We start from the raw sequence: 72,089 nt of genomic DNA on the forward strand, positions 1-72,089 counted from the left end.
GTTGGACAGTTGACAATATGAACTCAAATTAAAAATGCATGTGCTATTTGACCTAGAAACTGAATGTGCAATTTATTCTAAGAAAATGATTAGATTTTTGCATGGATAGTGACTGAAACATTTTTATCGTGCAGATAAACTGGAAATAAACTTAATATTCATGGATAGGAGATCAAATATGATATAGCAATACAATGGAATACCATTAAAGAGACTGAGGTTGCTGTTTCTATATATTAATTTGTAGAGATTTATTGTTAAGTTAAAAATGTGGAAAACTCAAGTGTAATTTGATTTCTTTATTTGTTTAAATGTATAAAATATGTATATGCATATAAGAAGGTGAAGAGAAATAGACATGAAACTATAAATCATAGTTATTAAGTGTAGGATACTCCTTTATTTTAGATTTTATACATTTAGGTATTTTTAACTTTTTTACAATGAGTCTACATTACTTTTTTATTTTAGGAAAATCCATTAATTCATTAAAAATACTTAGAGAAAACCAAACTGCACCATATTACCTTAGTTCCCATTTAACTTGTGATATTAAAATTTTATATCAAATGCTCACATTTAGAGAGAAAATGATATAAGAAAATTTGAACAAATTTTTCTAAGCAAAACTGTGGTTAAATCACAATAACAATTGCTAACATCCAGTATTGTGCTAAGTGCTTTATGTGGCTTATTTCTTTTAATATTCAGAGCACCCTAAAAGCAGGTACTATTTTATCCATATTTTATCCAAATAAAAATTTAGATACATTGAGTAACTTTGTCTGTTTCTGGTAGAACCAAACCACTAAACTAAATCTGTGATTTGACAGCCAATTTTCTTAACCACCGTGCTAGACAGTTTCACTATTTGATTATACTAAGGACATAACCAGGAAAAGGAAAGACATTCTTTGCATGCCATCTATGACATATTTAAAATAGAGACTTAGGGCTTTAAAAAAGTGAAAAGATCCATGAGGAAGAAGGTCAAAGAAGCCTCCAGCAATATGTCAGTCATAAGGTCAGAGGCAGGTGGTTCTTAATAGCCCTCAGAAGCTTCTGCCATTCTCAGGTCTCCAAAAAGCTTCCGTCAACTGTCTTAGTCTACAGCAGGAAAGCAGGTGCTTCTCCAGAACTTGCTGGAGACCCTCCATGACATTCACCTCTGCTCACACAACTACCTCTGCAGAATACTGGTTCCCTCTGTTCTATCTTCGAATCTCATTCAGCACCTCCCATGGACCAACTGGGAGCTGAAGCAACACAGAAAGGGGGATTCTGGGAAATGTAATTACTAGCTTCTCCTCCACAGTGCAGAAGTGACCGTAAAAAGGGCAGGCAGGAATGTTGAGTTAACAACAGATAATCCAAAATTATTGGCTTACTAGATATTCCATGTGTGTATAAAAGGGCTGTCTGGCAAGGATCCGGCCATGAATATGAAAAATAGAGACATTTATTGAACAAAATACAAGAAACATTGTACATAGGACAATGACCATGCCTTAGTCCCCTTCAAAGTAGACATCTTGGGACCTCACACAGTTGTCCCAGCCTCTCTTAACCTAACCCGTACACGTTCAACATTCTCAGGTGTTCTGCTTGTTGCAGCCTTCCAGAATGTGGATCACTTTCAACAGATTCTTGATCATCTTTGAAGCATTTGTGCCACACTTTTATCTGCACTACACTTGTCACATCATCCCCAAAAGTCTTCTGAATCATCCAAACATTTTCCGCGGAGGAATATTCAAGCTTAACGCAAAATCTGATGCAGATTTCTTGCTCTACTCACTCACTTTGAATGAGATGTCCACACAGTGCACGTGTTCACTCAATAGTGCCTAGCGCCCCAATGACTAGTTCAGTGACGCCATCATTGTTCACACACGCATGTCCCAGCCCACTCGCCTTGGCCGCCAGGTTACATCGATGTAGCACAAACTGTTCTCATTATATTAACAATGGCTGGATACTTTTCGGACAACCCTCATAAATCTGTATACATCTATATTTGGAATATGTAGATATATAGATACATAAATTATATATTTTAGGTGTGTGTATATAGGTAGTATTGCATAACAGTTAAGAACATTGATTCTAAAGCTGGATCACTTGTGCTCAAATCCTGGTTCCCCCATTTATTCACTGGGTGTCTTTGGGCAAAATTGCTTAATCTCACTACACTCAATTTTTTTTTATGTCTAAAATGAAGATAATAATATTACCTACCTCACAGGATTATTGTGAGGGTTACATATAAATTATATATAGAGATGTAAAGCAGGAAGTGCAAATTTAGCATGTTCAAGGCAATAAGTGAGGTAAGAGGACAAAAGATGAGTTCAGGAATCTTAGCCATGGTATAAAGCATGAAATTAATTCTAAATATGGTTTAGAAAAATAACTCAAAATTATTAACTAAATTATTAACAGAATTAATAGAATTATTAACATAATAGATACCACGTAGTATTTTAACTATTATTGACATATTTGTTATTGGACATCACATAATAAAATCTTTTAGTATGCAGTGCCAGAAAAATGTTTATTCTTTTGAGACAATGTGAATCAAAACCTCATCATAATTCACTTTGTGTTTGTTGGAATTTGGAAGTAAATTCAACACTTGTTCAAAATGACTAACGTGCCAGTTTCAGATACATCTATTCATTACCTATACTTGATAGATTTTTATTATGAATTTTATTCTCCATTGTCCCATTTATGTATTCATTTTGGATAGTAGTGGAATATAAATGTGAAGAGAAATTTAAGTAAAGAAAAATAAAAGAAGGAAGAGGACTTGCTCATATATTCTATATTGCTATATTTCTACCTCTCCCACTTCCTTAATACCAGGTTCTTTACTGGACTTGCCTTTTTAAAAATTGATTTCAATTGTTATTTCTGATTATTGGATCATTTTTATTGAGGTAAAATATACATATATAATTTATCATCTTTACCACTTTTAAATGTAGCCTTCTGTGGTAGTAAATATATTGATATGCTCTTTCCCCTTTCCCCTTCCCGTTTTCTGGTAACCACCATTCTACTTTCTGTCTTCACGAGATCCACTTTTTTAGTTCCTACTTGAGTGAGAACATGTGATATTTGTCTTTCTATGTTTGGCATCTTGGAGAATTCATTTATAAGAGATTTTTATGTTACCTATTAGCCAGACTCCCTATTTTACCTTAGGAAAGTAATTAACCATGACTCAATTTTAAAAAAATAAGTTGTTTTTTTTTTTAATCCTTGCTACAATTCATTCTTGACTAAGAAGCAGAGTTGCTCATGTGAGAAATAGCTCAAGTTGATGCCTGGAATTCTGAACATTCGCCCCATCATTTGTCAAAATCACTGATAGTTTTCACCATCCAACAGGTCCTCAAATATAAGATAGTTCTTTCCCACCCAACTGCATATAGACCTTGATTTGAACTCTGAGGTTCAAAACTCAGAGGTTTTCAACCTCTGAAAGTTGAATTTCTCTCTATCTGAAGTGTCCCCAGTTTCCTCAAAAATAATTTCACGTATGTCATGGTCTATTTTTTTAAAGTCAGATGTTCTCCCACATATCTTCCATATATAGTGATAAACATCCATCCTAATGTTCAGCTTCTCTGGAGGGTGACTACCTCTTTGAGGTGGTCTTCAGAGCCCTCCTCGGGCATCTTGTATATGCCACCTACACAGCTTACATTTTTATATCAGGCCATTCCAAACTTACTCTACAAATTTGGTGACAATCCACATATCCATTTTCACATGCTGCATTATTAAACCAGCAGACAGGTTTCACTTTTATATATTTGAAAGATCAGGTAAGTGGAGGTAATGTCTCCCACACACAGAGAATATTTAAATATGATTATTTCGAAGTCAAACTGTCAGTTTAGCCTTAAAACTCAAAAAGAATCAGAAGATTAATAAATGTAGTTTCAGGAGATTAATAAATGTAGTTTGCATGTGTTTTGAAATCATGATAGATTCTTCTCTTTTGACAACCTTGATAATGGAAGTTGGAATGCATGAGGAAAAATTGCTGGCATTTAAAAAATCTATACCACTAACTCTTATAAATTCAGTTTTCAAATATGCAATACTTCTGTCTGCAACAACACCATTTAACACTTATAAAATTTAAGGCATTAAATTGGAATGTTCCTAACACAAAGAAATGATAAATGCCTGAGGTAATGGAGACCCCAATTACCCTTATTTGATTATTACACATTGTATGCCTGTATCAAAACATCACATGTACCCTATAAATATATAAAACTATTATGTACCAATCATAATTAAAAATAAAAGTGTTTTTAAATATTCATTTTTTTCAAAAGCCCAACTGACACATACATACAGTGTGTATACAGATTAATTCTTATGTAATTTTCATTGTTAAGAGAGCATTAATAATGGTGATCAGGCAGCCAGGAACGGTGGCTCATGCCTGTAATCCTAGCACTCTGGCAGGCTAAAAAGGGTGGCTAGCTTTGAACTCAGGAGCTCAAGACCATCCTTGAGCAAGAGTGAGACCCTGTCTCTACTAAAAATAGAAACAAATTAGCCAGGCAAGTAAAAATAGAAACAAAAAGTTAGCCAGGCATGGTGGCACATGCCTGTAGTCCCAGCTACTTGGGAGGCTGAGGCATTGAGGATCGCTTGAGCCCAGGAGTTTGAGGTTGCTGTGCGCTAGACTGATGCCACCGCACTGGAGCTGGGGCAACAGAGTGAGACTTTGTCTCAAAAAAAAAAAGAAAATGGTGATCAAGCTAAGAGGGAATCTGGGGTTTCCATATAATTTCCATTTAGCTCATGTTTCAATTTTGTGTATAGCCTAATCTGCCTCTAACTTTATGACTATAAAAAAGAGTAAATGGGGTGATGCAACTTTATACATTCCTGTAACAAGTAATGTTTCTTTCCTTAGGTTTCTTTGAAGTATTGGCCCCAGTGATAATCTAATGGCAAAAACAGTGTCAACAGGAGAAAGTACATTTGATAATGGAGGATTTGAGGAGCCTTCTAGCCCAGGCCCTTGCCAAGCTCTTAAAAGAACAGTGACTGGAGATGAGATTCCAGTACGAAGTGCTTAGGTGCCACCTGCTCTTGGAGCCCTGCAGGCTGTACTGCAGAGGTCTGAGTGTCTGAGAGGTCTGATCAGACAAAAGTGGGTGTCCTGAAAGTGGGTCTCATAAGGACCAATTATAAACATAAACCACCGGCTCCAGTCTGAGTGACCACTGTCACAGAGCTCCAACTTGACCAAGGGACTCTGGAGCCAGTCAATACTCCTTTAGCAATCCTGTGTACCTTACTGCAGTTCTTCAATAAACTCACTTTTGCCACTGCCCTGGTTCCTGGAGCCCTGGGACTCATCCATCCTGAGAGGTGTGTTACTTCCAAATCTGTGTAATTTAAACCCACCTGACCTAGATTGACACTTTGGTAACTGTAACCCTGAACCAATGCCACTGCTGGCTGGTACCAATGCATCTATTTTTCCCCACTGCTTATCTCTATACAGACAACTATGTATTAATAAGAGCACAAGTGTGTGGTCTGCTTACTACATGGCAGGGGCTCTGCTTGGAGCTGCACAAGTATCATCTTACCTACTCCTCACAAGCTCACTATAAAGAGGGTATGGAGGGCCCTTACCCTACACAAGGATTAGGTAGCTTCCCAAGTCATAGAGCTAGTAAGTGACAGGCTTTTAGCACAAAGCCAGGCTTTGTGCTAAGCTGATCAGAGACTATGAGTGCTTAATCACTTCACCAGATCACTTCTCACTGGAGAGACAGGCTGGGTTCCAACACAGAAACAGAACCAGGTCCAGGCAGCACACTTGTGTTATTAATAAAAATATTCTATTAAATAAGAAAGTTTCTCAATAGTACCCCAAAATAACAGTCAAGCTCATAGTTCTGGATCTTTCTGTGACCACCCACTACTCAGTTAAAAATTCTAAATCTAGTCCCACTTGTCTGCACCAGCTTTTTATTCTGAAAGTGCCTATAGTTTCAGGAAACAAACTGAGCCACTTTACTTTGGCCCACACAGCCCTGCACCTTCATCTTTTGCTACATAGTAATAAAGAAAGGAATGTCCAACCTGGCCACCCACAGATGGGTGGCTGAGGTTTGGGGAGGCAGCAAATCTACCTGGTCATGCTTCATCTTTCTCTGGACTTATGGCCACAGCCTCCTGTTTGAATCCATTCACAAATTCTGCCTTTCCCCAATTTGCTCCCCGCAATGCAGACACGCTTTTCTTTCCAAACTGCAAATCTGATGCTGTCTCTGGTCCTAGAACAGTGTTCCCTTCTTCTCGTTCCCTAGTTAATTCAACCTTATCCTTCAGATTTCAGGAACTCAGCCATCACTTCCTTGGTAAACCTGCTTGGGTCTTCCTGACCTGATCAAATGCTTAGATTATTTATATGCCTTTATAGTACCATGCACTTCGTCTTCATAGGTTGTGTTACAGGTTGCAATTTGATATTTGTAATAGTTAACTGATTATTTTATACCAGTTTGCTTTTGTTTTTCATCATCTCTCTAGCTCCCAGGGCAATGCATAGCACGATGTCGAGGCTCATAAGTATTTATTGAATGAAGGTAAGTGATTTAGTGAAGCAAATGGGGATGGCAATTTGCATTCATACCCAGATGCAGTTAAATTTGACTCAAGTGACCAACACACATACAAATTGATTAAAGTAAAAGATAACCTTTTTGCAATATTATAAGGTCCATAGTTCATACACAATCCTGAAAAAATTTGTATGAGATAAATTATAATAAAGACAAAGTTTTATCTCTTATAGCCATAATATACTGATATGATAGCTTCTATGTTAACCTATTTTTTAAAATCAAACTAATTGGCTACTTATACTATGCTTACGAAAACTATTCCTCTTTGATCATAAGCTAGTGTGTTACTTGTCTTCTCCGAGAAAATATAAATGAATGGTAATCTTGCCTTGAAGGTATATAACTGAAGTATCATATAAAGAATAAACCTAGCTATGCCACTACTTAATCTCCAAGTGGAGATGGATCACCAAACTCCGTTCTTTTACTAACTTCATGAATTACAGAGTGACAACTAGCATCAAATCATGGTGCTTGTGTGCATGTCACAGTCAAGACACACATTCAAGTGACTCTTTTGTTTCTCCTCCTTTTTTCCCTTTAACATGGTGATAATCAGAACAAATTGATTTTGTTTCTCAGATTGCTAAAATTCTCCCAACACTTTCTTCAACACCAATGTTGAATAAATCATTGTAATGTTCCCCTGAAGTGAATTGAAAATTAATTTACACAACCAAGATGATCCTCCTAATAACAGGGTACATGGAATGGGGAAATTGGAAATCATTACCCAGCAAACATTATCTGCATTATTTTTGTAGCTGCTTTAGATTGCATTGTAATAGAAAATTAGGAGACCGGCTGTGAAGAAGTTTAAGAGGGTCCCCTGAAGAGCGTCTGCTTTAAAATTGATTCTTTAAGAAAGCATTAAAAAGCTATTGGAATTGATTGCCTGCTAATATAAAGGAAAAACTCTTCACTACCATTTGAGTTAAAAAAGAGCATCTTCATTCATGCATGTTATTAAAACTACTGGCCTGAAAGCCCCTGTAGAAAGATAAAGGATATGGATGGGATATTAAAACAGCAATCTTTACCTTATCTGGGATTTAAACTTAATATGTTGCTTTTATTAATTTAGCAAGAACCATTAGTTAGGATGTCAAAGAGTGGATTTACAATTAAAATGCTATAGAATGATGGTATCTTTAATAAACAGTGGGCCAGGAATTCTTCATTAATCTTCCAAGCATGAGGCACACCCTTACAAAGAAAAAAATCCTGCATTTACAGTTTTCTTTATTGCTAAGTTTTCTGTGCAGCAGCAATAAAAGTCATAGCTGATAACAACTCTGATTAGCTCTTAAAGCTTCCTCTGAAATAAGGTAATGACCAATCACATCCCAGCAGTTAGCCAGATAGAAAATGACAGTCACCAACTTAAAAATATGCCTATGGAGCTTTGCTTTGAAAGGTTTCTGTGTACCTGATGCAGTGGGCTATTGTTTGAGAAATGATCTTGCAGACAGATATACAAACACATAAGCAAACCCAGTAGGGTGCCTTGACACTAAATTATTTTCTTTTTATAGCCTTTTGATTTTTCCCACATTCTGTGGGAAATTGCCTTGTCTCTTTTAATATGTGATAAGTAGAACTACTTAGCAGAAAGGAATAATGAGTAAGAAATGCCTTTTCAAATACAATATATTACCTTTTTCTTTAAAAGTTATCTTAGAATTTTGCTAAACTACATCCTCACCCCAATCACACCCTTTATCTTTCTTCCTTTGTTTTAATGGACTGTGAATAATTTCTACACAGGTGAACTAGATCAACAAATTTTTGGTAGAGAAATAGTAGCAAAACATAATAGTACAACATGTAAGCTGAAAGTACATTCCTAGAAGGAAAATTACACCCCAGTACCACCTTGGAGCATTGCTCTCAGTGGTAACCTCATGTCCATGGTGATGCAGTAGAAAATAGCCCTCATAATGAGGCCCTTTGGGTAGCTCAATTATGAACCCCTTGAAGATAACTGAAATGGACCACGCATATTATACTGAATTTTACATTATTCTGACTAGCCTATTAACACATTTCTCATATATCACTTCAGATACTAACATAAAACCTAAAATGCTTTCTGGACTTAACATTAGAAAAATTCTTTGTTAAACCATATTTATCAAATTAAATTATAATAAGCTTTCCTATATCTATTTTATTTGTATTTTTTAGTTGATTAATAGAGTCATGATTCATGATTTCTTTTTATCCTGGTTTGCCTGGGACAGTCCCATTTGAAGCCAATTGCCTAGAATAATAATTAATAGCAACCCTATTATTCTCAAAACTGTCCTGGTTTGAGAGTAAATTACATGACTACCCTACTAACAAGTAATTTATAACTTTTGGGCCATTTGAGATAGAACCGAGGGACATTTTTATCAAAACAGTTATGCTTAAAGCTAAAAAATCAAAAATTTTATGTCTTCAAAATAAATTTCAATATTTCAGCCATTCATAAAACTCCTTAAAAACCTGAACCACAGTTAATCTAAAAGGCACTGTTTTGTATATTTAATGTTTGTTAACGTTAGTCATAAATATAATCATAATGATTATATTATTAAAATGTAAAAAAAATACTAAAAAAATAGAAATAATAAAAATATTATCTTTATTATTCATTTGTAGCATTTCAGATTACAGGAGTCACATCTGATCTTGGTTTAAAAAATTTTAATGACTAAAATAGTAAGAGAAATTTCTTCATAAACTTACCCTGCAAAGGCAATGATTGCTAACAGATCTTTGTCTACAGATACAGAAACAAAGGAATATTTTTTCAAAACTGGGATCATAAAATTTTAAACTGGTCTTTTCACTCTGCTGCAAAAACCAGAAGGAGAAGAAATATCTTAAATGATAAACATAATTATATTTCTTTATAATGTTTCTCGATTCTGTTGATAAAATTGCAAAGAACAAAATACTATTTGTTGTCAGGAAGTAAAGGAAACCTGTATAACATATGGCAACCCTAGCAGTATGTATATCTCTCTGGATCGACCTCTTTCATATTCAATTTCCCAGGCTTCCGTAAGTTCTTTTTATTTAAATTCTTCACTATATTACTAGTATTAAATACCACACCAAAACTAAAACTAAGAATGATAAAAAAAAAAGAGTAAGATTTGTTTTAGAACCTTCAAAATCAATCATCTAGATTCCCACTTGAATTGAAAAGTATATTTATTTTACATTGATAGCATGTGCCAATGCATATTATAAATATTTAACAGAAGTTTGTTAATGTTTATGATAAAGATAATAATGATATTGTTAAAATATAAACAAGCACAACTAAAATGTCCAATAGGTAAATGGATAAGTAAGCTATGATAAATCCAGACAATGGAATGTAATTCAGTGATAAAAAGAAATGAGCTATCAAGCAATGGAAAGACATGGAGGAAACCTAAATTTATGTTACTAAGTGAAAGAAACAAATCTGAAAAGCCTGCGTACTATATGATTCCAACTACAATACTCTGGAAAAGGCAAAGCTACTGAGACAGTAAAAAGATCAACTGTTGCTAGTGGTTGCAGGGAGGGAAGGATGAAGAAGCAGGGAGGGTAAAGTGGATTTTACGGCAGTGAAAATACTCTGCATGATACTATAGTGGTGAATACATTTCCTTATATATTTTCCCACAGACACAGAATGTTCAACATCAAGAGTGAACCCCAATGTAAACTACGGACTTTGGGTGTCAATGGTGGTTCATCAACTGTAACAAATGTAGCACTCTGGTGAGGAGTGTTGATAATGGGGGAGGATATGCATGTTTGGGGGAACAGGGTGTATGGGAAATCTCTGTACCTTCTTTCAATTTTTCCATGAACCTAAAACTGCTCTAAAAAATAAATTCTTAAAAAATGGAAACACACAGAAGGTATTAATAAAATCAATAAAAATTAATATATTTATTAATATTATTCTATTATATATTTATAACTTTTTCATATTACAGAATGCTTATACAATATAAGAGAGATCAGTGTGAAATTCTTCCTTGTGTGAGCTTTGGAATTTTCTTCTTTCGTAAAAGTCCTCACTCTTTAAAGTTAGGATTCTCTATTCTAACCAATATGTTGGCATGAATAATAACCTCAAACACCAAAGTGTATTGCATATAAAAATAATTTGAATATTAAATTAGACAATAAAACGATTTCCACAATCACCGATAACAGAGGGCAACATAAAAACACACATATTTACAATGTTATTGTCCTAGAATGAAAATGGAACAGTAATCACTTTAAAAGTTTTTCCCCTCAGAAATTATATTTTGTTAGTTCTTTTTAAAGACTCACTTTCACTCTTGAAAGAAGTACAGAGCTAGAAATTTATTCTATGATTCTATTGGATAGAAATGTCATTAAACAGAAGGCATAATCTTTAAGAAAAAATTAGTTGAAAAATGACTCTAAAACCATCTTCATATATCAAAAGACCAGAAGGAAAGAAAAAAATGCAAGTGAGATCATCTGAATGTCATATGTCCCACTGAAAGATATAGTCCTAGGCTTCCAAAAGGAGTAGAAATTAGTTGGAAAAGAAAATGTCCATAACCTTAAGTTATAGAGCTTGTGTTCTCATTCATTTCTTAATAAATCCAAATTGCTACATCACCACATACACACAAAAGAAAATCCAACGATAGCTCATTGGAAAACTGAGAAAACATATACCTCTTAGATGGGCCTACATAGTGAAAAGAAGTTAGGAAATGTAATAGAACAGAAAGTTAGTTTATCTTCATAGTTTATAAAGTTCTAAAAGACTAAATAGCTTATTTGCATGGTTCTTCACACCTCCATCTTTACAAACTAGATGAAAGAACACTAAAAAGATAACTACTTTTCACCTTTATTACCTCTTAAGTTGGTTTCAAACAAACAGTAGGCATAACAGCTAAATTTCTTACCCCTTGAGAAAGACAGTATATAGACATACACACACACACACACACACACAGGAGAAGAAAGTCAGAGCTGATAGAACACCGAATGATTCTGCTTTATCTGAAAAGTATAGGTCAGTGTCAAGCTTCCTTAGAGATATTTAAAATAAAAAAATCACAAGTTCAAAATCTCACATGTATTATCCTTTTAAGAAAGCATTTCTCTAGCTCTTCTTCTCTTAATTAACATGTTTGAGGAAAGTAATCAAATAAAAGCACTAGCAATTGGAGGAATTTATTTTTAATGAGACCAGACATCATTCTTCAACTATCTTGAGGAGATCTGGAAATTGCCTATGGCCATATATCACTGCTGGAAACTCTAGAAAAAGGGTCCCTACCCTGAGCTGCAGTTCAGCGGCGCTCATCATTCTCCCTGTTGAGCCAGCTCTCAAGAAAAATTATGTGTATAGCAGCACCTTGAACAGATGGCTTAGAGACAAGTTAGAAATGGAAATGCCTATGAGAAGAAAATTGTAAAAGTCAAGCCTAGACTTCAAAGCACAAGTAGTAGACTGCTCACCAGCCCACCTCTCTAGGTATGGGATGGAAAGGTAGAGTTTTCTGACACATGTGTTAGCCAGACTTCTTCTGCCCCTTTGGTCCATGCCATACTCCAACTGGCTGCCTTGTATGGCTGCCCCAACTCTGTGAGTGACAAGGAGGGGATACATTCATTCTTTCTTTCTCAGCAGTCAGTTCTTAGGTAGACTCAATCCGAGGTAGCATTAGATGAGAGATATATGGTCTTCCAATTTCCTTCCCTTTTTTTCACATGTATCTCTGCGACCAGAGCTTGTTTTCTTCCCCAGCCCTTAGCTGTATGCCCTGTTTTTCCTTATCATTCGGTATCCCTGTAGCACAAGACCTGAGAATGTGCCTTGCCGTGCTGCAACTGCGGTGAGCGTGATGGATCAGAGAACCCGGCTACTTTATTCTAAATCCTCCACTGTGTTGGCTGAGGTCGTGCTTCCTATGGGCTGCTCCAAGGCAATAAATGATTGCAGCAGAAATGCTAAGGCGGGCACATTTTTGAGATTCAAACTCCTCTTTCAGGTAACTTTGGCTCAGGAACTACTCATAGGCTTAGTCAAAACTTTCTTAAAACTATACTGCTCTCTACAACTTTTCCTGCCTAACCTTCCTTCCTTCCCTCGTTGCACAGGGGCCAACTTGCATCATGATTTGAAATTGCTCCCAGCTTTCCTCCATTTTCCCTCTAATCCAACCTCTTGAGTCTGCTTCTTGGAGGACCCAAAACTAACACAGTGGCTTCTTTACTTCTCCTGATCTGTTCTGTGACATATTCCTTGAAGGTGTTCTGAGTGACAAGCTGCTAGGAAAAATTAACTGCAGCTAAAGGTGCCTGGTGTGTTGACTTGAGCAAGTCCACAGTCAGTCAATTGGCAACATGCCTCAGTGCCCATAACAGTGACACAGTGACATGGAGGATCCTAGGGTGGAATGTAGAGTTGGAACTCTAATAAAGAACTCTAATGAGATCCTAGGAGAGAAAAGGCACACATAAAGTTACTAGAAAGCACTAAACAATAAAACACGTCAAGTGGTAAAATTAACAAAACATGCAGAAAATACATCTAGAGCAAAGTTCCACTTTCCTATTCAGAGATATCTTTTTGTATCAACAGCTTGGAATAGGCCAGGGAACATACACTGAGCTGCTTATCAAAATCTGGACAAGAACTGTGAAAAAAAAGGAGAATGAAATTCTAAAGCAACACAGGGGTCATCCTGCTTATCTTAAAACAGGGGTCATCAAACTTTTTCTGAAAATAGCCAGATAAGGTACATAAATCATTCTTGGTCTGGGGCCCACGGAAAGCCAAGAAGAGAGTCAAATTTGGTGGTTTGCAACCCCTGGCCTAGAACAGTGGTTAGCATTCATATATGCCCAAGCGGCAATTCAGTATACATAAAAATACCACATTTATATTTGGTTCAAAATGAAAATAATTTGATATCATCCTAGCAGAGAAGCATATACTTAAATTTACTGTTTAATTTAAATGATCAGCTTAATTGAATAGGAATATTACTGAAAGAATCAGCATTTTTCTGAAGTTGTCAACATTTTAATTATCTTAGTATATTTGAGAAGTAGCAAAAAGTTTTCAAATCTTTCAGGCTGAAATTGGAGGACCATCTAAGTGGAGCATACAAGCACCCAGACTCAAGCTGGCCCTGCCACTTAGTTTTAATTGCAAGGGAGGAGGCTACCCTCACTCCTTTTGATACTTTGGTTTCCCCTATCCAAACTTTGCTACAAACCATGTTTGTTTATCATTAGTAATAATGATGATCTAGTTACTTATTAAGTATTTTTCTTTATGTGTTTTTCCTTGGTATACAACCTACCTCATATAATTGAACACTATGAGGTTGATTTAATGAATGATGGTACTGGATTGGAGAGAGGTGACATGATTTGACCGAGGTCACAGAATCAATCTATCTGTAGTAGACTTTTTTTTTTTTGTCCTTACCAGCATAATATTCTTTCTCTTTCTTCTGGTAGTAGAGCTATTTTCCTACTGTCCCACACTGGGCAGGATTCTGGTAGGTATATCATTTATATGGACAGCCCTGTTTTTCACTGACATAACCCCATAATTGTGGGTGAATCACCAGAATGGATAATCAGAGTAGACTCAGTGATTGGTCAAGGACCAGAGGTCAAACAATAGCTGTGGATGCTGGGAAGAAAATGATCTTTCTGCTTTCATGATAGACAGTGTTAAATGTCACCTATATTTAGGGTACTGGTGGCTTTTTTTGTCCCTACACAAACACAGCCTGCTGATGAATGAAGCCAGTGTTGGGAAAAGTAGAGCTGAAAGATGGAAATAAAGAAAATCCTATGACATGCTCTGAAACCAACTATAGCTGAAGCTGATACCAACCCTTGGACTTGCCAGTAGAAAAAACCAATAAATGCTCCTTTCGTTTAAAATATAGTTGGGTTTCTATTAACACAACAAGAAAAGTCTTGTCTAATACAATATTAAAGCCAAACTTTTACCCAGTCCCTCTGACTATATAACCACATTAATTAATGCTGTAATTCTTCATCAAAAACAAATTAGAATTGACAGTCATATCACTGTTACAAGTATAATCAAGATAAAATGTAGGCAGCTAAATGTCCTGTGCATAGTTCCACCATGGTAATTAGAATTTTTATTATAATTAGCTTTTTTGTATTTTTCCATGAATCTCTTAATGACATTGATCATATCTTATTCATCTTTGTAATCCTTCTGTTGAGCAGTTAGTCCCTAAGACTTAAAATGTGCACAATAAATGTCATTTGAATAAACAAATATTTACAGTAACTTACCAATAAGAGAATTTCACCTTGTTTCAAGTTAACTTGAAACATATTGTCCAAGACAGTTGCATGCCCCAATCCTGAGAGACAATCTTAATTAAGATCTTTGTTTATATGGTCTGACCTCATCTGTAATAACTCTATTACAATATACTCTAGTTCATCACTTTTCTCCCCATCTTACTTTGGTTTTCTTGATAATACTTATTGAAATATTTACCATTTATTCTTTGTTTTCTTTCACTAGAATGTAAGCTTTCTGAAAGTAATGTCTAACATAGAGACGGCTCTCAAAAATAATTGATTAAATACTTATAATGCAAACAGAGTAACTGGTGATGCATTTGATTCTACATTTCCTCTGTCTTCCAATACATTTTAGATATTCCTTCAATATTTTATAATGAAAAGCATGACAGTTAAATCTAACATATGTTTATTCTAATGTAATGGAAATATGCTTTAAAAATTATGAAATGTTCTCCTCAGTAAACTATCTTGACATTGTATGAACTCTGAATCTAAAAATCTTCTACTTAATCCATACTGGTAATCATATTGATTAACATAGTATTGCCTTAAGACAATCTGATAAACCAGCCATCTGTGTGCTCATGTTGTTATGGTAATGCTACCTAAGCCTAGATTAACTATAAAAATATATTAAGGTTTAGTGAAATCTAGATGTATATCATGATTGATCCATATAAATTGGTCAAATGCTATTTTGAAATACTTTCTTTGAATTTGACTTTTATATAACCTACTATAATTATCTATAATGATCGACTTTGGAATGAATACATAAATAAAGCCAAAGCAATGATAACTTACTAGTATAATTATATTTTTTAAAACTCTATAATTTAAAAATATATTTAGGTGGTGCAAATTCAGATAAAAATATCTTCTGATAAAAAGTGATCATGAAAAGAATGACATGGCAGATTAACTAGAGAATTTTATTTTTACTTCTTGTTTTATTAACCTCTCTATTGGATTGACAGCTTTGGAAACTATGGCAATCAGCTTTACTCCCTCTCTTCTTGCTTATGTGCCTAAGCATTTCTCTTTTTGGTAATCTTTAGGGCTGTTGAAAATGACATGCTAGGTATTTTTCTTTGAATGACATGAACTTTTAAAAAATATTATATTGCAATTACAATACAAAGCAGTAGCCCTGTGTAATTAAAATGATAACAGTGTATTATGTATGTCCTGCTGACACCAAATACCTAGCTGCTTCTTGCTCTTTATTTTTCCAGTTATCAGAAAGAACAGCTGTGGTTCTACATGGGGTCCACCTGGCAGCTTGAAGCCTCCAGATGCCAACTCCTGCTTTAAAAAGAAAGAGAAAGCACTCTTCCTTAAAGGTAATGTTTCCTTCAGAGGTAACTGGCATCGGAGTATAGATGAAAAAAGAGAAATTAGAGGAGAAAAGGACCAGACTTCCATTTGATTTTCACCTGTAACAAATGCAGATGACTTGTAGTGAAAATAAACAGTTCCCTGACCAATGGATTATTCCTTTCTATTTGAAAAATGTAAGTGAAGTCTCAGCTTACATTTTTATGTGCAAATGGGTAATTTGGCTTTTTTGATCTTAACTTTTTAAAGAGGAGATTGGCCAAAGCTTTCCTCCCTACTACAGAGAAGAGATAGGTATGTGACATTTACACCAAGGGGATGGAGCCGTGAGAAATATCATAAAATGAAACCCTAGGGGAAGGAAGCAGGGCAGGCAAGGTTTTATGTGTATCTTATTAAATCCCAAGCTCTTTTGTTTTGAAGCTTTCATAAAACATTAAGTATAAGCTAAAAGTTTTAGACTCTAGACTGATCAAATACTCTTAATTTAGAGTTTATATAAAAGTATACATACAATGTGATTAAATACTTGAATATGACAAATGACTAGAGGAAATTTAGACTTATTTGTTTTGTAAAGATCACACCAAAATGCTGGATTTGCAAATGTATAGTACTGGTTACCTAAAAAGGTGTGTGTATCTATTTCTGATTACTTATCTGTATTTTTTCTGGAGAGGAAAATTTCCAAATTATATTCATTTGTTAATTGAGACCAAAAGAAGAAAAACAAGCCATCACAATTACAGCTGTGTTTGGGAAAACAAATTTCTGCCTTGAAGTTTTAATTTATCTTCAAAAAGAATCCCCTCTCTTTGCTATTCTAATCATGAATCATAATTCAACTGGACTCAGTCATGTTTGCAAGAATGAATTTACCCACTTGTATCAAAATTTCAAGTTCACTTTTCCTTTTAGCATTCTCACAGTCTATATATCTATGCTGATATATGTATAACCATTAAAATTAAGTTGGGCACGGTGGCTCACATCTGTAATCCCAGCACTTCGGGAGTCTGAAAGGGGAGGATTTCTTGAGGCCAGCCTGGGCAACATAGCAAGACCTGGTTGCTACAAAAAATTCATAAAATTAGCTGGGCATGGTGGGGCACGCCTGTAGTCCTAGTTACTTGGCATGCTGAGGCACAAGGGTCCCTTCACTTGAACCAAAACTCAAAGCTGCAGTACTGCACTCCAGCCTTGGTGACAGAGTGAGACCCTGTCTCTAAAAAAAGAATAAAAATAAAAGATTCAATTACTTTTCTTCATATGATATCCTAGAGCCATTTTGCAGTTCTTCTTCCAGTATAACTTTATTATATGCATATCATATTGTTTTGTGACTATGTATATGTCTCCAAGTAATGCCTTTTCTTTCACTCTATTTGAATAACTATTTAAAAAAATTCTATCTTCTTTCACTACTTTATACTTGAATCATAGCCCCTACTAGCTAATTTACAACTTGTACCAAGACAGTCTTATAAATGCCACCATAATAAAATAATCCTATAGTCAAAAAATTAATATGTAAACCTTCCTAAAAAACTGAAGAACAGATGTGTAGTCCTTGCCCACACCCTCAAATATTTAAGTTTGCTTAAATATTTGTTCACTGTCAAGTAGCTACCCTTCTTTATAATCAACAACTCCAACAATTCTTATTTTTAATTTATTAACACAGAGCCATCTCATTTCTTATTATACAGGGTGTCCCAAAAGTCTCATTACAAAGGAAAAATTTTGAAAAATTTCGTAAAAAAATATTTTGTAAATAAAGGTACATTTAGCTACAATTTCCCATTTTCCCAATTTCCCATTTCCCTAAGGCAATTTTGAGGGCACTATGTACTTAAAATAAGACTTAACCAATACCTTTTCCATAGAACCTCCAATTCTGAGAGCCACGTATTTCAAAGACTAAGAGCACTCAGGTACAACTGTAATCTGCAGATTGTCTTCTTAGGAATTCTTAATAGCGTCCATTTATAGACTAAACAACACAAAATAAAAGGCAAAGCAATGTGTGGAAAAATTCAGATAACTCAGAATAAAAAAGACCTTTAAAATTAAAATCCCACAAAATCCCATTCATTTAAACCCCTACAATTGGGCACTGCTATTTAGAATACTAGTATTTTTAGATGAATATGCTATATTTATCTTCATTTTTAAAGATACAGAACAATGGTAATAAAGCTGTATATTTGTTTTATTTATTACCAGAACAATGGTAATAAAACTGTATATTTGCACTTTTAAATTCCTTAAATATTAAAATTGAGAGCAAGCAGTTTATTCATGTAATTTTATTTTTCTTCCAAATCAAGGCTTGAAATCCAACTAGTTTAAAGCATCTGAAACCCACCTCTCTAAGAACAGGCACACCTGCAGAAGAGCAAAGTTCTCATTGACCTTGGGAACACAGCAGTTTCAATGGAATAATCTCATTTACTAAAAAGAAAACCATATGTGAATCAACATTAACCACTCTTAGCCCACATCAGGGATGATGGCTCCCTTGGCACTAGTTTGAATTTTGAGCTAAGGAATTTGGCCTGAGCTTCCCCCATGCTTAGCCAGAACAGATTGATAAAGAGGTACAACATTAGCTTAATCAGTTGCTCCATATTTCTGCATTTTTCTAAATATGTCCCTCATAAGTCTGCTTTCAATGGAAATAGAGAAAGAATGCTTCCACATATATTTTTTCTTCTAAAACCAGTTCCCCATGCATCAGAATGCATTGAACTTAGCAAATATGAGTAATAGCACTACTAATACATTTATTGCGCACCTACTTTGTGTCAGGAACCAGCTTTTAAAACTTTACTTTGTTTCTTTGTTACTTTGAGTCCAAAAAATTACTTTGTTTCTCATATCTACAAAAATTCATCTAAAATAACTATTATCCCCATGAAACAGATAAGAAAACTAAGGATCAGAGAGGCTATGTGATTTGCCCAATGGAAGATTAATTACATAGGGCCCACAAAACATTTATAATATAATGATGATCCATAAGCATTGATTAACATTTTTCTACCTTTTGTACTTAAAAGGCAAATAGCCAACTTTTATATAGTGTTTATCATATGCTGGGCATTGCTCTGAGCACTTTATATGCATTAACTCACTAAGTATTTCTAGTAACTCTTTGAGGAAATTGTTGTTATTATTCCCATTCTACAGGGAAGGAAACTGAGACAGAGGGAGTTCAAGTAACTTGCCCAAGGTCAAAAAGCTGATAAACAAAGGAACCATGATTTAACCCAGCAATTGGCTCCAGACTATGTGCTTTTAACCATGATGTTATATAAATATTAAGTAGATTCCAAATAGCCCTTTTTATATTTGTTTATTAAAATGTATCACTACATGCTACTTGTACATTGGGATTTATTAGAACAATACAGAATGTCAGTGTGAGTAATTCTACTCTAATCCTCTACCTGCCAAAACATGGGCAGGGGAGACATATCAGGTATCAGAGGCATCATGCTGTATAAGAAGAATTCTGGGTTTTTTCCAGCAGTCAAAAATTTCAGAGCAGTAAGCATTTCATCCTAAATAAAGGTGATTTTTGCAGACCCCCTACCACATCTAAACAGTACCACAAACAGTGGGTGGGAGGAGATATACATAAACAGCCTTATAGTACTACGAGAGGTGGCACCTGACGTATAATTTCCATGAAGTTGCCTTTTCTGAGTGACAGCATCATCACAATTGTGATGCATAAAGATAATATAGTGAATATGAAAGGAAATGAATGCATATGCGGTGGATGGCACTTCATAAAAGAAGGGAAATCTAAGAGAATAATAAAATTCTGTTTGAAATAAAGGAATAAAAGGGATAATGTTATAATATCTAGTAATTTCTGATGGGTTTGTTGAATTTGAAGCGGAGGAAAAGAAATGATTAACAATCTGTCTTATGGGAACTGGTCATGATGTAACAGCTTGAATTGAGAGATTTGTTCTACAAAAGCCAAAAGACTTGTTAGCAAATAATAATTTCATTAAACAATAAAAAATATGTATCTGTAGAGGAAAGACAATTACAACATTCTTTTCACTTAATAAAATAGCAAATATCACCACTGAACTCAGACATGGGCACTGCCCAGATTTTAAGTCTTGAGATAGTCATAAGAATGGGAGTCTCTCTGAGTGTTGGTGTTGTTTCCTTCCTCCATCCCTCCTTTCTTACTCCCCTGAGAGGTCAGCCTGGGACAATTACAGGGTTGCTATCACAGCAGCTGTCCCTGTTGCATGGTGCTGGTTTTCTGCATGGAAAAAATGTGGACTCCAGAGAGATATGATAATGTGAGGTAACATTAAATCTGAATCTGGTAGGGGAAGACACAGGTTTATTGTACTATAGGAAAAAAATACTGAATATAAATTCTTTCCTTAGAATTTTTATTGTTACCATTGTCATTCTGGTTTTACTTAGCCACTAATACTCTGAAGTGAATTATCTGAATTGAATTAATGAAGTATACAAATAACTTAAGGAAGTTTCAACCCCTAGTTTCTAGCCCCTGTATATAATTTAATGAACAAATAAGAGAAGATGAAATGATAAAATGAATGCATTGTTTTCTTAATCAAAGTAGATAAAATGTTTTTGAAAATTTAATATCTTCTCTTAAGCTATAAAATCTATTAATATGACTTTTTTTCTAAAAAGAAAAGAAAATATTTCTCTTTTGCCTCTTTCTTAGAATTGTCTAATCCACCTAAAAGCCACTTTCTACATTTCAGAACTTGACTGCTCACCACCCTCAAGAGGAGATTCCTACATAATCATTTAAAAATTTCAAAATGTATGGTTTTGGAGAATTATGTATTCATTATGACTACATCCAAAGCTTGGTATCAAAAGCTAAACTATTTTTTCTTCTGAAATATAAGTACTGCAACTAAGGTGGCGTGGCACTATTGAAAGCAGCTTGCCATATGCCTTTGATTTCACTGACAGACATGCCATCTGCCACCACATTCAATAATAATTCAAAAAAAAAAATCAAAAAGAATAATGGCAGAAGATTGTGACCAAATGCAAAAATATTGTCCCTCATGTGTGGTCTGGGATCAGACTTGGGTACTCGTTCCGATTACTTCTAGACATGAAGTCAATGACAGACAGAATCAACTAAGTTCCCCTTTCTCCTGTGGATGAAGAACTGAGAACAATGTAGTTCACTCAGTGTGATTATTGATACAGATTTAGAGAGAAGTCTTTGATGTGAATGTAAAACCCAAAGAACCTAAGGCAATTTATATTTTAAAGGAGTTTTGGCCCAGGGACTGGGATTAAAACAGGGAGAACTTTCTTATGCACAGTTAATTTATTTGTAAAAATTCAATACCTTCAAGGGGGGTTGATGAGAGAAAAAATGGCAAGAAATTGGGGACTCTTAGGGAGAATATATTTATATTGAGGGAAATGTGTAAGTCTATTTTGGTACTATATTTTATTAAGTGCTAAATCATCCAAGTGTGTATTTTAACTCTATATAATAAAATTACTATGATAAATCCCTTAAGATGATTCCAAAAGAACAGAGGTAATTTTTCTAAGAAGCTTAAAAATAGAAATCTCCCTCAAATGCATCTAGACAGTGCCCTTACAGTCACTATTTTGCCCCAAAAGTGAAAAAGAGTAGAACAAAATTTAAATTATACAGGAAAAACTTTATAAGTAACCATGTGTTTATTTGAAGGAGGAAAAGATTCAAACCCTAAGAACCAAATTTTGGCTGAGAGAATACTGTGTTAGTCCATTTCGTGTTGCTATAACTGAACACCTGACTGAGGCTGGGTAATTTATAAAGAAAAGATTTGTTTTGCTCACAGTTCTGCAGGCCAGGAGGTTCAAGAAGCACAACACCAGTGTCTGCCCAGCTTCTGTTTTTTTGTGCTGTACCATGATGTGACAGAAGGTCAAAGTTCCGGGAAGTGGACACACATGCAAAAAGACAAAACCTGAGGGGCATCCTGGCTTAATAACAATGCACTCTGTGGGAACCAAATTATTCCTACAACTATTTCAGTCTCCCCTGAGCAAGAACTCTCTGGTTACCTGGAGAAGGGCACCAAGTCGTTCATAAGGGACCTGCCCCTGTGACCCATACACCTCCCACCAAGCCTCACCTTCCAACACCAGCACATTAGGAATCAACCTGAGTTTTGGTAGGGACAAGCAAAACATATCTAAACCATAGCAGACACCATATGAACAATGCAGCTGGATTTTGGCCAATGTTTTCCTTGTAAAAGAAAAGAAAGAACATATCACTAAACTACAAAACTAATTTTGAGAACAAAATACAAACCTGTTTCAAAAATCTATAGCCAATATTACAGGGCACTCTTGGGCCTAGCTTGTGAGATTTATTTGAGATATTTTATTCCAGATAACCAAGAGAAAAAATGGTTTCTGAATAATAGAATTTACAGTACTCTTCTAAGAAATAAAGTTAAATGGAAATGTATTACAGCTCCCCCAAAGTATCTAATTATTACAAATAACTATTTGGCCCTCTCTAGCAAGTTTATACCACCATTTATAGAAAAGTATTTAATAGGCACCTAAAAAGGCATTATAGGAAAAGAAGGTAAGTAATATATGCCATTTATATATCACTTTATAATTTATTTACAATATATTTTTACTTGCTTTATTTATAAAACATATTTTCCTGTTTTATCATAACAAACTCAGGCTTAGCAGGGTTAATCACCTGCCTAAAGTCAAACCACTAAGTGTTGGAATCAGAAGTGAACATAGGTCTTGGGCTCCTTGTGCTCTAGTACCTTTCAGCCCAAGATACTGCACTTCAACATTCAGGGTTTGAAATACAATTCCACATGGTTCCCCTCAATATTTTCCATCTTCTTTGATTGGAAGTACACTGGAAACAGTCACATTTTAAGCTTTCCTCAGCAACAGACATTTCTGTATAAACTAAGGATTTAGAAATTTACATGCAAAAGTGAGGAGAAGTATCTTTATGTCACAATTTGACACAATCTAGTTGTGTGGCAAGTTATTCATGCATGAAATAAACATAGTAAACAAGATGTCCCCACTAAAAAAATCATGTATTGACATAAAAAAGTGATCATTTTATCAGTGCAATTAGACAATCAGACATTGTATCATCGGGTTAATGTAGAATAAACACCTATGAATTTGTCTATCCAAGTCCAATTTGCACACATAGTTTATTAAAACTTGTTGGCATAGCACAGTAGTTATTAGGGAGAGAATCTTGAGTAGTAAAATGAACAATCTCTCTGCAAATTATCCAATAACTTATTTGTGGAGAAGGTCCAATTTCAGAAACACTTCTGTTGCTCTGGAAATCCTACTTGAGATGCAGGGGTCACAGCAAATGTAGGTGTCTCCCAGGGAAATCTTCAAAGATGAGATGAATGGGGTAATGCAAGAAAAGTCTAAAATGTGCTGAATTTGTTGGAGAAAAAAAATTTAAGTCATTGAATAATATTTCTCTGAACCATATTATATCTATCATTTCTAGAAATATGTAAAACTATTAAAAGAAAAAAGCAAAGGAAGCAGCAGAAGCTGGAAAAGGGCAAGAATGTAAAGCAGATAAGAAAACAGATGTCTTTGCAGTATACTTCTTATGGGATAAAACTGAGTCAAAATACTCCAGGGCATGACATTATGCCTCTGACCAGGAGGGAGAGAGATCTGGGATGTGGATAGAGGCATTTATAGAGTGCAGTTGAAGCTCCCATCCATTCCTTGTCTTGACTCAAATCTGCAGGGTCCCTCATCCACAAGGGAGTCTTCCCTTAACTTAGTGCAGTGGTCCTCAACCTTTTTGCATGAGGGACCAGTTTCATGGAAGACAATTTTTCCACAGACAAGGGGTGGGCAGGGGAGGGGAGACAGGATGGCTTCGGGATGATCCAAGCCCATTACATTTATTGTGCACTTTATTTCTATTATTATTACATTGACACCTGACACTTACTGATAGAGTTTTGATATGAGTCTGCAAGCAATTGATTGATTATGATCTCTGTGCAGTCAAACCTCTCTGCGAATGATAATCTGTATTTGCAGCCACTCCCCAGTGCTAGCATCACTGCCTCAGCTCCACCTCAGGTCATCAGGCATTAGATTCTCATAAGGAGCTAGACCCCTCACATGTGTAGTTTACAGTAGGGTTTGCCCGCCTAGTAGGGTTCCTGCTGATCTGACGGGAGGCAGACTTTAGGTGATGACACTGATCTAACAAGAGGCAGAGCTCAGGGGGTGATGTGAGTGATTGGGAGTGGCCATAAATACAGATGAAGCTTTACTCTTTGCCCACCACTTACCTCTTGCTTTGTGGCCCAGCTCCTAACAGGCCATGGATCAGTACTGGTTTACTGCCCAGGGGTTGGGGACTGCAGACTTAGTGGATCTAAATATGTTAATAAAACATTGCCCAGAGCTCTTCAAATAAGAAGGTGGAATGAGATGATCTCTAAGGCTTCTTCCAATTTTGACAAGAGAATTTGATGATCAAAAATCCTAATTCTATTTTTAATTTAAAAATTGGAAATTTTTGTTAAAAATCCATGGTTCAGGGGCTCTTTTATCCACAGGTTGAGAGATAGATGGTTGATATTATACAGTCAATTTTCTATTAAGTTTGGGATACAGTTTTTGTTTCCAGATAATGGAGGAAATTCTCTTAATTGATACTTGTTTTTAATTCTTCTTCTTTTTTTTTTTTCATTTTCCAGTTGCTCTTTTTTCACTTGCCAGTTTAGGAATTTGCTTGGCTCTTTTCCTCCATTTAATGACTATATTTAAAAAAGGATTTGGCTAGGTGCCTAGAGGCTCTTGGGTGTTGGGTGCCATATAAACAGAATTAATTACTAACTTCAGTGCCAATATCACATCACTAGCAATGAGAGGTTAGTTGATTTAAAAAAGACAGTAGTGAGGATTTCAACAAATAATAGCATACATAAAATAAAAAATTAATAGAGATAATCCTACCTTGTAAACATGTGTATGTTTTTTTCCCAAATGTATTCATATATATTATTTCACCTGGTTGTCAAAACAACCTCATGTGTTAGCTGCTACAGATATTACTAACCCTATTTTACAAAATTAAGGAACTAAGCCTTAGAGATGTTAATCTGCTACATACATGTTTTATTCACTCAACAAATACTTAAAGAAAACCTACTAAGTGCCATTGTTGCACTAGGAATTGTAGGGTGAGCAACTGTCACAGTTTGCTCAGAACTGAGGGGTTTCCCAGGATACAGACTTCCAGTGCTCAAATGGTACAGTCCTAAGCAAACTGAGATGGTTGGTCACCCTAACACAGTATGGTCATCCTAACAGTACATCATGGTGTAAGTCACAAAATAAGCTGTTTGTCAGATGGAGATCTCTTTCTCTTTCATTTCATTATCCTTGTCTTACTTAGGAATTTTCCTTCTATACTAAAATTCTCTTTAATGTTGCCAGTGATCCCCTAAGCACCAACAATATCCCTCTGCCCCCCCAACCTATTTGCCCTGTTTAACATTTTGACTACTTTAATTCTTTCCCTTGCTCTTCTCTCTCCTTTTGTAATGCCCTGCATCCTCCCATCTAAACTTTAGGCACACGGCACACAAATGTATATCCATAGCTGCCATGTGATGGGTTTTGACACCTGGATGTGTATGATTGAAAGCTATCTCCTTGACTTCTGGCTACCCCACCAAGTACTCAAATGTTGTTTTCTCAAAACAAAAATGTTGTTTTCTCCACAGCCAAGTCCTCCTCTTGACTTTCCTATCTGTTTTTTGAAAACACAGCTCTCTTGGGACGAGGCTCAGTCTCAGTCACCAGCATCCCTTTCTCACCCTAGTCACATCTGAGGTTACTAGTTTTGAGCAAGCAGTCCTCTAGAAAGTCTTTCCCATTCCTCCCTTCCTCCCTCTGCCTCCTGCTGCTACCACCTTAACTAAATTCCTCTTTACCTCCCTCTTGGATTGTTTCCTAGTCTCCTGCCTGAAGCAATGCCACCCTCCTTCCTCCCACTCATTTTTTAATTCACTCCAATTTAGTCTGCACTTTTCCCAGGTTCAAATAAATTCCAGTCTTAATTCCTAATGTTCTTTGATATGAACCACCCCCTCCCCCATTCTCCAGCCCAAATAAACCACTTGCTATGCAACCCTTTCCTCTCTGTGCCTTTGTTATGTTATTCTTTATGCGTGTAATATTGTTTCTGGTGAAAATCTTACTCACCTTTCAAGTGAATCTTAAATTTCGAAGTTTCACAGAAATGTTTTATAGTTTCAAAAGGATGTGAGCATTCCCTCCTTTGAACTCATTTCACTTTGTACTTCTGAATTATTCATCTCACCTGCTTTATATAGTAATTATTTGTATTCTTTTCTTGGTCTTCCAACCATATTGTATACTCCTTGAGACCAAGATGGTCAGACTCATTAGAGTATTGCTGCTTAACCCAGCAGGGGTTTGTCATATTTTTATTAAAGATTGAATTGCTCTAACTCCTCACCCAATTCTGGCTTGTAAAATGCCTTTTATAAATTAGTCATTTCAGATATTTGCAATTTAGTGTGTGACTTAAGCAAATACATAATGAATGCATGAACAGTGTACTTTAAAAAAAAAAAAAGCACAACTCAAACACCAAAGGATTATCCAACATCGAAAGTTCCTGAGCACAGAGGTATCCACTAGGATCGTTACTTTAGCATGCTTGTTTGTACACAAACATGTTGCCAATCCAGCCAGCTCTTTATCAGCTCCCCTGCAGAAAAGGCCACAGAGTAGGAGAGCTATTCCAGGCTGGGCAATCACTTGTGTTCAGAAAATAGACTTTAATTGAGTAATTTTTCAGATGGTTGAAATTGAATTGCTATTGCACTGCAGGAAGAATTCATGTTTGGGGCCTAAATTGTTTCTCCCTCATTTACAGGGGCCACAACATAAGCATAGATTCATGCAGTTTGGTAATTATAAATATTTGGATTTTAGGACAATCTCAAAAGAAACTCATCAATTTAGGCTTTAAAGGGTTGTACTTAATTAACCTGGAATCAATTGAAACACTGGAACTAAAAGGTTCATTACAGTATTTGTTTAGTCTTTATGGACCCAATTTCCAAAATAACAAAATTAAAGAGAAGTAGACTCATTTTTCATGATGTTTTCAAAATATTATTCTAAAGGCTTTGGACTTGCATCTGGAGGGGAAAATAAGAAATTAATGAGAAAAAAAAGTCTTATTATATTTTACCTTATCCACTGCCCCTCTTTCAAATCTCTCCCCATCGTAAAGTTTCTTCAGCCATGCACAATCCCTGCAGGGACTGCAACCTCAGACACTGCCTTCAGTGCCTAGAGGATTGAGACTTAGTCTTTGCATCTTAATTACAGCTGATTTTTATTCTTATGTTCCGAGCTGAGTTATAGCAAGGAAAGAGGAGATGAATGAGTGACCCATGCATCTGGCATCTAATATTTGCTGCTTTAGATTTGGGGTTTGATTTAAGGTCTCTACCAGAGAGTTTGAGGAAGCAAAGTCTTTTATCTTCTTTAAATAAATTCATGCACTGACACATGATTTACCTTCTCTGGCAGTTTTATTATTCAGAACAATGGGCTTTTTTAGTTGTGCAATATTTTGGCTTTTCCGTTTCCTCTCACATTTATAAACAAAAACATTCAGCTTAGCAATTTAAACAAAGATAAAACAGAAGCGATGCATGGCACTGAGACTATGAAAATGCCATGTTGTCATTGTCATTTTTAAAATAAAGGACATAGAATTGGAATCAAAAGAGTCCTCAACCTTTATATTTAAATAACAACTTAAATTCAGTACATTAAAATGACCTTTCTGTGGATGTATTTTATTTGTTACCTCTTCACCCTTCATTCTATAAGAAACTTTGTATGAGTCAGTTTATGAATAATTAGGACTTCTGCTCTGCATGAAGACTCCAGCCACAGCGGTGAGTGGAGCCCAAGTCCCACCTCTGTTCCACTAGCCAATTGCATATAGCTGCCTCACAGTAGCCTTTTCCCAAATGACTGAGCACCTCTTTTTCAACACACATATGCCATCTGTTCTTCCAAACTTTTCCAGGCACTGCACTGGCTCATAGGGATACATTTTGTCCTAATTGACCTGCTTAGAAAAGGCATTGTTTTCTAGTTTGCACAAAAGCACCACATACGCTAGCTACAGCATGGATCTGATACATGTTTCTAGATGAATGATGGAAACAGAATGCAACCATAATTAAGCAGATTTTACTAACAGAAAGAAATCATACAACAGTTTGCTAATCTGGCATTTACTTGCATGGAAAGTCAAATAATGACAGAAAGGGAAGTTGGAAAAACACTTGGGATTCTGGCAGAAAGTGTTCATAGGAGTATGTCCCATTGGAGAAGGTGTTATGGAGTAAGTAGAGCCTCAGGGATATGAGAACTGGGTTTATGTCACTCAGTGCAGCGTCATTACCAGGAGGACAGGTGGAATGGAATAACCTGATGATTACTGTGAAGTAGAACACACTTTAGCAAGGTGTGTCTCCAGGTGGAATATTCATTCTAAGAACAAGACAGTACTGCACACAAAGGCACATCTTGAGTTTAACAGGGAAATCACTGAGGCAACAGAAGATAACAAAGACATATAATAACTATAAAGTATGTCCTTGGAAGAAATGGACAAACCTGATTGCTGTCTTCTTCATCTCCCAGTGGATGCTGTTGGAGAAATCAAGCTCTCTGCAAAAGATGCTGCTATGATTGCACGCTCTCCTGCAACTCTCGTGTTTCTCTCTTCTTTTTACTATGAGAACTGTTTCAATTCTTCTGACCAGTCTCCAACCCTATCACTTCCCCCTTTACTTATAGTAGATGTTAACTAACGTTTTACAGATAAATTGAAGATGAGCTACTGACAGCTTCTACTTAAATCATTCATTCATTTAATAAGTATTGATTAAGGATTTGCTGTATGCCAGGTACAATAACAGATGCTGTTTATAAAGAGATGAACAAAGAGACAGGTTCCTGTGCTCTTTGAGCTTACTGTCCTAACCAGAACCACATTCATTCTTCCTTTCTTCCTGCCTTATTAAATCTTATTAACTCTGTACTAGATCCTGTGTTCTGTATCTTACCCCACAAACTCTCCTCAGTGTTTTAAAAACACTCCCTCCTCACTCTTTTATGTTCTCTCTCCTTCCTATCACCATGTAATATTCAGTTCTCTTTAAAGTCCCCCCCAAGCTCTCCTGAGATTCTGCTCCCTCACGTGCACACTCACTCTCTCTCTCTCCCTCTCTTCCTCACAGATTTAATGGGCGCATTGCTGGCTCTTGGTATCTTCACTTCCTCACCTGCCATTCTAAAATTGCTAAGCTTGCTCTCCTTAGAGTTACAAAACCCAGTGAGTACATTTTATATCTTACTGACTCTTTGGTAGCATTTTAAATGTTAAGCAAACGTTTCTACATTAATAATTCCCTTCTCTAGTCTTCCAAAGCAACACAAACTCTGGTTTTCTTCTTAAATTTCTGGCCACCAATTCTCAGTCTCTTTTACATACTTCTCTTCCTCTAGACTTCAGATAAATGCTGGCATTGTGCTAGGTCCTCATCTCTTTTCCCTCTCTACACCTCTCTTGGATGATCTCACCAGTGAAATGGTTTCAGTTACATAAACTTGTGAATTTTAAATCTTAATGTAAGAATCAACTGGAAAATTGGATTTGGTAGACATAGTTTGGGCCAAATTTAGCATTTTAAGAAACACTCCTGATAATCCTGAGAAAAGTCATGACCACACTCAGACTACCCTTAAACTCTGAGCTAAACTATAAATTCTATGAATGTACAATTGTGTCTGTCTTACTTATTATGGTATTCTCAGTTTTCCGCCAACCCCCAAATTCAGTGAATGAGCCCATCACCCACTAATATCAATCAGAAACCCCAATTCTTCCATCCACCTCAACTCTACCAACCAATTAACAAGCATTTCTACTTTAATCTTCTAATATTTTGCAAGTGCCCCCATTCCTTTGCAGCACTATTGCCAACATGCTGGTCCAGGCCACCATCTTTTCTCAACCAGATTATTCCAATGTTCTTCTAACTAGTCACACGGCCTCTATTCTTACTCCACATTTTTAAACAAAAATTACATCACTACAGTCCAAATGTATTATCATGGTTTCCATTGCCCTTTATGAAACAGCCTCTGCTTGCCTCAGTAAACTCATTTTCATCATTGCTTACCCCTGTTCACCCCACTTTATGCTCTGCTACAATATTTTGCAAGGTATTTTCCTTGCTTTTTATTCTAATGGCATTTCCTTTTACAAAAGCCTTTAAATATATATTTATTTAAATGTCTGTTCCAAGTGAGAATTTTTATTTTAGGTCTGATCTATATAAGCTACTTACTTTTTTTCATATTTTCACTCCTTTAGAGTTTCCAACTACCATTTTTCCGATTTTGTTAATTTAATCTAAAGTCATTGATGTAGATTATTACATTAAATTATTACTGCACTATTAATTTTATATGATACATCTTTTCTTTCAAGAATAAATTTAAAAATTTTAATTGTTTCATAACAATAAAAATAATTTCAAATTTTTTCTATTTAATTAGTTTCAGTGAAAATCTTTTTTAGTACTTTTATGCTTTCTCATTCTACTAAATTGTACCTCTAATAATTTTTCAAGAATGTGAATAAAAGTTTAATATATTTTCTTAATAAAACTTGAAATTATCTTTCTATTACCTAAATGACAGGTTGATTATATAATATATTCTTGGTCACAGAATTTTTCATACCCTCCATATTGTTTGTGGTTTTTACTATTCATTCTGCATCGAACAACATGAGGCCAAACTGGATTTTCTTTCTTTGAAAATAAATTACTTTTGTCTGCTTAGATAATTATAAAAAATTTTAATCTATGCAGTTCAATATTTTCTTATTCTGTGAACAAGGGAGATATATATTCACTGTATTTTTCCTGGAATTAGAGTGAAGGTTTTCAATCTACTGTTGAATAATTAAGCTTCCTAAAATCTCACCAAAATCAACCTCTAAATAAGATCAACGTGAGTTTATAGCTTACCTTGGTAAGAGAGAATATTACTGGTCAGTGTTAGTGGCACTCTCTTTTCTCTCTGAAAAGAGAGAGAGCAAAATTAGGATATTTATTAGATTTAGAAGTCGAGCTTAAAGTAGGGCTTTCAATGGGGAAAGGAAAAGGAAGAAGTTTTATTAGAGTTGGGTAAGGATCACAATAGCACTATATGGAATTGGTAGAAAAGATACCACAGGTAGGAAAGGATTTTGAGGAAAGAGGATCCAAGTGTCTTGGAAAAAAATAAACACAATAGCATTATCATTCCTAAAAAATTAATAATATTTCTTAATATCTTTATATAATAGTATTCAAACTTCCCCACATTACAGAATAAATTTGGGAGGTGAAAAAAGTATGGTGGGATATAACCTTTCCTTTAATACTTCCTGTTGAAGACTAGGTAGGTAAAGGTGAAAGTCTCAGGAAGTTTCTGGAATAATCAATAAAGTTAATTTGAAAAAAAAAATTCAAAGAGAAACTTAAGTCATTTGCAGTTTTTATCTTCCAGAACATGAGTTTCTGGAAATAAACAAAGCCATGTTAATGTAAACAGTAGCAGTCTGGGTATTTCAGCTTTTAATGCATACATGTTTCAGCTTTTAATGCATACATGTTTTTTTTCAGTTCAGGAAAATATTATTTGATGTGGGGTGGGTTTTTTTTCTTTTGTTCTGAGCTCTTCTTCAGAATTAATGATGCAAAACATGACCACTTGTTTTCTGAGATTTTTCATTATCTTCCCAACTTGGGGAAACTGATTCACAAAGTGTCACCTGAGAGGAAGAAAAGGTGCCTCAATTTATGTTTTGTTCATATCTTGGGTCTAAAGTTACAGAGTGGATACAAAAAAAAGGGAGGTATAAAGTATCATAGTTCTTTTTTGTTAGATAAAATCTTCTGTGACATAGAAACAAGGCTTGAAATAAACCAAAGCCTAGAAAGATTTTACCTCAATCCATTTCCATTGCTTAAAAATTATTGTCAGTCTCTTCCAAATGGTTGATGTATGTCTCTGTGCTTATATATGTAGATATAGGGGTACATATAAAAAATTTTTTCATTTGGAATAATTTTAAATTTGCAAAAATGCTTCAAAGACAGAACAAAGAGTGCTCATATATCCTTTAGCCATTTTTACCCATTTTTGTCATCTTACATTATCGTGGTACATGAAATAAATATTGGCACACTACTAAACTCCAAAATTTATTTGGATTTCATCAGTTGTTTTTTTTTTTCATTAATGTCTTGTTTGTGTTCCAGAATCCAATCTAGGGTACCACATTTTGTTTGAAAGTCATATCTCCTTAGTCTCTTCTGGGATTTTACAGTTTCTGTCTTCACTTGTATTTTTATGTCTTTGAATGTCTTGAGGGGTACTGGCCAAATATCTAATCTGGGTTTGTATCCACCAGAGAAACAGAACTAGGACATCTGGATGAGTGAAAAGATAGATAGATAGATAGATAGATAGATAGATAGATAGATAGATAGATAGTAAGGAATTGGCCTGTGTGATTATGGGGCTGGCTAGGCAAGAACAAAATCTGTTGAGCAGGCTATCAGGAAAGCTAGACTGGAAACTATCAGGCAGGAGCTGAATTTGCAGTCCAGAATGTCTCCTTCCTCAGAGAAACATTACTTCTTTTCATTCAAATTATTATTCTTTTAAATTTCAATATATTAAGGGGATACAATCGTTTTTGTTACAAGGACCTACTCTATAATGGTGAAGTGAAGGCTTTCAGTGTACCCACCACCAGAACAATGTTCACTGTACCCAACAGGTAAGTTTTTATCCCTCACCTCCCCTGACCTTCCCCTTTTTTAGTTTCTCACGTCTTACATCTTTTTGTGCCCATATGCACCTATCATTTAGCTCCCACTTATTAATGAAAACATGTTGTGTTTGTTTTGCCATTCCTAAGATATTTCACTTAGGATAATGGTCTCCAGTTGCATCCAAGTTGCTGCAAATTACATCATTTCATTCCTTTTTATGTCTGAGTAGTATTCCATGGGATGGATGGATATATATATATATTTGGCTTATTTCATCCACTTGTGTATTGATGGGCACTTAGGTTGATTCCACATATTTGTAATTGTGAAACATGCTATGATAAACATATGAGTGCAGATGCTTTTTGATGAAATGATTTCTTTTCCTTTGAGTAGATATCCAATAATGAGATTGCTGGATCTGATGGTAGGTCTACCTTTAGCTCTTTGAGAAATCTCCATACTATTTTCCATAGAAGTTGTATTAATTTTCAGTCTCACCAACAGTGTATAAACATTCCTTTTTCTCTGCATCCATGACAACATCTGTTGTTTTTGACTTTTTAGTAATGGTCATTCTGACAGGGGTAAGGTGGTATCTCATTGTGATTTTAATGTTCATTTCCCTGATAATTAGTGTTGTTAAACATTTTTTCATATGTGTGTTGGCCACTTGGCTACCTTCTTTGGAAAAAATTCTGTTCATGTCTTTTGTGTACTATTTGATGTTTTTTTTTCTCTTCTTTCTGTTTTGTTTGAGTTCCTTGTAGATTCTGTAAATTAGTTCTTTGTCAGATGTATAGTTTGCAAATATTTTCTCCCATTCTGTAGAGTTGACAGTTTACTCTGTTAATTATTTCCTTTGTTGTGACGAAAGTTTTTAATTTAATTAAGTCCCATTTATTTATTTTTATTGCTTCTGTATTTGTCTTTGGGGTCTTAGTCGTAAATTCTTTGCCTACGCATACATCTAGAAGAGTTTTCCTATGTTTTCTTCTAGAAGTTTTATGGCTTCATGCCTTATATTTAAGTCTTTAATCCACCTTAAATTAATTTTTGTATATGGTGAGAGATAGGGGTCCTGTTTCATTCTTCTGCATGTGGCTATCCAACTTTCTCAGCACCATTTATTGAATAGAACATCCTTTCTCCAGTGTATATTTTTGTCTGCTTTGTCAAAGATCAGTTGGTCATAGCTATAGAGTTTTATTTCTGGGTTCTCTATTCCGTTCCATTGGTCTGTGTCTCTAATTTTATACCAATTTAATGCTGTTTTAGTTACTATAGCCTTGTAGTATAATTTGAAGTCAGGTAATGTGATTTCTCAAGATTTGTTCCTTTTGCTTAATATTGCGTTGGCTATTCAGGATATTTTTTGGTTCCAAATGAAGCTTAGGATTATTTTTTCTAGATCTGTGAAATATGATGCATTTGATGGGGATTGCATTGAATCTGTAAAGCCCTTTGGGAAGAACGGGCATTTTAAAGATGTTGATTCTGCCAATCCATGAGCATCTTTGGGCAGACTGGACATTTTAACAATGTGGATTCTGCCAATCATTGAGCATGGGATGTTTTTCATTTCTTTGTGTCATCTACAATTTCTCTCATCAATGTTTCATAGTTCTCCTTGTAGAGATCTTTCACCTCCTTGATTAAATATATTCCTAAGTATTTTATTTTCTTCATAACTTATTGTAAATGGTATTGATTACTTGGTTTGACTATCAACTTGACTATTATTAGTGTATACAAATGCTACTGATTTTTGTACATTGATTTTTTAACCTGAGACTTTTCTGACTTTATTTATCCATTCTAGTGGAATCTTTAGGGTTTTCTAGACACAGGATCATGTTGTTGGCAAACAGGAATAGTTTGACCTCCTCTTTCCTGATAAGGACGCTCTTTATTTCTTTCTCTTGACTGATTACTTTGGCTAGGTCTTTCAGCACTATGTTGAATAGAAGTGGTGGCAGTGGGCACCCTTGTCTTGTTCCAATTCTTAGGAGGAATGCTTTCAACTTTTCCTCATTCGATATGATATTGGCTGTGGTTTGGGCATATATGGTTTCTATAATTTTTAAGTAAGTTACTTCTATGCACAGTTTCTTGAGGGTTTTCAAAATTAACAGGTGCTGGATTTTACTGAATGCTTCTTCTACATATATTTGGATGATCCTGTGGTCTTTGTTTAAACAATACAAAGGAACAATGAAACAAAAAGTTGGTTCCTTGGAAAGATAAACAAAATCAATAGACCACTAGCCAGATTAACCAGAAATAGAAGAGAAAGGACTCAAATAACCTCAATCAGAAATGACAAAAGGTACATTATAACTGATACCACAGGAATACAAAATATCATCCATGAATACTACAATAATCTCTATGCACACAAACTAGAAAACCTAGAGGAAATGGGTAAATTCCTGGAAACACACAAGCTCCCAAGCCTGAATCAGGAAGAAAGATAAATCCTGAACAGGCCAATAACCAGCAGCAAGATTGAGGCAGTAATAAGAAATCTCTCACACACATATACACACAAAAGCTTTGAACCAGAAAGATTCACAGCCTAATTTTACCAGACCTACAAAGAAAAACTGGTACCTATCCTACAGAAATTATTTCATAATATTGAGAAGGAGGAAATCCTCTCTAACTCATTCTATGAAGCTAGCGTCACCTTGATACCAAAGCCAGGAAATAACACAACAACAACAACAAAAAGAAAACTACAGACCAATATTCCTTAAGAACATTAATGCAAAAATCCTCAACAAGGTACTAGCAAACTGACTTCAGCAGCATATCAAAAACATAATTCACCATGATCAAGTGGGTTTCATACCAGGGATGCAAGGATGGTTCAACATATACAAATCAGTAAATGTGATTCACCACATAAACAGATGCAAAAACAAGTCATTCAATTTATTGAGGGTAATCTTTGATTAAAATAAACTGATTGTAGAGGTTAACCACATATACAAAATGTTTTCACAGCAACATCTGGACTAATATTTGAGTGGATAACTTGGTACTGTTGCTTAGCCAGTTGATACATAAAACAGACAATCACACTATGTTATGGGTTTTTGAAAGTATGCAACAAAGGTACATCACAATATATTGAGGAGTACATGATATTACATCACAGCAATGTTAATCTTTATCATTTTAAGGTGGCATTTTCCAAGTTTCTTCATAGTAAATCTATCACTTTTCCTCTATTCTTTTCTTTTTCTTTTCTTCTTTTCTTTTCTTTTTTCTTTCTTTCTTGACAGAGTCCGGCTCTGTTGCCTGAGCTAGATTGCAGTGGCATAGTGGCATCATCATAGATCACTGCAACCTCAAACTCCTGGGCTCAAGTGATCCTCCTTCCTCAGTCTCCTGAGTAGGTGCACACCACCACACCTGGCTAAGTTTTCTACTGTTTGTAGGGATGGAGTCTCACTATTTCCCAGGCTGGAAATATTTTTCTGTAGTCTTATAATTTCTAGTAAAAATATCATTTACCAAAGTTACTTGTTAGTTTTTTGTTTTAGTTTACATACATTAAACTCACTCTCTTTTATTAACAATTTTATGGATTTTGACAAGTACAGTTAAGTATCCATCAACCCAGGACCATACAGAAATGTTCCTTCATCCTGAAATTTCCCCTGTGCAGCCTGTTTGCAACCACTACCATAATTTGCCTAACTTTTTAATGTTAATTTTACTTGTTAGTCTTTTTTATATGTTTATGGTTATTTTTGTGGCTCATTATAAAGGAAGCTCAGTTGAGATAGGCTAACCATATAGCATCTTTCTGTTCATTCTATTTTTAAGAAGTATTTACCGAGCTCTTCATATTGCCATACATCTGGATGGGTACAGAGTATATACAGAATAACACTTATAAAAGGCTATGTTCATTACATATAGTATTTTTAAAATTTAAATTATTTTATTTCTTTATAAATTGACACTTAAAGATTTAGTTAAAAAATCAGCAGAAGCTTTATTTTAAAAAGCCAATTAGGCCAGGTGCGGTGGCTCACGCCTGTAATCCTAGCACTCTGGGAGGCCAAGGCGGGAGGATTGCTCAAGGTCAGGAGTTCAAAACCAGCCTGAGCGAGACCCCGTCTCTACCATAAAAATAGAAAGAAATTAATTGGCCAACTAATATATATATATATATATATAAAAATCAGCCGGGCATGGTGGCTTGTGCCTGTAGTCCCAGCTACTCGGGAGGCTGAGGCAGGAGGATCGCTTGAGCCCTGGAGTTTGAGGTTGCTGTGAGCTAGGCTGATGCCACGGCACTCACTCTAGCCTAGGCAAGAAAGCGAGACTCTGTCTCAAAAAAAAAAAAAAAAAAAAAGCCAATTAGAGTCACAAAAAATGTTTAATATCATACTAATGAAGATATATTAAGGAAGAAAGTACAATGACCTTCATGAACTATACTTGCTCTTAGTAATGGTAATGATATATCTAATACAGTGGTTTAAAACTATCCTATACCACATGTAGCAAATTTAAATGCATCAACCCTATAATTTTAGAATATTTATAAATTCCATTATAATATTTATTTTAGAATTTACAAATATCAAACCAGTAGACCTTGCTTGTTAGGTTTAATTTCTCATATACTTAAGAAATCTCTGGAAACTGCTTTTTGATGAACTGGTATCTAACACCAATTATAGATGTATATATGTGCATTTATTGGGAGGAGTCAAGATTCACCTTCGAATAATTTGTAATCTTATCTTCCCTGTTGTAATCTCTCTCTCCTTGATTCTATAGAATCTAGTCTGCTTGGATACCAAATAGTATTAAAGAAATTGTATTCAGAGAATTCTTAAATAAAGTCTAATTATCTTTAAAAGAGACAAGTAGAATTAGGTTATTCTTTCCATTACAATAATTATCTGTTGTAGAAAGGAACAGTTGGATGAATTCAGAGAACTAATGAATTAAGTTATATAATGTGTAGTCCCATTCACTATACAATTTTTTAAGAGAGAAAAATTTCTGTATTAGCAAATACATAGCATAAGACTCTCATATCTCTTCACTAGTTTGTGTTCCTCAAATCAACTAACAGAAAAATATTGTGATTCTGCCTTATCTGAAATTTTGTGGGCAAAATGATACACCTGCTATAATCTGTATGATCAAATGACACCACTTTCAAAAATATTTTAGGAAAGACTACTGCCTTGACAAATAGGTTTCTCAATTGTGTTTAGATAATGCTTTTTGAACAATTCTTGCAATAAGGGGGAATACAGAATCATTTGTAACTTTGCTAAATGGAATTGAGGGCCACAAGAAGAGAGAACTTTTTTTTAATAGACTTGGGAAAACCATCCTTTGACTATTATCCCAAAGTCTGAGAGTTACAGGGGACCACAGAGGTCATCTAGATATCAGGTTTTGTAATTCAATCTTGTGTTTACAGTTGAATGTTCTTTGTAGTCCTGTTATCTCTCTACTAAAAATAAATGTAATGAATGCTAATAGAATGTGATCTCTTTGGGAAACTATTCAAGAGAATGATTAATTAATTGAGAGAAAGGTTAGATGATAACAAATAAAAACGAGTGTTTTTTTTAACTCAACATTCAAAAACACATTTGACATTTTGTTGTAAATTATGTTTCTACAGCTGTTAGACTAATTGTTTTGCTAGTTTCTAATTGCAGATGTTGGCAGCTGGAAATTAGGAGCAAGTAGTAGTTTCTCTGGGGAATAGAATTAAATGTGTGAAAACATGAGATTACATCATGCTTTTTCAGTTATCTTCAACACCACTGTGAAGATCGAAGTTTCAAAATCTCTACTCATCAATGTAGGGGTCGGATAGCCTTAAATATTAAAAAGCTTTAAGCCTCTATAGATATATAAAGGCATGTCACTTTTCAAAAGTAAATTAGATGACAAAGAAATCTCCATGGGCAGAGCAAAGGAAGAAAAATAAAGATTTATTTGAATAATTGAATAAAAGAGGGAGTTTTATTGAATTATTCAGATAATTGCTTCAATTCTCCCACTTAGCCTTGCCTGTGCAGACCTGACAAAATGCCCTTTTCTCCTACATTTAATCTCCAGAGCAACCTAAAAGGATGCTGACAAACATTAATTTTACATTATGAAATAGTCTCAGTAAGTGACAGCAATTTCAAGATTAATGTGTTGGCCTCCTGAGAATAGATTTCGAGGAAGAAAAAGGTGCTCTTAAACTTTGTCTTTAAAGCAGGGTACGGTGACTCACACTGGTAATCCCAGCACTCTGGGAGGCCAAGGAGGGAGGATTGCTTGATCTCAAGAGTTTGAGACCAGCCTAAGTGAGAGTAAGACCCTATCTCTTCAAAAAATAGAAAAATTAGCCAGGTGTGGTGACACATGCCTGTAGTTTCAGCTACTTGAGAGGCTGAGGCAGAAGGATTAAACAACAACAACAAAAAAACAACAACAAAAGAAATTGATCTTAAGTTTTGTATAATATTGGTCACTGTCTTGCACTGGTATTTTCCAATCAAAGAGACTATTGAAGACTATTGCTTCTCCAGCAATTAAGAACAAAGAGTGTCTATTCCTAGAGGTTATCTTTATATTGTGCTGTTCACTCAGCTAGTCACTTACACTAAGTCTCTGGGGTTCTTCTTTAAGATTTACATTCAGGTGTAGAATAGAGGAGAGAGGTAACAAAGATGGGGAATTTAAAACACACCCAGACTTGTGCTCTGTGAAAGGCACTGTTAAGAGAATGAAAAGCAAAGCTGTAGACTGACAGAAAACTTGCAAATGAACAATCTAACAACTTGTATCCAGAATTTTTTTAAAGAGACCTCAAAATTCAACAAAATTAGAAAATAAATAATCCAATAAAATGGGCAAAATATTTGAACAGATGCTTCACTAAAGAAGATGGATAAGTGGTAAATAAGAAAGTGAAAAAATTCTCAACAGCATTAACTATTAGGGAAATGCAAATTAAAACCATGGTAAGTTACCACTAGGCACCATGAGAGTGGTTCAAACTTAAAGATATCAGACAATACCAAGTGCTGGCAAGAACATAAAGCTACTATAAACCTTATATATTACTGGTAGGCATGCAAAAAAGTATAGCTACTGTGGAAAACAGACAGAATATATTTAAGTGTATGCTCAGTCATATGACTAAGCAATCCCACTCCTAGATATTTACCTAGAAAAATTAAAAACTTATTTTTCTGAATAAAAACCCTATACTTTATACTAAAAAGTTAATTTTAATGCATATTAAATTTAAAATTTTAGAAATTAAATATTAGCATCATAAATACTCAAGTTATGATGTAATAATCTGTCTTTTTCTAGTTTCACCTGTTCTTTCACTTTTATTACAGCAAATTACTCATTGACATTTTCAAATTAGTAACAACTACCCATTCTATGGAGAGTTTGTACGGGAAAGACTTGATAAGTCTCTCATAATTAATCAAGGGTCCTTGTGCTTTAAATGTAAGTATGTGAGCTAAAAGGTACCTTTTATCTCAAAGTCTGACCTAAGGGTACTGTCAAACTCTCCTTCCAGGAAAATCAGGAAGCAAGTTCTGGAACATTGCCAGTTCTGAGACAAGAAATCCTGGGGTCTACCATGCTAGAGTTAATAGGTGAATTTGAGAAGAGGTGTTTCTGCCTCCTCAGTTCTACGGTGATAATTCCAGAGTAATTTAGACATTAGAGATAGAAAATCCCTCTAAATCAGAGCCTCTGTTAATGAGAGACACTTAGTAATCCTGGCCAAACTGTAAAGTTCTAGCTTCCTCTGTGGCAGCCCTCAAAGTTTAGCCTCTCTTTCACACTTACACGGGAATTTAAGATTTGGTATTATTTTTCTCACTTTTCTATATATTGTTCTAAGCTGCACTGCGTAAATTCTATAGCTGCTATGACATCCACTTTATCTCCCCTTTCTTTTCAACTTGTAAGTCCCACTTTTCTGGATACTCTCAAAAAGGACAGACATAAATCCAGAACTGTACATCATATTAGATGAGAAGTCCCTATAGCTCAGTCTCCAGATTGGGTGTGAAGTCAGGATAAAAAGGCATGATTATCTAGAACAACTGGCCATGGCTTATGCCATGGAGACCAGCATAAATCTTAGAGGGGAGACTTAATCTTCTTCATTCTCGCAGCTGTTTTCAGGTTTAATGAGACGAAAGGAGAATAGCTCTCTATTTGGAAAAGCAAGGGTGTTTGGACTGATTTTTTTCCAGAGAATTGGCGCTCCATGCATAAATGAGTTTTTAATATTTTTCACTTTTTGTATTTTAACATGTCTGGTTTTAAAGGGTTAAAAAGATTTAAAAGAATGTTTTCACACTCTCTAGAGGAAAGGTGACATATTGGTCAACTGATAGACCACTTATAAATTACCCATCATGATTTCTAAATAAGGGTTTATGAGGTCAAACAAAAAGGAAGAGATAAGCAATTTTAAACAAAGGTGTCCAGAGACCCAGGTGGGACATCAAGTTAATGACTGTGCTGTTATGAGTAGAGAGGCTACCTCTCTCCTAAAGCAGGTGTACTTGTATCCTAAGCCTCTTAATTTAGTGTCTCTCCTTGGCTCTGGTCCTCAAACTGTGGCTATAGGGCCGTATATAATGCTACATAATTCTCTCTGGTCATTCATAAACTTGTTCTTTATATATTATATATTATAATGTGCCAGCATTTTATTTTTAGCATAAAATATTACTTATCATATTTAATTGGTAAAGGACACAGTAATGTCTTTTGTCAAGAGAAAAACTAATTTTCTGATTAAATTTATGAGGAACTTTTTTAACTTGATGAGTGACAATTTAAGTAAGATGTTTCATAAGTTATTGTTGCTACAATAGATACATTTAAAGAAAAAATTTGCACCCACTTCTATGTATTCAAAATCTTTCTCTTAAATTCTAAAAAGTGTTTACTGATTGACATCACAGTGAGTTAGATTTCTTAATACAGAGGCCTATTTTCTAAAAATTGCATCCAGATAGTTGCTTTGGAACCCCTTGTTCACAGACACAATGTCACAATGCTGGCCTCTTTAAACATCAAGGCCATGCCTTTCTGACAATCTTGTCTACTATCTCTTCTTTTCCACTGGTCTTTATTTTTACAACCCTAAAAAACAGTTTCAATCATTGTAACTCTAAAATATGCTTTGATAACTGGTAATCAAAAATCATATAATTTACATTTTAAAAATAGTTTTGACAATTCTCACTGGTTATTCTTACTGATATAATGGAATTGTTATCTCAGTACTTCTTCCCCTCCTTCCAACAAAATCATGAATTTGCTTAGAACTACATTAATCTATAATTAATAAAGTTATATACTTCACCTTCCTTGTGGACAGGGACCATATCTTGCTCTTGTATCTCTCACACTTAGCATAGAGCCAGAAACAAAGTGAAGAGTAGCACTTGCTACATGTTTAGTAATGCTTGCTACACATTTGCTGAATAAATGAATAATTATCATCATACTTCCCTACTGTTTATGGAGGTAAAATAGCACTTATATCTCATGGCTGTGCCTGATGTCTATCTTTAGATATAGAGATTTTCTCTTTCCCCAACTGCCTTTTACACTTTCCCAAAAACTCTGTCCTCCAATGAGAAAGATTGCTTGTGGTTTTTGATCTGGCCTTTTTCCTCTAGAATACTCCAGTCCAACACTAGGCTGCTTCCGAATTGACTATGGAACCATTCACTGGCTCATGTAACTTCACCTTCTTCACCTCCACCACACCAGAAATCAGCCAAGCAGTTTTGTTTTATCTTTTAATAAATCTCAGTTCATACCAACTGATGGAAGCAATGCTTTTCTTAAAATATAATTTTTTAAATGACAGAAAATTAAGTTCAACACAGGATAGTGCAGTTGCCTAATAAAATAATTAAGAAATGGAAAACACCTTGGTTTATTCAATTAAAAAATAATTTATTGAGCACTTACCATGTGCTAGGCTCTGTGTTAACCACTTTACTTACTATTTCATTTAGTCATCATAATATCAAAAGGTAGATATAATTTTGAGTCCCTAGTTCCAGAGGATGGCACTGAGTCTTGAAGAAGTTAAATTGATCTGCAAGAGAGAAGTAGAGCTGGCATCAGAACCCTGGTGATTTCGACTTCAGGATCAGGGCCCATAAGAGCAATATAAGTTTCCCACCAAAGTCACATATACAAGTCAACATTTACACCAAGACTGGTTATATCTTTAGACATATTTTTATACCAGAGTCACAGTTACAGCTACATTTCCGTGTGCACCATTTAGACTATCACTTCCTGGTTCCTACTGATGGAGATAATGGCTGATAGGAACGTGCTCTCCAGGCTCCAGATGGAGTCATCCCTTCCTGGTCTAGTGGTGATGTTTAAGGATATTTTAACTGAGGAAAGTGGGCAAAAGGTGAGAAAAAATGAAAATGTAAAGCAAAGAGAAAGGAGATATATTTCTAAAGCAACTAGATTTATACAGAGTATCTTGGACTTAGAAGCATTGAGAAAAGAAAAATTTCCAGTTGTCATAAACCCAAACTGGCTGGACAGCAGGGCAGTCTCTGTGCAGGTGAGAGTGCAGCAGGATGTAGCAGCTTGTATTTGCAATGTGTCTTCATCCACCTCGGTGCATCTACTGGAGTTCCTCCTACCTGTCCATTTAATACTAAATACCTAAAGTGCATTTTAAAGCCTGATATCAGATTTGTCCTCTATTAAGCTAGTTACCCTGCAGCCCAGAGGGCTCTTCTTTAGTAAAACTGATTGTACCACACCATGACCATTAGAACAGCCACGCAGAGCTGCCTGCATAATTCCTGCAAAAGGTCACTAGTACTTCAACTATGAAGGCCTTTTTTCTTTTACAAAAAAAAAAAAGGAAGAAAATGCTAAATCAGTATTTTCAGTTTTTCAAGAACAAAAACTAACATGAAAGCCCAGACGCATTTTTCTTTCTTTTTCACATACTCATAATAACTGAATTCAATTGCAAAACCTTGGAAGGAAAGTTACCTCATTATGTTATGATCTAAGCTGAAATCCATTTTAATTTCTATTCCTGTATCTAGATATTGATTACATTCTTCAGATACCCCACCTGTAAGTGTGGAAATTTCTAGTATTTGATGACATAAAGAAGAATCTAGGCACTATTTTAGGCTGATTTTGTAATGATAAGCCAAACCACCCTGCAGTGGAGTAATAAACAAGCTCCCTGCAAGGTGCCCATGGGGAACCACAGTGAGAAATAGCTGATCTCCTGTGTGACATCAGTTCAAAGCAGGTGTCCTACAGTCAACCTTGAGACTGGGCTAAGACTGTGATGGATTCACACGTGGTAGAATATAATAGGATTGTAAGTTGTATCAAAGCAGTACATTAACAGATTATCAGATTATCAATTTTTCCTTCATAAATACCCTGCTTTCTCACAACCTAGCTATTTGTAAGTATTCATCTTTTAAAATCTTTCTCTCATGTTTTCTGTGAGCAGACTTTCAATGAACAGTATATTCAGAGGCTGAGAAAGAATGCCTTTAAAAGAAGGAAAGCAAGAACTGAAGGAATTTTCAGTGAAACATGGCCTTTATTATAGATAAAAATTAAATTCTTTAAATAATTTATGGATGAATATAATTTGTTAAACACTATATCTTCTGATTTCCTATAAATAGACAACTCTTTCTCTGGATTTTCCCTGAATCATTTAAAGGCAAATTTTATGTTGTTTTGGCATTAAAAATAATTTCTTTCAAGAGAAGACAAAGGACTGAAAGCTCTAGAATTGGTATGAGGATAAGGACATTGAAGGACAAGGATCTTACTAATGCCTCTCCCAATCCAAAATAAATAGGAGCAAGAAATATTTATTTCAATATTTGGGCATCTTGACCATTGTTGTTGAGTTGAAACTATTTCTATAAGTAATTCAGGAATGTAGTTTACTGGAATCATAGACAATCTCACTCTCTTAGAGGGGGAGCAATAGATTACAACTGTGGACTAACCTGGCTATTTGGTGATTGAGAGTAGAGTGAAGGAGGTGGACAAGAGGATTTTTAAAAATCAAAGTAATGAAGAAGTCCTAAAAATTCAACTTAGTAGCTAAATATTATAAAGAATTTTCCAGGTGGATTCTTAAAGCTAACTGGCCTTGTGATAGAGACTATAATAAAGATATCAAAATTGAGGCACAAAATTTAAGGGATATCCATAAAATCTAGTTCAGATCTTCACAACTCTTTCATGTCACTTAACTGGTCTGTTGTTCTACTGTGCCACCCCCTCTGATGTTCTTGTTTAGGAAAAAAATGAAAATTTATCTGAAGTTTTCCCACTTCAGCCTTCCTGTAGTCCTAGGTATTGTTCAGTGTTTAGGAGGTAAATCCTTCCACTCCTTAATCATCACTTAAAGAGAGTTAGGTATTGTGCTAGACAGGAGAGAAGAAAGGACAGACTATGGTGCCACCCTTTAAAGGGAGGAGGGAAGACAAAATATGCAGATATGGAATAGTTTGACAATTACCCCCATGGACACATGGACAATAGTCTCAAACACTTAATAACTAAAGAGCTAAAAGAATTAAAATGGGAAATAAAAATCCTCTTGGGGTAAATTTAAAGAAATTTCATTGAGGAAGTCATTTGAGTTTAACCTTAAAGTAATCATAAGACTTGGTTAAGACGGAGGATATGGTACCATATGGGAAAAAATGAATATTGTCATCCAATAAACAGAAGCAAAGTCAAGCAGGACATACTTTCCCTAAAGAATGAAATGTAATTTTTTCCTAGCCTATACCGTCTGCAAATACTCATAAACATCAATAAAATAGAGAAGCATAAAACACCATGGGTTCAATAAGAGAATAAGGAGAGTGAACATATAACAAACATTCAGTAAGTATAAGAAGAATAAGTGAATGAATGGATAGTGTTTGTGAGAGGATACAATTGGTGTGGTATCTAAATGTGATGTTTCATATTCAGCTCTAAAAAAAAAAAAGTTTAGAAATGGCCTAAACTTACTTTTTCCTCTAGCTTTATGAACCCTGCCATCCTGCTTCCTCGGCAGGCCACATTGAACCTTAAAAACTGTAGAAATCAATGTCAACATTTGGGGACGAGGCAATGAGTGAGATGTGCACCATCTGGGGGATGGTCATGATGGAGACTCAGACTTTTGGGGGGGGGAAATGGGCATTTATTGAAACCTTAAAATCTGTACCCCCATAATATGCCAAAATAAAAAAAAAAAAAAAAACAGTTAGGGAGGTCAGTGATCAGCCTCATCTCCCACCGCTGCCCCAAGGTGGAGTCAAAAGGCGACTGTGGTTATGTGAACATGTCCTTTCTCCCTTCACCCCATACGTATTCTCAGGGGTGCAGCAAACTTTTATGAAAAGTGAAGCTTGTACAATTTGGGAAGGGACACTTTTAAAAAATACAAAGTCAGAAATGTAACCTTAGCTATGGAGCTTTGTAAGGAGTCCATGCACAAGAGGAGCCATGCAAGCTTAAGAGTCAGTCGATGTACAGTAAATCTCATGTATATTCTGTTTTTTGTGACTAGATGCCTTTTTACAATCTTTTCATGTAGCCAACTCCTTGTCTGTCTTCATATGAATACTGAAATGTTACCATCTTCATTCAATTTTATCTGACACTTAATACCCAAAAGAAAAGCATAGTCACTCTAGAACGGGCTCATTTTCCTATTATTAATAACACTTATTTAGTTGTTTTATAATTGTTTATGTGCATTTTTGAGATCTCTGCTACACTTTGAGCTCCTTAAGGACAGGGTCCCTGCCTTTGTATCCACAGAGCAAGGCAGTCAGTAAAAAGTTAATTGCATGATTGGATAAGTTATGTTCTGTTACACAAATTGCTCATGCTTAAAATAACAAAGTATCATCATATTCATATAAACTTATAAAGTTTTTTACCAGAGTATTGCTGTTGATCAAAGAGCAGAACCTGAACAACAGATTAGTTTTCTGACATTTGTTTCTTATTCCAGGAAAAGAGGTGATTTTTAAAAAGTGTGGAAAGTTACAAAAACTGAGACATACAGGCTGTCAAACATGCTGCACCCATCTCCAAGCAGCCTAGCAGAAGTACTTATTCTTAGTGATGATTACCATTTTCAAATGGAAAAGCTGGGTTGGAGTTTTGCAAGCAAACTAATTAAAGGTTCAGTTGCAAAATATAACCAGTAAAATCTTTGATTAACAAAATATATTATGGAAATAACAATGGAACATTATAGATACCATTTATTGAATATACCATAATGAAGTTCAGAAAAAAGAGAAATCATTTTGTACTATTTGTTGGGTTGTGCCTTGTATTTACACAGAGGGAAAATAAAAAGAAATTAGAACAAGACTGAAGTTTTTCTTCTTAAGATTATTTTTTTTTTTTGTGGCAAAGCCTGTAGGAGCAATTAAACTGGAAGATAGAAAACACACTAGCTGTTTATTTTTTATAAAATCACAAAGAAAAAATATAAACATAGACTACATTAAAGCAAGAAGATATAAGAAGAAAAATATTAAAATATATATATATCCTCCCCTAAAAGGGTATAAATAGTATCTTTTTATCCCATATCCCACCCCTCAAAAGGCATTTTCTGTTTCTGAGGTTTGCTTGCCTTTACTTTGGGCATATGTAGCTTATAAGCATCACTTTAGATTTATTATTTTCAATATCTAAATATGATAAGACAAAAAGATATTATAATAATAAAATAAAATAAATAATACAGATGACTAAATTCTAAATGGCTTAAGGACTAAAGTATTGTAGTTAATAGATTTTCATAGATACTGATGATAAACATAATAGATGGTACAACATGGTTTTTGTTTATGACTTTGTCTCAATCATAGTTTCATGTTAAAGGTCAAACTGCCTTTTCTTTGAATTTATCAGCAAATATTTGTATGTGGACAAGTTATAGGACTAGTGAGTGACCTTGTCATGTTACTTTTTTTTCATTCTACTGTGTACAATTCTCGTATAACAAAGGGGACAGCAAGTTCAAATAAGGATCTAGAGCACATAAAGGGCTTATGACTATTATCTCATACAAAATAAAAAGGTAGCTCTTTTCTAGGATAAGAAGTAACTTATTGGGAGATGGAGATCCTGGTATGATCTGAACTCACCCATGCTGATTAATTTGATTCGCAAAATATGGATTTCCAAAAATTAAGTTTTTCAACTTCAGCTTCTCACTATGCTTCTATTTCACAATCAGCAAAGCAAAATATGAAGAAAAGAATAGAGAATAGAAAAAGCTGATCTTTTCTCTCTCATAAAATATATTCTTAGCCTACACTTTTCAGTTGTTGTTTGGCAGAAAGATCACTATTTTGAATTACAAAAAAACTGAACAATGAAAAAGACATAATTGTTAGCATTATTCTGGTTTCATTAAATAAGAGAATTTGGCAATTGTTAATGGAATTATCAGTTTCCCACAACATAATCACCATAGTTGGAGGAACAGCATAATTTTGAAAATTATCATGTAATTATATTAAATTTAACAAGTGTTTTCCATATTTATACTTTGAAAACATTTTTAAAAATATGTTCTTTCTCTACTACATGCATACAAAGATCCACCATTCTATTTGATTTTTTATTTCTCATAAAAATGAAACTGAATTGTATAAGCTGCTGTGTTAACTATAGGTTTTAGCACTTCTGTTTATTACTATAATCAAATTATATTGAAAGCAAGTGAAAATTTCATAGATATGCTTACTTTGTTGACCTTAACTATATATCAAGATAGTAGGATAATTTAATCTTTATTTACAGGCTAAATTTACTTTAAAGTTTTCATGAAGAAAAAAATGAAATAAAAAGTACAAAATGCCAAATTGTTAAATTGAAACAGTTCACTTCATTCAGTTAAATATATTATTTTAAGGGAAAGAATTAAAAGAGAAGAAAGACAAAGAAAAATGAATAGAGTGGAAAAAAAGGGGCAAGGAGAGGGAGGAAGAAGGAAAAGGAGGAAGAGAGACAAAGACAATGCTTTTCAGGACATTTTCAAACTGAGTCACTTGGTTTGCTTTTAGCCAGAAAAGGATTTTATGTTTTTCTTTCAAAATTTGAAAATCAATTTTAATGTTCAATATTTATCAAGATTGATTCCTAAAATTTTAAAAGATAGTAAAACGTGTAAGGAAAAAGAAAACTGGGTCCTCAACATTTTCTTGATTGATGCCTAAATGGGCAAAGAGAAAGTACTGCTTTCATGTTGCTCAGCTGGGTTGATTTTCCACTCTCTGTTAGCTTGCATCATCAGTAGTGTCCTTAGAGCTCTGTATCTTGTTTTCATGTGTTTCTGCCTCCCAGGTGTGATGTTAATACAGCCGGTAAACTTAGCATATGCAACTTGTAAGAAGAGCCATAGCTCACAGCCTTCTGAGAGCTCTATTGGTCAAGCAAAACAACAAAAACAACAACAACAATAAAAACAAACAAACAAACAAAAATCCATGGACTCCAGAACCCAAGAGACAAATGATTTAAATGAGGGAAGGGAAAATGGATGTCAGCTCTGATGATTAGAAAATAGGTATGGCACTCGATATTAACCTTTCCCCCCAAAAAAAGTCCCAAACCAGATGGTTTCACACCCAAATTTTACCAGAACCCACTTAGAACTGGAACCAGACAAGGTTTCCTTCTATCACATTTCTATTCAACATAGTGCTAAAAGTCCTAGCCAGTGCAATCAGACAAGAAAAGGAAATGAAGGGCATCCAAATGGGGACAAAAGAGGTCAAACTATTGCTCTTTGATAATGAGATGATCTTGTCTAGAAAACCCAAAAAATTCTGCCAAGAGACTACTGGAATTGATAAATAAGTTCTGGAAAGTCCCAGGTTACAAAATCAATGTACATAAATCAGTAGCATTCATATACACCAACAACAATCAAGCTGAGAACCAAATCAAAGACTAAATAACTTTCACAATAGCAAAAAAGAAAATAAAATACTGAGAAATACATTTAACTAAGGAGGCAAAAGAACTTCACAGGGAGATCTATGAAACCCTGAGAAAGAAAATAGCAAATGAAACCCTGAGAAAGAAACTATGAAACCCTGAGAAAGAAAATAGCAAAGGATGTAAACAAATGAAAAACCATACCATTCTCATGGATCGGCAGAATCAACATGGTTACAATGTCTATACTACTCAAAGTGATCTACAGATTCAATGCAATCCCCATTAAAATACCATTATTTTTTGCAGATCTAAAAAAATAATTCTACATTTCATATGGAACCAGAGAAGACCTTGTATAGTTAAAGCAGCTTTGAGCAAAAAGAACAAATTTGGAGGCATAAATACACCAGACTTCAATCTATGCTACAAGCAGATCATAACTAAAACAGAACAGAAATGGCATAAGAACAGAGACACAAACCAATGGAACAGGACTGAGAACTCAAATATAAAGCTATTCTCATATTGCTAACTGATCTTTGACAAAGCAGACAAAAACATACACTAGGGAAAAGAATTCCTATTCAATAAATCATGCTGGAAAAATTGAATAGCCACATGTAGAAGACTGAAGCATGATCCACACCTCTCCCCTCTCACAAAAATCAACTCACGATGGATAACAGAATTAAACTTAAGGCATGAAACCATAAGAATTCTAGAAGAGAATGTTGGAAAAACTCTTATAGACATTGGCATAGACAAAGAATTTATGAAGATTCCACAAGCAATCACAGGAACAACAAAAATAAATAAATGGGACCTGATCAAAATTAAAAAGCTTCTTCACAGCAAAAGAAACTATCACTTGAGCGAATACAGAATGAGATAAAATATTTGCACACTATACATCCAATAAAGGGCTGATAACTAGAATCTATATGGAACTTGGGAAAATTAGCAAGAAAAAAATCAAGCAACTCCATCAAAAAGTGGGCAAAGAATATGAACAGAAATTTTTTAAAAGAAGACAGACTAATGGCCAACAAACATAAAAAAATGTTCAACATCTCTAATCATTAGGGAAATGCAAATCTAAACCACAATGAGATATTACTTAACTTCAGTGAGAACAGCTTTTACCCAAAAGTCCCAAAACAATAAATGTTGGCATGGATGTGGAGAGATAGGAACACTCATACACTGCTGATGAGACTGCAAACTAGTACAACCTCTATGGACAGTAGTAGTATGGAGATACCTCAAAGAACTAAAAGTAGAACTAACTACCTATGGATCCAGAAACCCCACTATTGGGTATCTACCCAAAAGAAAAAAATACATTCTATAATTAAGACATATGCATTTGAATGTTTACTGCAATACAATTCACAATCACAAAGACGTGGAATCAACCCAAATGCCCATCAGTACATGTGTGGATTAATAAAACATAATATATGTATACCATGGAACACCACTCAGTCATAAAAAATGGTGGTCTAGTATATTTTGTAACAACCTGGATGGAGCTGGAGCCCATTCTTCTAAGTGAAGTATCACAAGAATGGAAAAACAAAACCGCATGTACTCACCATTAAGTTGGTACTAATTGATGAACAATAATGTGCACATATGGGAAGTAACATTCATCAGGTGTCGGACAGGTGGGAGAGAGGAGGATGGGATGGGTACATCCACACCTAACGGATGCAGTGTACACTGTCTGGGGGATGGGCATGCTTTTGGGGCAGTGCAAAGGCAATTTACATAAGGTAACCAAAGCAATTGTAACCCCATAATACTCTGAAATAAAAACAAACAAATAAATAAATAAATCAGACCAATAAATTCCTTTGCACCCAAAAAAAGAAAAAAGAAAATGGGTATGGGCTCAGTTTCTAAATGTGTAAGAAGGAGGTGTGTAAGACAGAGAGTTGAGAATTATACCACTTGGTAGGAGCTCAAAGCAATAGTCAATGAAGAAATACAATTTCGATGTAGAAAATAATGATGAACTAAAGGGTGTAGTATACTCTGCAGCACAAGTTAAGCATATTAGTTTATTGTCATTTTATTTGCTCATTTCTAGAGTAGGCATTGACTACTCAGTGGACTGAATATGGGAGTACATAAGAGCAAAACTAAAGAACAAAGAAGTGATGGACGGAGGAAAAAAGGGAAGAAAGAAATTATGAGATCAATTTTTTAACTCCCAGTAATGAGAGGCTAGACACTCTCATCAGGAAAAAGATAATATTTTCAATATTTTACGACAAAGAAATTTTATATGAATTGCTAATATAATGGAATCAATTTATTTTTCATCAATGAAAAGTTGTATATTCATGTGAGAACCTTGTTATTTAAACATATACATACTTATGAGAATGTATGTTAAATAATCTTGCCCAAATGGGGTTTAGATCACAATCCTGAGAGACACAATCTCACATCCATAATCCCAAATGTTGAAATCCCAAAAGATCGAAAATCCTTAGGTCTAAATCCTTAAATTCTAAAGCCTCTAACATCTAAAATCATACAAATCACAATCACAGGATAGTTGCATCATGTTGGGTTGAACCATTACATTGGTATTGTCTTTATTTGGGAACTAAGTAAGGTTTATGGAGATGTTTATGGTTGCCGAGCTGACAAGAGGTAGACTTGTAGACTTAATTTTAGATGTCAACTTGATTGGATTAAGGAATACTTTGAAACCTGGTATAGCATTATTATGAGTGTGTCTGAGATGGTGTTTTGGAGGAGATTAGTGTGTAAATCTGAGTGAACTAGGTGGGAAAGATCTGCTCTTAATGTTGGAGGGCACCATCCAATCAAGACAGGGGCTTGGAGAGAACAAATACAGAAGGCAAACTGGCCTCTTTGAGAGCTGCGACAGACTTTCTCCTCTGCTGCCTTGGACAGACATCAGAACTCCAGGCTTGCCAGCCTTTTACTCTAGGAATTACACCAGTGGTCTCCTGGGTCCTGAAGCTTTTAGCCTTGGACTGAGAGTTATACCATCAGCTTCCTCAGATCTGAAGCCTTCAGACTTGGACTGAGCCACATTTCTGGCATCCAAGGGTCTCCAGCTTGCAGAAGCTTGTCCTGGGTCTTCTCAGCCCCCAGAATGATGTGAGCTAATTCTTCTACTAAATATCCTCTTGTATATACATAGTTAATTGGTTCTGTTTCTCTGGAGAACCCTAACTTATATTGATTTGGTATTGGGGAAGGTGAATATCATTGCTTTTTGCTGCAGTCCTTACAACACAATGAAAGAGATCTGTGAAATTGTTCCCTCGCAAGAAGGCTATGATAAGTTAAGTGTACGAGGCTACTTAATGGTGAAAGATAAAAGTTTAAAAGCTAATTATTGTTGGTGCTATAAAAGCAGAAAAACACTTAATTACAATGGCCAAGCAATAACCAGACTTTCAAGTGGACAGCGTAAACTTACAATATTTGTAAACCATGACCACTCTCCAAATACAGGTGCAGGAGATTTAAAAATCATAGAAGTAAAAACACAGGTGAAAAGTATAAGAAATCTCCCAAGCCAAATTATTCAATTGTATATTACTTTTGCCTCTTCACAAACAGTGCCAATTCTCTATGCTATGTACTTCATCTTCACATCATTTCCAATACTGGAGATGTAAACTGTTAGAGACTTTGAAAAAATTCTAATTCATTTTGTGTACTTTTGCATAAATCTGACCCCATAAAAGTGTATTATCACAATGTTGACTTTGTGTGTAAGCATTGTGCATATATGTAAAAATGTTGAAACTTCCTCAATAAATGAAAAAATGTCTTTTTGTATGTCTGCATTTGTGAAATATAAAATTTCTAAAGATCTCTGCACTTTGGGCAATTGCATACAGAGTGCTGACCCATGGCACCCAATTGTGGTTTTGGATTGATCTTGTCAAGACTTAAGGTTGTCTGTCATGATATTTAAGATGATTGAAGTTATAAAGCTGAGTGCACATAATTGCCAATCATACTGATATGTTTATACATTTTGATTTGACCTATTTCTTTATGCATACAGTTCATCTGCTCATAACTGTTATACTCATTCAACTATCATTAGTATGCCTGTTTATACTTGCAAAAGTGTGTATGTTATTATTGCCTATTTCATAGTGTAAAGTGGCCTATGAAGTGTTCTGTCATGATTTTATGTTTCTCAAATAAATCCCCTCTTAAAAATATAAATATATTTTAAATAAGTTTTATCATATTTTTTCAGAATTATATTTTCAAGATTTTAATTTGGGGGATTTTAACATTCAAAATTATGGATTCCAGATTGTTTCTTCAGGACTATGATTGGCTCCTAAAGAACATACTATGGATCCTTGAATATGTGCAGTCATTTTTTTGTGAAATGAAAATTCTTTGTTTACTGTGTAAGTACTTTGTGCAGAAGAAATGCTAAATAGAGTATTAGTTTCTATGAATATTTTTAATCTCATAATTTAAAAGTTTGGCTAAAATATTTAGTTGGAGTACAAGGTGAAAATTGCCTCTGGTAGTAGTGTGTGGACTTTAATTTCTAGAATTTGAAGGATGCAACAATTCTTAAGCACAGAATTCTTACAACAGCATAAGAGATTAAATTATTTTTACTAAAATATTATTTATATTCATAGTAGAATTGAATATGGTATATATGCTTAAAATATATAACTCCAACTATAAACTCAGATCAAATTTTAGTTAAACATCCAACAAAACTGCAATTTATTCATTCAACAATTATTGAATCACTCCTATGTTCCAGGTACTGATGCTCCAAGCCCTTGGAACTCAGCAGAGAACTCTTGCCCTCATGGAATGCATATTCTAACGAGAGGAGACAGACAGTAGGTGATCATTGTAATAAATGAGGACACTGTCTTCTATGCTAGAGGTAAAAAATCCTATAGAATAATAATAGGGCAGGGTAAACAATATTGGAATTGTTGAGAAGGGGGGAGATAGTTTGCAATTCTAAATGAGAAGTGGTGAGAAGTAGTCAAAGTACAGATGTATCTTAAAGACGAAGCAAACAGAATTTCCTGATGAATTGGATATTGATCTTGTGAGAGAGGGTAGTAAGTCAAAGATGGCTTCAAGATTTTTAGCTGAGCAACCTGATGACTTTGCTGTCAACTGAGAAGGGCCAAATAATTATCACGTGCCAAATACAATGAGTTTTTCCCCATTATGCTCCTTAACATTGTTAAATACCTCAGAATTTCTTGAAATTCCCTCCTGATGCAGTTTCTGTGACATCGGTTTCCCAAGTCTTCTGTTTCTCTCTTCTCTCCTGCTGCTCCATCTGCCTCTCTCAGCAACACCCCTTCCTCTACTGGCTCTTACATGTCCATGTATCACCATGGCTCCCTCTTCTGCCTTGTTCTCTAACTCTCCATTCTTTCTAGGAAAAACATATATATTCCTATCCTTCTACCATCATCCTTTGGTATTTACTTCAGATATTTACTCTGTAAAGACTTCCTTGACAAACTCCCCAAATTGTTTTACACTCTCACCTTAAAAATCTAATTCTAGTTCCAGTAATTTAACAATCTAAACCAATATACCTTCCCCCCTTTCTCAGCCCTTGACAACAAAAACACAAGAATTACAAAGCATACCAAGATTTAAAATGTTGTCAAGCTTGAAATATAACAGAAGTCTCTGTAAGTGAAGTGAGGTGTCAAAGTCAGAATACAGAACATGGAACATGGCAACAGGTCAAAGGGACTTGGATATTGGCCTGAGGAAGTTTACCACTCACATCAGAACAGAACAACCTTGGACTTGTGCAAAGGAGAAGGCTAGATGTAAGATCTTGCATAAAAAGCCAGAAATCTGGAAAGGCTACATCTGAGTGAAACGATATTGAAAATAGCCATTAGTGTAAAGAAACTACAAGGGAAACTTATCTCTACCAGAGTCAACAAGAGGATGAGGAGGCAGGTATCACATAGATAGAGTCTAGTAAGAGAAATTCAACAAATTCAACCCCTAAGCCTATGCTATTCTAGCTGTGAAATCTGAATTTATACTATTAATGTGTGGAATTTCAAGTTGAAAAATTAGCATGAAAACTGGTACAAACTGAGGAAACTTCTGAAGCTCCAAGAAACTGCTAGGAACATTTCTACAACCCATGATAGTATTCTCACAAAACAAAAAAATAATAAAGAAACTGAGGAAAAAAGTTGAATTCATAGAAGTAGAGAGTAGAATGGCTGGGGGTGTGAGGTGGATGAGGAAAGGAGAATTGGTCAATAGGTACAAAGTTTCAGTTAGATAGGTGACATAAGGTCTACTGTTAGTGGTCCATTGTACAGCGTGGTGACGGTAGTTAATAACGTATTGTGTTTCTAAATAGCTTAAAAAGAGGATTTTAAATGTTCTCACCACAAACACATGATTTAAGGTGATTGATATGCTCATTAGACTGATTTAATCATTCTACAATGTATACATTTATCAAAACAGTGCATTATACCCTACATATACATATAATTATTTGTCAATTAAAAATAAAATAAAATGTTAAAAAGAGTAATCGAAACATATTTGATAATTAAACTGAACTAAAGCTTCCAGCACATATCGGCCTATCCTAAGGCATACGAAAAACATTGAATTTTGTTCTCGTATTAAAAAATGGGCAATGTAATCCCTAAAAGTTAAGTGAAATTTTTCTTACATTTTTCACTAATTTTTTAAACAAATAATTGTAATGTACAGTACCAGTAGCTTTGAATGTAGAAATAATGCCTGTGATAGTAAAGTAAGCAAGTCAACTGAATCATGATAGTGTCATAATTGTTGACAATTTCTATTAACTAAATAATATTCTATCAATAAATACATGAAGTTAATAACTTTCTAAGACCAATTAAAAGTTGGCACAAAGATAATAATATGATAATTTATATCTTGTCATAAATATTATTTATATTTTTCCTGGCATCAAAAAATATCCAATAAAAGCCATACTCTTTCCCTTTTGATGTTGATATTTCCCATCTATGAACCCATGCCCTTCAAGATAGAAGAATGACTTTACCTGTGCCATTCCCCATGGAAAACAATCTCTTTCTAGGTAGAGTTTATCATTTTCATATCCAGGCTAGATTTACTTTAAAATTTCCTGAACTACAGAATGCATCATATTACATTATAACTATTAGTCAATCCATTTATTTTTCCCCTTTTATTTTATCATATTATGGGGGTACAAATATTGTTAGGGTTACATATATTGCCCCTGCCAACCCTCCCCCCGACCCCGCCATTCCAGAACATCAAGTACATCCAACCCCCAGGTGATGCGCACCATACCTATTATGTAAGAATATATCCTTCCCCTCCTCCCCTCTCCCACCTGCCCACCACCTGATAAAAGTTTTTTTTTTTTTTTACATTTTGGTTACATTGTATATCTTTGCCTCTCCCTAAAAAAGGTTAGAAGTATTCCCTTCCTCCTCCCCCCACAATGCTTGCCACAACCCTATTTCTTTTCCCCTGGGGACCATGAGCTTTTTGGAGACAGAGAACACTTGTGTTCCAGTGCCTTCCAAAACATCTGACAGACTCCTATTCACAAACATTTTAGTACTAAACAGAATAAACTACCTCCAATCCCTTTTCCTCCTAATATATAGCACATTATAATACTTCAGTCAATGTTATAGTAAGCAGTTTACAAAAGTTTAAAAAAGACTTGCATACCATCTGTTAATGATAAATATACATGGTGGAGATGTCAAGTGGAATTCATATGCATAGACTGGGCAAGTTCAGTAACTAGGCACATCTAGATAAATCTAGTGACTTAAAAAAAATTAAAATGTGTAGCACCTCTGAAACGATGCACTCATTTTTATATGAACCAACCAAGTTAATCTATAAATTGCTAAAGTCCATTGTATTGATCAAGTGTTTTATATTACAAACAATATTATTAAATCTTACAAACTCTCATGTATGTGTATGTAAACAATTAAGAATGATTTTAAAATAATTTAATTTAGCTTTAAATTATATACTTTGTTAAAGTGGAATTATTAGCATTAATTTTAATCTCTTATCTGGAAAATGCCTGAAAAATAAGGTTCACCCAATATGTTCTGAGTTAATAATAAGTATTCAATGAGTGAATCAATTGAATGAGAATGTGTATTTAAAATATGATTTTACAGAGTATGGATTTCAATTTATATTTATCAGTAAGTTACTTGTGAATTTGCTTACACGAAGCTCTAAAATACATTTTCATTAGGTTGGTTTACCTAAATATATCCTCATTTAAAGATTTATCAGTAGGAAAATTAAACTATATTGATTACAATATGATTACATAGGTGATAGAATTATAAAAAAAAGTTACCAAATGATTATTAGGCAGTGAAGAAATAAAGTAGGCTGTGATAAGGAAGAGGAGTATTGGGAGCCTCTTATGGATGTGGAAATATCTTTCTGTTTATCGACTTGGATGGCTGTCAGATGGGTATTTGCTTTATAATTATTTATTAAACGGTATATATGCATAGTATATATGTTTTTGTTTCATTAATTTTTAGAAAGAAAAGAATGGATTTGCATATAGCATCTGTATGAATTTCCTAGGGCTGCTGTAACAAAGTGGCACAAATTGGGTGGCTTAAAACAATAGAAATTCATTTTCTCACAGTCCTGGAGGCTAGAAGTCTTAATCAAGGTGCTAGTGGGGCCATGCTTTCTCTGAAGGCTCCAGGGAAGAATCTATTCTATGCCTTTCTCTTAGCTTCTGATGTTTCCTGAAATCCTTGACATTCCTTGGCTTATAGATGCATCACTCCAATCCCTGCCTCCATTGTCATATGCCATTCTCCCTGTGGGTCTCTGTGTGGCTTTTCTCCTCTTCTTATAAGGTCACCAGTATATTAGATTAGGGTTCACTCTAATTCAGTATGACCTCATCTTAACTTGATTACATCTGCAAAGACCTTGTTTCCAAATAATAGGAAGGAGGCAGGTATTACATGGATATAGTCTAAGAGGAGAAATTTGACCCCTAAACCTGTGCTAGGTACCAGGCTAGGACTTCAACATATATTTTGAGGGCACACAATTCAATCTATAATAGCATCTATCTCTGAAACTTTGCTAATGTAATAAGAAAGAAGAGTTTGAGCCATTCTCTCATTATGTTAATTACATGCAGGCTACTTTTACATGTATCTATTCTTTCAGTAATGTGATCAGTATTAATGGTAAAGAGTGTGTAATAAGTGTGGCAATGCACGTAGGAGAAAGAAAGAGAAAAAGTGAGCTATCAGAAATTAAGTGCTATCATGAGTCAGGGCTCAGTTAAATTTGGCCATGTCCATTTATCCTGTTATACATTAGTTAAATGTGCAGTAAGTAAATGAGATTCACATTATAAAACAATGTGGGCAGAAGTCTGGTCTCCCTATTCTTTCAGTGTCTGCATTTCACTTCTCTGGATTTTTTATTATGTTTATCTTGCTTTTTGTTGTTTTTGCAAGCATTGGTTCTCAAACTTGCAATTAAAAGTTAAGTAGAAGTTTTTGTTTATTTTGCAGCAGTATTCTTAAATATTTATGAAGGATCTTAAGACTGACTCGCTTTGAGGAAATATAGATGAATTAATAATTGATGTGGCTGCTTTGCAGAAAATTAAAGGTTGGAAGCACGTGTTAAAAAATTAAATCATCCATGGCTAAGACAGCAGATGTTATTTATTTAAAATCTTGCAAAAATGTACAATTAGGTTCATTCTTCAGCCCAAGTCAACTGAACACTTAATGATTTCAATTTTTTAGATTCTAAAACATGAGACTAGTCAAAGACTAGACAATAAAGGAGAAAGAGAAATTTCAATTCCTTATCCCAGAATTTTTAAAAATTCTGCTTAATTCACAGAGAAAAGAAAGTAAACAGAAAATAAGAATCTGAGTGTTCTGTGGTACACGGGCCTAGAGACAGGACTCATTTAAAGTTTTAGTATTTGTTTATAGTTATAGAAATCACTTTGCTTACTAGCCATTTAGGCACAAAAAATCTTTAAACAGTAATTGTAGCTCTTACACATGAACATTCTTTATGTATTTAAAGTAAAAAAAAAAAAAAAGAAAGAAAGAAAGATAAAAATTCAGAAAAATGTTGAGTTAAAAAAACCTGCCACAACCGAGCAAAGATAGTTCTAGCATCTGGAGGAGGAGTTCACACTTTTGCACATGATTTATGGAACTTGCAATCCTGTCTGGAAGTATCATTTAGAGGGCAACCTTTCTATAAAAGATCAGCAATTTTATTTCTGCCTAGAGAATGAGAGGGAGTTTACCCACTCACTCTCAGACTGTTCTAGAGGCAGAAGAGTAAAAAGCATAACCTCTACAAGTCCTCACCGAAAGCCTCATTTTCTTATCTGAAACTGAAAAATAAAAATTGCAGAGGAAGTTTGATGAGCAACAAACTATACTACTACTTAAAGTTGTCTAGTCTTTTTGAAGGTATCATTTTTAAAAAGCATTTATTCATCTAGTCAGATTTAGAGCCTCTTTTATTCCTTTGCAATAAAATATAACTTGATGAATTCTGTTTTATAATTCTGCTTTACCCATCTCTGCTACTGAAAGATCCCTGCAAAACACCTGTCCTAAGAATGATTAGTATCATCAACTTGCAATACACAGGGCAGTACTTTATATATTCATTAAAAATATGTATCAGGAAAAACTTTCCTGGGTTTCCTAAAGAGTGAAAATTTTAATATTTCTAATATGAGCAGATTTTGAAGGCCATGTGTATCCCTAGTGTATTCAGGGTGGTCTGAAATCTGAAATATTTTTTCCCAATTTACCAGAATCAACTATTTTTCTGAAGATTTCATTTAATTCAAACTTTTATGTGTTTGGTTGATCCTTTCAAATTTCTTATATTTCCTGTCGGTTTTATCACACACAAAAAAGTTATGTTTCCATCACAGCATTGATTGGAATCCTCATTATATAACTCTCGCTGGCTCAGAGGAACATTCTGGGTATGAAGTAGTGGTTTCTCAATAGTCTCCTGAATGGAGGGTCAACAAATGTCCTTGCTCCATTTGGTCCCTTTTAGTGTCCCTTGTTCACTTGATGTAGGTCACTGAGCTTTTGTGGCCCCGTAGAGAACCGATGTACCTGCACATCTCATTGCTTCTTACATTACTAAATAATTTTTTTGTATTCAATCCAAGTAAGACAAATTCTTCTATTCTTCCCTAAATACCTCGTGCCTGTCTCTCTTCAAATTAAATAAGCCTGGGATTCTACTATTGCATGCTCCCCAAAATTTGCTTACACATTTCTTTGCCCACAGTTCACTATGAAATGAAAATATTGTACCACTAAGTAGCTGGCATCCTCCAGGTATTTAAAGTTATGACAGTATCTTCCAAGCATTGTTATGAGGTATGTCCTCATGGTATAATCGCTGCAACAATGCTATACAAAAAAATCAATAAATTTTGTTCAAGATGTAACCAATGTATTCAAAGAAAAACAACAGAAATGCTTTCAAAGCTTATGGAAAAAAAAAACTTATCAGGATCGTTCATCTGGCTTGCCCTTACATTAGTAAGCTCTCTCTGCATCGTGATTGAAATATGACTATAGCTGTTCAGTACTCCCAAGAAAGGTAGAATTTTAAAATATGGAATTAATTTTAAGAAGAGTAATCTAGGTTAGATATTAAAATAATCTTCCTCATCTTAATGCTATAGTGGATACTATGACAAGCTGCCCATATTCCCCCTCCGAGATATTGGGACTTACATCCCGAGGTGGTAGAAGAGCTAGTCTTAACTGTTTAGCCCCCTCCAGAAACTGCCCTTGGGAAAATGCCCTGGACTAGAAGGAGCTGTCTTGCCTGACCACAAGGCTCCTTCCTGAGACAGCAGCATGTCCTGACTGTCGTAATGTATAGAGCACATAGCATAAGCTATGTGTAACTACACAGTGTAAACTGTGCAGTGTCCCAGATAGCATATAGAATAAGGCATATAAAGATCAAGCCCCCTCCCCCTCCTTTAAAGTACAGGATAACTCTTTGTTATCAAGACAGTATCACAGCGCCAGCTTCTCTGTCTTAGTTTGGGCTGCCATAGCAAACTACCACAGACTGGGTGGCTTATAAAACAAATAAATTTGTTTCTCACAGCACTGGAGGCTGGAAGTCTGAGGTCACAGTGCTATCGTGGCTGTGGTCAGGTTCTGGTAAGGACAGTCTTCCAGGCTGCAGACTGACAACTTCTCCTTGTAGCCTCACATGGCACAGAGAGCTAGCCATGCTCTGGCCTCTTTACAAGGGCAGTAATCCAATTCAAGAGGGGTGCAAATACCATCAAACTGAGGATTAGGTTTCAACATATGAATTTTGGGGGGACACAAAGCATTGGGCCCAGGCACTATCCCATCCTGCTACCTCCCCTGCTTCTCCCTTTCATCCCTCCTCCATCCCTGCCGTTTCTTTAGTCACATTCCTGATTCATTCCCGTTCCTTCTCCTCCCCCTTCTCTTTGCCCTGTCCCTGTCTCTCCTTCCCTTCCCTTCCCTGAGAGCAATCCTGCATGTCACCTCAGACTCAGAGTCAGCTTTCCAGGGAACACAGCTGCAACCAATGCTTTAAAAAGATGAAAATTTAACCCAAATGAGTTTATGAGATTCCTGTTCTAGACAAGATTTTAAAAGAGCAAAATAAGTGATAATCTTTCTGGAGTCACTTAAGTCTGAACCATATTCACTGATGTTGATAGTTAAGGGGGATTGAAACAGCTAAAAAGCAGTCAAGGCACAGGTAGCAATGATTCAGTGGCACAGCGTAAGTATAGATCTTATTAAAAACAAAAGGTATTATATCAAGATTCTCACATCTGTTCCACTGGTCAATATTCCTATTTTTGTGCCAATACCATATTGATTTAATTACTACAGCTTTGTAGTATAGTTTGATATCTGGCATATTAATGCCTCCCATTTTGTTTTTGTTGTCCAGAATTGCTCTTGATATTCGGGGTCTTCTTTGGTTCCATACGAAGCGTAAAAGTATTTTTTCTATATCTGTGAAGAATACTGATGGGATTTTAATAGGTATTGCATTGAATCTGTAGATCAGTTTGGGTAGTATAGACATTTTGATGATATTGAGTCTACCGATCCACGAGCATGATATGGATTTCCATCTGTTTACATCCTCTGCTATTTCCTTCCTCAGTGTTTTGTAGTTCTCCCTGTAGAGGTCTTTTACGTCCTTGGTTAAGTATATTCCTAGGTACTTTAATTTCTTTGTTGCTATTGTGAAGGGAATTGAGTCTTTGATTTGGTTCTCAATGAGATTGTTGTTGGCGTATATGAATGCCTCTGATTTCTGTGTATTGATTTTGTATCCTGAGACTTTACTAAATTCATTGATCAGTTTCAGGAGTTTCTTGGTTGAATCCTTGGGGTTTTCTAGATACAATATAGCCATCTAATCTTTGACAAACCATACAAAAACATACGCTGGGGAAAAGAATCCCTCTTCAATAAATGGTGTTGGGAAAACTGGATAGCCACCTGTAGAAGGCTAAAACAGGACCCACACCTTTCACCTCTCACAAAAACCAACTCACGCTGGATAACAGACTTAAACCTAAGGTATGAAACTATTAGAACTCTAGAGGAAAATGTTGGAAACACTCTCCTAGACATTGGCCTGGGCAAAGAGTTTATGAAGAAGTCCCCAAAGGCAATCACAGCAGCAACAAAAATAAATAAATGGGACATGATCAAACTACAAAGCTTCTGCACAGCTAAAGAAATAGTCATGAAAGTAAACAGACAACCTACAGAATGGGAGAAAATTTTTGCATCCTATGCATCCGATAAGGGACTGATAACTAGAATATACTTAGAACTCACGAAAATTAGGAAGAAAAAATCAAATAACCCCATTAAAAAGTGGGCAAAGGACTTGAACAGAAATTTTTCTAAAGAAGACAGAAGAATGGCCAACAAACATATGAAGAAATGCTCAACATCTCTAATCATCAGGGAAATGCAAATCAAAACCACAATGAGATATCACTTAACCCCAGTGAGAATGGCCTTTATCAAAAAATCTCCAAACAATAAATGCTGGCGTGGTTGCGGAGAGAGAGGAACACTCCTACACTGTTGGTGGGACTGCAAACTAGTTCAACCTCTGTGGAAAGCAATATGGAAATACCTTAAAGCGATACAAGTGAATCTACCATTTGATCCAGCAATCCCATTGCTGGGCATCTACCCAAATGATCCAATGACACTCTACAAAAAAGACACCTGAACTCGAATGTTTATAGCAGCACAATTCATAATCGCAAGGCTGTGGAAACAACCCAAGTGCCCATCAATCCAAGAATGGATTAATAAAATGTGGTACATGTATACCATGGAGTACTATTCAGCTCTAAGAAACAATGGTGATATAGCACATCTTACATTTTCCTGGTTAGAGCTGGAACCCATACTACTAAGTGAAGTATCCCAAGAATGGAAAAACAAGCACCAGATATATTCTCCAGCAAACTGGTATTAACTGAGTAGCACCTAAGTGGACACATAGGTACTACAGTAATAGGGTATTGGGCAGGGGGGAGGGGGGAGGGGGGCGGGTATATACATACATAATGAGTGAGATGCACACCATCTAGGGGATGGTCATGATGGAGACTCAGAGTTTTGGGGGGAGGGGGGAAATGGGCATTTATTGAAACCTTAAAATCTGTACCCCCATAATATGCCGAAATAAAAAAAGAAAAAAAAATAAATAAATAAAAACAAAAGGTAATTTCACCAGTGACCTGCCACTTTATACTTCCAACATTTATTTATTTTTCTATTAACAGTTGTCTTTTATTGTTAGTTTTTCTGACCTCGAAATGATACAAATATTAATCTTCACCTTAATACAAATAAAATATGCAGTCTACCTGCTTTATAAAATCTCTGTATTAGATTCCCTTTTGAGAGGTAAACTACAATTATTTTAATAAGGGCCTAGAAGCCTACTGTATCCAGTATTGTCAAAAGAACCACATACAGTATTAGAAAGCATCAACATCCCCACACTTTAGGTGCTCACAATCACCAACAGGCCCTGGGTACTTTAGTTGGTAGAAAAACATCAAGTACTAAGAGGTTCTGCATTGCCAACGCAGTCTCTTATCTCTGTTTAAAATAGAAAAATATCACCCAGACACCTTTTTTTTTTTAAGTTTTCAAACTTGTTTAACTTTCACATTATTCTGAATTCATAAGCAGCTGGTTTGCATTTAAAAAATCCTGCCATCATTTCAGAATAGCTACCCATGTCAAAAAGGCTGGCATGGATCTAAGCCGAAAAAGTGTGTTCTCCTTTACATTTTAGTATCCTTGTCTCATTACACAGTTAACGTTCTGTTTCGCCATCTAATGTAACATAATATGACAAGTAAAATTTGAGGAGAGAAATCATTTTTTATGTGATGTAGCTACTTTCTATTTGAAAAGCGGATATCTATCTCCACTTCCCTGAGCACACCAAATAGCACCACAGCTTAGGCCAACATCTGCTTGCAGACACTGGTTAATGAGTTGATGGCTGACTTTTTAAAAATCTGAGTAGCTTGGCATATCACATGCCACCAAAAAATTGTGACATATGATGTTTTATAGCTTCCAATTTGCTTGAAAAGGCTGTTTTTCTTGTGTAGCATCTTTTCCTGTCTTGTTTATATATTTTACCACCTACATGGATTCACACAAAAATATTGAGTTCTTTTTCATTTCCTTAATTAAGACAAACTACATAATTCCATGAATGCCAATGGGGAAAAAAAATATTGCTAAGTTCTGTTCCTTCTAAGATAAAAGCACAGAAAAAGATGATCTAAGACTGTCTCTGCTTCCCATATGTTCTAATCTTGAAGAGAATGTAATTTTCCCCAGTCGATGCAGTGCCCAAGAATCTCTGCGTGCAAATTTATCATTCTCCCTGCAATAACACATATCTTAATATTTACATGTCTTCATACAGCTTTGGCACGTTAAATGCTAAGTGTTTATTAACGCTTCTGAAACTTTAAAAATTATATCAACTATTAATTTAACATTAAAGCTATCTCATAACAGAGGATCAAAATATCGACATCGAAGCCAATGCTCTGATTCTCTACTACTGCCCTTACTGTTGTTTGCATCACCACTATTATTAGCTCTGTGTTCATCTTTTGATTTGTATCTCGTTGACTCTGAGTTAAAACAATGTAAATCTCCTACGAGGAAAATTTCTCTAAGTTTAAGAGAGTATCCTTTCCTTGTTTAAAGATAGTAACTTTCGTGGAAAGTAGCCATGTTAAAGGGATAAATGACATTAAAATTTTTAAAAAGTCTGTTCTAACCTATTTAATTTTTACAAATCATCAATTGCATAACTTATATAGACCAGAATTTGGAAATTCCAGTTCCTTATTAAAGGATTAATCCAGCATATTACCAGTTTTTGTATGGCCCACAGGCTAAAAATGCTTTCTACATTTTTAAATGGCTACATTTTAAGCAGTTATATATGTACTTAATAATATCCTTGATACTTGACCCAAAATGTCTAAAATATTTAATATGTGTCTCTGTAAGAAAACATTTGCCAGTCCCTAATCTGGAGGAAAGGACCACTGTGCCTGTATTATTGGCATATACTTCTCAATGGCAACTGTGCTCATGGAGTCAGAAATTACATTCCTCAGAAAACATAAACAGATTGGATGAGTGTAGGAAGGGACTTTTTAGGAAATGCTTAGGTTTATTTTCCTATTTGTTTTTTATTTTTATCTGTTTTGTTATCTTTTAGTTGTCAATCCAGTACTTTGTTTTTCCCCATTTCTTCAATATGATTTTTTTTCACATAAAAATATCACCTTTCTTATGAAATATAAACACAACATATATTTCATATATTTGTGGGCAAATGGGTATATTTCATATATTTCATAAATAAATATATTTTATTTATATTTATCATCATAAATATATTTCATATATTTGTGGGCAACTGTAATGTTGTCCTCTTTCTACCTCATAAACTCTAACAGCATTGTTACTGATGTTGAGATAATTGAGTAATGAATACACCCGAATCAAATTAAAAATAAATTAATAAAATAAATGTAAAATAAATTTAAAAAGAGATAAATGGTGGACTTTTTCCCCATAGCTAAGCATTGGGTAGGGGCATAAAATTTGTATAAACTGAAAACATGCTAATAATTGACATGAATTATCAACTTAGATAATGTGTTCACTTAGTAAAATTTCAGTTTTGTTAAAGAAAGATTGAAAAAAGATTGAAAAGATTACCCTTTTCTTAGAGTATTTTGACATAAATATTCAACTTGATTATATCAATAAGTTTGTTATTGATGCTTGTGGACACTGAATTTGGGGATGCTTCCTCAAATTTTAAGGTGTCTTCTTTTATAAAAGAGCAATTCTTCTATGTGAATGACATTTTCGATGTTCCAGTTGAATGACTCTGCTCTAAATAAGCAATATTTAAATCTAGATAAGTAAATGCCCTTTTGGAGTGTCAGGAATTCTTTATTGTGATTTTTAAGTTATTATACAAGTTTATAATAATGTTCCAAGAGAGTTCGACACTATACTAGATATTTTATTTTAGGATCAGAACAAGTAATGCATTCCATGTCATACAGATCCGGCTGCCTAGGCTGTTCAAAATGAAAAAAAAAAAATAAACAAACATAAATCCTAAATTTTGATTCTTTGGAAATAGAAAACAAGATGGATGACATCTGAAAAAGAACTTAAATCCCTCATTTTAGAGACGAAAGGATCTGAGGCCCAGGGCAATAAAGAGAGATCTCTGCAGACTCTTCCAACACTTGGCTGCTGTGATTTTTATTTCTAAATGAGTAAACATGAGCTTTTAAATTTTTTTTCACACTTGGAGCAGAATAAAATAGTATCTAATGCAATTCAAAACAGCCTGGGTAAGTCATCGTGCTAGTATCATAACATTTCTTTTTTTAGTACATCTTTCTTCCAAAGTCAGTTTTTTCATTTAGCACCAAAAGAGACCACATTGCAGCACTCAGAAAAGAAATAAAGGTTTTATTTTTAAAGAGTGTTAAGTCTACAAGTGACTAAAGAGTCTTTGATACCAAAAATACCCAAGGTAAAAGGGGAAATCTTTCAGTTTGAACAGTATGCAGTCATAAATGTGGCAGACTTTCTATTAGCCCAGACTCTGGGAAGAACAGCTGGAGAGGCTGCAGCTCTTTGCTAAGGAGCACAATACACATCACAGAGAATTACAGAATAAGAGCTCTTCGTTCTCCCATTTGTATGAATACATGTGTACACACACACTCGCATATGCACACTCACACTCACATACCCACACCCAAACATTCTCATGCACAAATAACACATATATACGAGGGCTGTCTGGAAAGTATCCAGTCATTGTTAATATAATAAGAACATATTACAAGGCTGGATACTTTCCGGACAGCCCTTGTACATAGACTCAGAGATATACATACCCAGTCTCATGGACACACATACACACATGAACACACATACACACATATGAATTATTAGGTACCACAAGTAACTATAGCAATGATAACTATAATTTGAAGTATGTTCCTTATGTGCTTTATTGATCTTTGATCTAATAAATGTCTTGCCACCATATTGAAAAATAGTATCTTATTAATACAAAGATGGTAGAATCTTGGTCAAGTTAAGAATGTGTTAACATAATGACAATAACAAAAGGAATAAATTAAAATATTGCATGTCTAGGAAAATGTGGTTCCTACTCTGTTTTGGGGAAAGGCTAGGTGATTTACCTCTGGCAGGTCACTCTGTTTCCTCATCTGTGAAATATAAGGGCTGAACTACATTCTTGGTGTTCTTCAGGGTTTCTTACAGCTTTCATACTCTTGGAATATATACTTATATTTGCATATTAATGAGGGTTATGAATTCTTATTGGTTAACCTCAAATTGTCTGCCTAAGCATTTGATTAAAACATTTGCTACACACCTGAATATTCTGCATTAGACAAATTATAGCATTTCCCATACATTTAATTTGGACCTAAAATAATCAGGACAATAATTGGTCAACATATTCACCCTGAGCTTGACCACTTGAGTGTTCAGAGAGATTTTTAATCCTTAGGAGTTATCAATAGTAAACCATTTATTGTATCATGAAACATATAATTTATTAAGGGAATCACTGTCTTGGGTGCTGAATAGCATGCATGTATGTTGAGCATGCATGTATGTTGAGCATGCATGTTGAGCAAACTCCAGATAATAATGGTGAAGTGATAGCTGTATATTAAAAGCAAAATTTCCGTATTTGAGCTTCTTTGAAAGTTATACCTGAAATTAATATTATATTTCACTCACTCAATATCATTTTAATATTAGATATTCCTTCAAAATCTTTCATATTTGAGAAAATTAATGATATGCCTTAAATACTGTTGTATATTTATTTCCTCTCTCCTGTGAAAAATAATCAGTGAACTACCCATACTTATTATAAACTATCAACTATTTAGTTCCTAATATAATCAGATGATTTAATACTTTAAGTTAGCATCTCCAACAACAGTGGTTAAAATTACTGTTTCCATCTAGCAGATACAGTACTAAAGCTCAGAGAGAGGTGACCTGCCCAAGGTCACCCAGCCAGACAGATCCAAGGTTGGAATGCAGTTTTGATTAACTCTGAACCACTGTCTAACCGTGGCATGAATGCACACAGAAGTCTATATGAACAAAGACACTGTCCTGGAGTTTCTAGGAAGCCAGTCATTCCATGGGATCCTGATATGCTGATAATAGGAAATGCAGTCTCTTCTTATCTTGAGTGGTTCCTGGTCCTGTTTCCTTATTACAATCACAAAAAAAGATTTCAAGAAAATGACTGAGTCCCCTCCAAAACCAATGTATCAGGAGATAGGGCCTAGGCCTTGGTATTTTTTTCAATGCTGCCCAGATTTTGAAGTATAATCCTAGTTGAGGATCACTGTTTTGACTATTGGTTGGTTCTTAAAGTATAGTTCCCAGGTCAGCAGCACTAGCAACATCTCTGAACTCGCAAATTCTCTGGCTTCACCACAGACATACTAAGTGAAAACTCTGGGGCTGTGGCTTTATTAAGAACCGCCCCCTCCCCAGGTGATCCTGGTGCGCATTAAAGTTTGAGGATCACTGCACTCTAGGTCAAGGGTTCTAGAGATGTGTTTTCACACATTTTATGCCTTTGACAAGCATAAAAATCCACAGGGAATCCTGTTAAAATGCAGATTCTAATTCAGGGTTTCTGAGTAGAGCCTGAGATTTTTCATTTCTAACAAGCTTCTAGGTGATGTAGATGCTATCCACAGATGACACTTTGAGCAGAGCTGGCTTCCAGTCTACTTTTAAAAATTTCCATCACCAATGTCAATTTGCCATTCAAGGCCATAATTTGGTATTAAAAAGAGGACTGTTAAAAGATATCCCCCAGAAGTACTAGATAAGAGAACAGAAATTTGCCTCTATTATAGCACATGAGATGCAGCAAATGAGAGAAGAACAAATGGGCTGCAAATCTAGTTCTGGATAACTTTGGACAAGTCCCATGACTTATTTGTGTCTATTTGTCTTCCTTTTTATAATAAATAATTTCAAGAAGATTATTTTAAAGTCTTTTTGAGCTCAAAATTCATTGTGTATTGCTATGATTGAAATGTTTGTATTCCCCTCCCCCCAACCAACATCATATGTTGAAACCCTAACCTTCAAGGTGTTGGTATTAGGAGGTGGGATGATGGGGAGGTGATTATTTCATGAGGACAGAGCCCACATAGGAATTTGTGCCCTTATCAAGGAGGCCCCAGAGAGCTAGCTCACCTTTCCACTATATGAGGACACAGCAAGAAAATGCCACCTATGAGGAAGCAGGACTTCGCCAGAGCTTGACCATGCTGGCTCCCTGGTCTCAGACTCCCAGCCTCTTGAACTGTGAGAAACAAATTTCTGTTTTTTATAAGCTACCCGGTTTATGGTACTTTGTTCTAGCAGCCTGAATGAATTAAGATATGTATGTAATTAACTTTGTATTACTCTCTACTGAGCACTCACAGTGCTTCCATAAAATCTGCTTGGAAAATGCTTTTGAGTACAGGGACTGTGATTTGTACATTTTTAAGCCCCTAGAGCATTCTCGCGGTGCTCGGCTCATAGTAGGTTCTTCCAATTGCTTGTTAGAAGCCCTAGATGCCAATTATAAACTATTTTCTCAGAAGACTGTTCAATTTTTAAAATAATAGCTAGATTTTCATTTTTTTGTTTTTATTTTGTAGAGATTATCTTTTTTTGCACTAATGAGAAAGATGAATACACTGAAAGATGTTATTTTCAGTAACCACAAAAAGGACTTGCACAAGGTATCTGCCCTATTGCATCACTAATGGAGTAACCTCTTTATGCTTATGTAATCCACACATAGTGGGCACAAAATGCCAAAGGGTTTAAAAGTACTGAAAAGGACTTTTCCCTTGGAATAGCAGCATTTTTATTTTAAGCTGCAATTT

At 35.0% G+C, this 72,089-nt stretch overlaps 2 long non-coding RNA genes across 2 annotated transcripts; both read right to left on the bottom strand.

Annotated features, from left to right (window-relative positions):
• Positions 1 to 11,923: 11,923 nt before the first annotated feature.
• On the bottom strand, positions 11,924 to 22,656 carry LOC142870884 (uncharacterized). The gene is made up of 3 exons (XR_012919208.1): positions 22,544 to 22,656; positions 18,748 to 18,833; positions 11,924 to 13,166 (listed from the first exon to the last, which is right to left on the bottom strand). It is a non-coding gene; the product is annotated as an uncharacterized LOC142870884 (long non-coding RNA).
• A 5,056-nt stretch (positions 22,657 to 27,712) lies between these two features.
• LOC105864968 (uncharacterized) lies at positions 27,713 to 56,128 on the bottom strand. The gene is made up of 4 exons (XR_012919209.1): positions 56,059 to 56,128; positions 43,373 to 43,502; positions 31,565 to 31,616; positions 27,713 to 27,855 (listed from the first exon to the last, which is right to left on the bottom strand). It is a non-coding gene; the product is annotated as an uncharacterized LOC105864968 (long non-coding RNA).
• Positions 56,129 to 72,089: the final 15,961 nt, after the last annotated feature.

The sequence above is a fragment of the Microcebus murinus genome, chromosome 5 (genome assembly GCF_040939455.1).
Source record: "Microcebus murinus isolate Inina chromosome 5, M.murinus_Inina_mat1.0, whole genome shotgun sequence".
In the NCBI taxonomy this organism is placed as follows: Eukaryota; Metazoa; Chordata; class Mammalia; order Primates; family Cheirogaleidae; genus Microcebus; species Microcebus murinus.